Here is a 68,774-nt window from a genome sequence, read left to right as displayed (position 1 = left end):
TTGAATAAAAGTTTGAATTTTGATGTGTAACAACATAATCAAATATCAAAGTTGAGGATGGAAGTAATTAAATTATACAAATTACAATTTAAGAAATTAAAATTGTAATCTTACCTGTAAAAATATACAATAAAACAAAAGAACAAAAGACTACCAAAAGAAAGATCGTTAAATATGACGCCGAAATCCACATTTACCAATCTACTCATTGCAACTCAACTTTTTTTTTTTCTTCCGATTTTTGTAAGATTCAAAATATTACATTCTTAATTATTAAATTTTCATTTTGATTTCAAATTATTTTCCTTTGTTCAGATTCAAAGGAAGTTGAAGAAATGGTTTTAAATTAACTACTTTGTTTGAAAGGAGAATTATTTGAAATAAATTATTTTAAAATGTTGGTAATTAAAAAAGAAGAAAGATAGTTAAAAATTTGCCCACGTAAAATTTGTATGTATGACGTGTTAATTGAAAACTAGAAAATGACTTAAGTAATTTATTTTTTAATTATATGAAATCATGCAAACATTTTAGCCATAAAAGTTATTTTTGAGTAGAAACATGATTTGAAATCATTTAGATAGCTTTGGAGTGAGGAATGACTTATAATAGCTTGAGGACTATAATAGTTTGGAGATTATAATAGTCTGTATCTTGGGTGCAACTTTTATCAACGTCGTTTCCTTTTTGTAGTAGCTACTATTGGAATTCCTGCTTTAGCTTGGCCTTCTAGTTTTACTCGGTAACTATTATGAGCTTTGTGAGAGAGGGGGTGTGAGGAAGAGGAGAAAGGGGATGAAAACAAATATTATCGATAGGATTAGGAAAATTCTAATCGGCTAAACATGGAGTGGGTTCACTTCTCTCTAATCTAGGGGGCAAACAACCCCTTAAGATTTTAAAATATTTATCTTCCATGTAGTAACAAACAATCAAATTCATTTGAAATATATTAGGAGTTAAAGTCTCTTAAGAATGATTCTAAGTATAGCATTAGTCTCTAAATTATAAAAGTGTTATAATTGTACTTTCAAGATTTGAGTTTTGTTTTAATCTAACTTACACTTTTAACGCTGTTTTTCTACTAAATACTAACTTCTACCTTATTTGTTAACTAAGTTAAAAATAATTGTGATAGAAATCTAAAATAAATTTTAAGAGTAATAAAAACTACAAAAAAAGTTAACTAATTATAATTTTTAGATCATTTATTGAAAAGTTAGCACATTTAAAAGTTATAAATGCCGTACCAATGACAAGTGTAGGGTGTGTTTGAGATTGGAGTACTGATTTTAGAAGAAAAAAACTACGTACACTCAATTTTGTAAAATTAACTTTTGTTTGGTTACAAACTTTTAAAAATGATTTTGAATGTTACAAAAGTAATTTTAAAATTACTTAATTATATTTTATATTTAAAAATATTTAACCAATTAATTAGAATAAGTATATTTTTTATTCTTTTATTTTTACATTTGTTTTTAAAATTTCTTTTTATTAAAAAGTTGGCCAATTATTGATTTTGATAACTAACAAATGGTGATTAAAGGTTGGCAACGGTAATCGTTGAGTTAATCAAAGAGTTGGCAACGGGGTTGGGGTGGAGCGGGTGACACTCCAAATCCTTGCTCCATTTCCTATTTTGGAGAGTCAGAGTTGGAGATCATGTCCCTAGAAGGAATTTTTTTCTATTTGTTTAAAAATTAATTAATAATATTTAAATTTTAACAACGATTTATTAAAAAGTTAAGTTAATTTAATTATTGAATGAAAATATTTAAAAAAAAAAACTAACAAAATAAGATACTATTTTTAGATTTAAGTAAAAAATCATGGTGTAAATATATATGTCAGACACTATATATGTCAGACACTGACATCTGTATGTTTTTGTGGACAAGAGATCCGAAGTTTACCACTAACCACCATTTCCAACGATAATTTGATAATTTGTTATCAACGATTGATGACCAACTTTTTTACAAGCTCAAACACTAAAAAAACATTACCATATTAGACACATTTTCAAAGACAAACTTCAATTTTCAAGAAGTGAAAAAAGCTTTTAAAGTTCAATATCATCTCAAACACACATCTCAAAGTTCAAGATGAATTAGATACCAAATTTAAATTTATCGACCAACTAGATACTTTAGATGCACCACAAAATGTAAATTAACCTAATTATAAATTTACAATGTAAAAATTTGAATTATTTTCTTTGATTGTGGGAGGGACAGGAAAGAAGGCAACAAGCAAATCCTATATTCTCAACTCTGTGCACCCAAGAACAGTTCCTTGGCATCGACTCATTTGAGCAGCACAACGCCAAGTTGGTTCCTCATCCCTCAGGTTAAGAACATGCACATCAGATAGTTTTGTAAGGTCTCCACCCGTACGGTTTGGGTGAATTCCACCTCCAATTGCGTACAAGTCGCCTCTAAAACCAACCACCGCCATCCCGATCCGTTGGGCAAACTGAGTTGCCAAAGCAATAACTTTCCAGGTTCGTCCATACTGCTTGAAGACAACTCCTTCTAGTGGGTTCATGACATAGAGTGAATCTCCAACAACAGCCTTCAGACCAAGAACCCAACCGTAATCCTCGACTCTCCATTTCATTTCCGAACTGTCAAGAACTTGCACTGTGGACACTTTATTGTACACAATGTGCATTTTTCCTCTAACCACCAATCCAATGCAGGTTGAATCATGGGTTTGAAGTAGATCAGGTAATGGAGTCCAAACATCCTTCTCAGAGTCATACATTTCTGCTTTAGAAGTTGATTTTGATTTGCTGGTGAAGCCACCGGCAACTATAATTTTTCCATCCACAACACAGCAGGCAAACATGGCACGTGGCACGAGCATTGGTGCTCGCATAGACCACGTTCGAGTTATGGGGTCAAAGGACCAGACCTCATTGGTTGAAAAGTTGTCGTCACGGTCACCGGTCACTGGATCAACAGCATCGCTGCGACCACCAAGAACAAATAGCTTTTGAGAAGTGGAGACAGCGCAAAAATTCCCAAGATGCATTCTTTTTGAGGGAAGTTCAGGGAGGGTCATCCAACGGTTCGGAAGAGGGTCATAAAGTTGCCATGTATTATTTGGATGGTAAGAGCATACACATAGAAAATCCTCCGAAAAACCAACTTCCTGTCGAGCTCTAAACAGTTCAACGCTACGAATAGCAGCTTTCCACGAGCGAGAAACGAGTTCCAATTTGGGGTGGAGATAATATGGGATATAAGCAAGGCATCTAAGAGAAATTGCATCAGGGAGTCCTTCAATCAAGCCAGACATGACTTCCCTTTCTTATTGAATTAGTCTTTACTTAGAAAGCCACCTAGCTGAAACATCAAGAAATCCATATGAACCCAAGATAGTTTTTCCTCTCCTTCGAAACCGAACTTTTATTGAGAGAAATGAAATGATGTACAGGGGCATACAATAAGGGACTCCAATCCAACAAAATTAAACTAGGATAAGAGAAAAAAAATGAGAAAATTAAAACTAAACCAATACCTTCCTCTAGTTTTGAAACATTAGAGAAAGAATGAAAGAGCTTCATACACGATATTGATAAAGAAGCAGAGGGATCAATGAAACTGTTTTTGCTGGCTGCGGTTAAAGAATAAATTTTATAATGAAAATAAATGGATTAGAAGCACGTTCTATTGGTTGTGTCTCTAGGTAATAGCCATTTTTATATCTGCAAGAGACAAATTTCCAAAAATGCAAAACTTAATTTTTAATCTCAGAAAAGTATCAAAGTTTTGATAAATGAAGCCTTTGTTTCATAAGGATTTTCCCAACTTCACTCGGAGAATTTAGCCAACAAAATACAAGCACATTTCAACCAACTCTTCCACACTAAAAAATGCATAATGCAACAATCAAATCTGGGTAAAATCTGCTATGGGTTTTGAGAAGCACGTCCTGTACAACTATTAAGTTCAACAAGTATATAAAATTAGAAATCCCTTTTCTTGAATCTGAGTACATGTTTTGCAATAATTTACCTTAAACTCAAGGTTTATCTAATGTTTTATCAGACAATCCCGGAAAATTTCAGTAATTTCCAATATTCAAACAAAAGAAATAGGATATAAGCAGTACAAACGAAAACCCCAATAACTTATTCAGGCCATCAAACCCGAAATAGGATTTGTAAGCAATTACAGATTCGCAGGTTAAGTGAACATTCCATGAAATTGGTGATAAACAACATGGAATTAAAAATGACTAGACAACTCTAAATTGGGTGAATGATAGAGAAACAGGAGGATTTGATTTCACCTCGGAACAAAACCAAGGAAGCTGAAAGAATTGTGGAGTCTATCCAGCTCTTTCGGTGAGACACGTTTCGAGATACGCCCCTTCCCAGATATATGAGGCTGTAGTTGGTTGTTGATTTGGATTATTTAGGTTAAACAAAAAATAGCTTTAGTCGAACTCGTGAGATTCCTACAGTGAGTCTGCTTGCTCTCGAGTGATGTTGAATTATAGAATTTGGAACATCACTATTGATTCTTTTCTCTTGAATCCAAAAATGGTGAATTACACTTACAAGAATTAATAGTACATTATCGACTAAAGTAGTGATTACTAAATGTTATAGGAAAGAGTTATTCATCTAGTCAATATTGTCTTGCTTCAAATGAGGAGTAATCGAATACTTCTGTTGAGGTTATTCTAAACTTTTGAAAGATCGTTGCAATAATGATGATGAGTACGTTATTAATAATCGCTAAAATTGGATTATTCCTAAAGTTTATAGTTGTTCACTAATAGAATATGTTTGTCATTTTAGCATGAATGATTCAATTGTTCAACTTTTAGCTTATGAGAAACTTAACGACGATAATTATGCAGAGTGAGAATCAAATTTTAACACAATACTAGTAGTTGATGCCTTAAGATTTGTCTTAACTCATAAATGCCCTCAAAATTGTGCCTCTAATGCTAATTAAATTAGTCGGAAAGCATGTGATCGATGAGTTAAGGCTAATAAAAAAGCTCGTGTGAAGGAAGCTAGGTCAAGTATTTCGCGTTGTATGGTAAGGGAGTGAAAATGACCAAGTATAAGTGGAATGCATTTTGGATATATGTTTTGACCATAGATGCGCATTTAACATGATTTCAAATTTGACTTCGATTGTGTTATTATTCATTTAAATTGAAATGGATTTAATGTGAGATAATGCATATTTATTATAAACCCCGAACCCTAAAGAAGCTTGAGTCTTTTAAAGAGATTGGACAGTTAGATTTTAAGTGAAGTTAAGATGGAAAATTAAAACTCAAGTAGTGTCATTTTAAGTATGTCATGGTAGATGGGAAGAAGGAAAACAAAGAAAGGATGAAGAAGTTGAGGTTGAAGTTGTGATGGGGGTGATGGAAGAAAAGTGAGGAAAAGATGGTTGTTCGTCAATTGACATTGTTTAAGTGTCATGGTAGTCAAAGTAAGTGCCTTAGAAAGAAAATTCCAGAGCAGTCTTGTAAGACCTCGATCGAGATTTGAGACAGAAGTGTGAATCTCGTGCCAACTTTGAGAAATCTTGGGCGAGATGGAAAATAGAGAGCAAATCTAGGGATTATGGCAGACCAAGATGAAAAACATAAGGGTTTGAAAGATGGGTCTCAAGCCATCTCAGTGCTTGTTCGATCGAGATGAAGGATAAAAAGCTTAAGAAGTTAGGATCTTAGGCAATCTAGGGGTCGTGTTCGGTGGAACTAGAAACATAAAAGGAAATATTAGGGTTCTTAGGCATGTCCAGTAGAGAAAAGTGCATATCTTAGAGGATCTCGAGCCGATCACGACCAAGATCACTTAATGAACGTGCGACAGACAAATTTTTGAAATTCTCAATCGCACGAGGTTAGCTTTTTTCGGATGTAAGGAGCATTTGTTACTCTCATTTCTCACCATTTTCACTTCAAGGGCAAAGTAGAGAGAAGTTGAGTTGCATGCAAGAGTTAAAGCCAATGCAAGAGTGTAGTTTGACGCCAAGCTTCAGTTGGGTGATCTTGGACAAGTTTACAAGCCGATGGTCTAAGCTACCAGTTGTGAGGGACAAAACAAGTTTAAAGTTAATCTCTAACCCTGATTTACTATCAAGTGTTTAAAGCATGATTTGATGTGCCAATGTTTAAGTGTCGTGATTTATAAAGTGTTTCCAAAGCATGAGTTTAGAAATGTTTTAACAAGCACGTATTTGTTAATGAATTTACTAATGAGATTTACAAGCAAACATGTTTATGCTAACTTTTCAAAGTGTTTATGTTGTTTAAGCTTGAGAATGATTTTAGCCATGTTCAAGTATGATTTGAGCTTTACTAATGATTTATGAATATGCTTAAAGTTTCTGAAATAGAATTGTTTACTGATTTAGAAAGATATTTGCAAAATCATGAGTTTGATGAGAAATATTTTAAGCAAGAAAAACTACCGAACTCAGGCAGGATAGTGTGAACAGAACTCTGCTGTCTTGACTGAGTTCAGGCAAAATAGTATAAATGGAGTTTTGCTATCTAACCAATTATGTTATCAATCTCAGTAAGCCGAGCTAGTTACTATCGTGACAAAGTTTTCAGGGTATATAATTAACGGAGATGATAAGCAAAGATTTGTTTTAGAAAGCAAAATAAATATTTAAAGATAGAAATAGTTGTTTAAAGAGAAAAATAGTTTACCAAGTGAAAGATTTTAGAAATTGTGTGTTATGTGTTTTATTTGTTAAATTATTTATGTTAAGAGTTCAAATTTAAAGATTAATTATTTCAAAAGCATGTTTTATAAAACTATCACTCACTAAGCCTTTCAACTTAACACTTTCAAATGTTTTTCCACTTTTCAAGTACATATTGTGCATCAATGAGTGTCAAAGCTTCCTGTTGCTAGGCCAATCGGTTAAAATGAGTTGTTAGAGTATTTTTAAATTTATGTTTTAATCTTGTTCTAAAGAGAGCATGTACTGTAATAAGTTTGCAACTTCTTAAGTTATTAAAGAGAAGTTGTTCGTTATTTTCCGTTGCATTATGTTTATCAAAGTTAAGTTGAATAGGTGACGAGGCCAAAATTCAAGTTGTGTCAATGGTGGTTATTGCAGTTTTTCGCTTACTAGGCGTTCGATGTCACAATCGTAGCCTTTCAACATTGGGACGGACGATCGTGCCGCACTTGTTCTAACTCGATGAATAAGTCAGCCGATTAAAATTTGAGAGTCATTGACAAAGTCGACGTATGATGTAACCTTCCTTCGTGTTCTTGAGAAAGTCGTTTATAAAACGCAAGAAAGAAAGAAATATATTGAAATCGACGTTAATATGCATTGAAAACTGTCAGTTGCAAGAGAAAATGTTTGCTTGCAAAGAGTGCGATAATGCTTGAGCGGGGATTCAACTACTATGTCTCCTCTATAGTATATTTTAAACATTTTTAGCTCTGGTAGGCTTACATGTAAAAATGTTGAAACGTCACACTCAAGCTTTATGACTTAAAATGGAAAGAAAGTAGTTAAACTAAATACAAGACGTAAAGATATGATAAATTGAGGGTATTCGCCATAGACAAACACGCCTTCCTTGGATCGCAAAGAGATACGTGGTGAGTATCTAGGCATCACGCCTCCCTTAGATCGCATGGAGTGTTTTAGGGTGGGTTGTGATATTTATTTTTTAATTGTAAGAGATTTGGTTTATATTTAATGTTGGATAATAAGCATTTATTTTTTAATATGCTGGAAAGAAAATATACATCTCATATTATTTGATATATAAGATTTCCATATGTCTGTGCACTAAGAAATATATTGTGGTTTATTTCTTGAAAATACAAGTATATATCAATTACATTATTTTGTTTATAACATGTAGTGGAGTGAGGTAGAGTTTGATGTGGTGAAGTCATAGTGTGAACTAACAATAGTAGTTTTGTGTCAAAACTCGAACTATAAACTTGCTACTTTGTATTCATGCTAAGAGTTGAAGGTGAAATCAACGTGCATGTTCATCGTTAAAGGTAAAGTAGGTGTGCATTGAAAAAAATATACAATGATATTGAAAAAATACGTTAGTAAATAATGTATACAAAAAGCTCAATAAAATATAAAAATAACATACTCATATGTCTCTGTTGAAATAGAAAAATAGTCGAATACAGTGACAAAGAGAGAAGAATATTAAACAAAAAAACAGAGAAGATAAAAAATATAAGAAATAAATGAAAAATAAAAGTAAATTAAAAAAAAAAACACACAATTGATCTATCTAATTTTATGGGATATATTATGTATTAGTTACCATAATTTTTACAAAAGAATAAGAAATTCGAATTATTCATTACAAATTAAATGTTGCAATTAATGCACAATATAAAAAATATATATAAAAAATTATAATGAAAATGTAAAATTAATTCCAAATTTAAAAAAAGAAAAAAGAAACAACCTCTTATATAATTCACAAGTTGGAAATATAAATAAGGAGATTGTGGGAAAACCCCAAGGAGTAAGAAGGTCTCGTCTCAAAAATGCATTCCAAGACCCTCCTCCCTTCCGCTTCTTTCAAACCCAACCTCTCCCCTCTATGTACTCTCTCTTCCACTATTCCATCTTCAATTCCCCAAACTTCCTCTACTAATCATCCTAATACTGTATTACCTGCTGCTTTCAATCGCAAAGGGATTTCGTTTCATCACCCTCTTTCATTGTTCCTCCGCAATTGCAAGACAGGTAACATTACTGCAACTCAAGCATTTCATTTCTTTGACCTAATGTTGCGTTCATATCCTATCCCCCCCATTTCTTCTTTCAATTGCTTACTTGGTGGCCTTGCTAAGATTAACCATTACTCCCAACTATTTTCTCTCTATAATAAAATGCGCCTTGCTGGACTTTCCCCTGATCTCTTCACACTCAGTATATTGGCGAATTGCCTTTGTAATGTCAATCGGGTTAGTGAAGCTCTTGCCGCCATGGCGGGGATTTTAAGGAGAGGTTATATTCCTAATGTAGTCACATATAACACCTTGATTAAGGGATTGTGTATGGAGCATAGGATTAGTGAAGCCACACGGTTCTTTCTGAGAATGCAAAAGTTAGGTTGTACGCCCAATGTGGTTACTTATGGGACTTTGATCAAGGGGCTATGTCGAACCGGGAATATTAACATGGCACTGAAGTTGTATCAAGAAATGCTCAACTACGCTAGTCATTATGGAATTAATTGTAAGCCTGATGTTATTACCTATAGTATCATCATAGATGGGCTTTGTAAGGTTGGACGTGATGACGAGGCAAAGGAACTTTTTGAGAAAATGAAAGCTCAAGGAATGATTCCCAATGTCATTTCATATAGCTCCTTGATTCATGGATTATGTTGTGCTGGAAAGTGGGAGGAGTCTAAACGTTTGTTCGATGAGATGTGGGATGAAGGTGTTCAACCAGATAAGGTCACATTTAATGTGTTGATTCATACGCTTTCCAAGGAAGGAAAGGTTAGTGAGGCTAAGAAGTTGCTTGAGGTCATGATTCAAAGGGGTATCGTTCCTGATTTGGTTACTTATAATTCAGTGATTCATGCGTTTTGTAAGGTTGGTCATTTGGATAGTGCCAGAGAACTTTTTCTTAGTATGCCAAGCAAAGGATGTAAACATGATGAGATCAGCTACAATATACTAATTAACGGGTATTGTAAAACTTCGAAGGTAGAAGAAGCAATGAACCTTTACAATGAAATGCTTCAAGTGGGAAAGAGACCAAATGCGACAACATATGGTACCTTGTTAACAGGACTTTTTCAAACAGGCAAGGTTGGTGATGCAAAGAAGCTATTTCGTGTCTTGAAAACTTATGGTATTTCGGCAGATTCATGTATATACCGTATTTTCTTAGATGGGCTGTGTAAGAATGGCTGTTTATATGAAGCGATGGAACATTTTAATCAGCTAAAATCATACAACATCAAATTGGACATTGAAAGCTATAATTGTCTAATTGATGGCCTATGTAAGGCAGGAAAACTTGAAACTGCTTGGGAGCTTTTTGAAAAACTATACCAAGAAGGGCTTCAATCAGATGTTGTCACTTATAACATTATGATCCATGGGTTTTGTAAAGTGGGACAAGTAGATAAGGCAAATATTTTGTTTGAAAAGATGGAAGAAAATGGTTGTACTCCTGACATAATAACTTATAATACCCTTTTGTGTGGTTTTTGCCAGAGTAATAAATCAGACGAGGTGGTTAAACTTCTCCATAAGATGATTCAAAGGGATATGTCACCAGATGCTATCAGTTGCAACATAGTCATTGACATGCTCCGCAAAGATGAAAAATATCAAGAATGTCTAGACTTGCTTCCAAGATTTCTAGTCCAAGAGCGTCGACGTTTATAATAGAATAACACTCACTGGTAGACTCATGAATTTCTTCTATGTTTATATTCATTAATTTTGTCTTTATACCTCATTAACTTGCTTTGATTTAGATCTATGAAACTTGCATAACCAAAACCTGTAAAAATGACTGTTCTAATAGATATATCACACCAAATTTTGGATACTCACAAGTTCAAATTAAACCAACAAATTAAAGAGAAGCAATTAGTTAATTAGAATTCTTCTCCATGTTTAAACATATGTCCAATACAGTAAGTTGTAGTTGTGTTTGAATCCTGCAGGTATAACAACAATAGAAGTTAACTAGCAACTGAATTAATGAGTTTCATCAACATTAAACTTAATTCATATACAAGACTTATTATCTAAATTAAAATTGGGTCTGTACACAATGATTCTATTAGTAAGATTAACCTACAAACCAATAACATCAAACAAAACACAATTCTCCAACATATTAAAAAATCTGTAACTATACAAATTTGGTAGAATCTTATAAGGATAAAGTGGCTCCTCCTTGAAAATATAAAGTGAAGTGTCAATTCTTTATTTCAGCTCTTTCAGTCACCAAAGATTAGTCTCTATGTTGGTTACGGTGGAGACCTATTTATAAATGAAAGATTAGGAAGGAAAATATAAAATTTTGGGTTAAGAGTTAGTTTCACTTGTTTTATTCCAAGATGCCGAGTTGTTGTACAAATAAATTCAAATATCTTTTGTTGGGCTTTTCCTCCTTATTTTGCACAGTATAGATTTGAAAAACAAAATCTCTATACACTAAAAAAATAATCTCACATTACAAATAATCACTAATAATATCTCTTTTTTTTCTCTCTAAAATAGCGAAATTAAACCATTATTATTAGATAACATTCCTCCCTTTCTTTTTTTGTCTCTTTCAACTTTCTCTTCCTTTTTTTTTTACTCGAATTTTGTTGTAGTATTATAGTCAAATTATTTATTTTTTTCATATTTTCTTTGTAGCATTATTTTTATCAATGAGGTAACTCCTCTTCATTGGCTATTCTTCTTTTTTTTCTTTTAATGTTTTGTGCTATGTGTGTGTTTTCACTCTTCGCCAATTCCATCTTCAGTTCCCCAAACTTCCTCTACAAACCATCCTAATCCTATATTACTTGCTTTCAATGACAGAGGGATTTCGTTTCAACACCGTCTTTCATCGTTCCTACGCAATTGCAAGACAGGTAACATTGATGTGATTCAAGCATTTCATTTCTTTGACCTAATGATGCGTTCATATCCTATCCCCTCCATTTCTTCTTTCAATCGCTTACTTGGTGGGCTTGCAAAGATTAACCATTACTCTCAACTATTTTCTCTCTATAATAAAATGCACCTTGCTGGACTTTCCCCTGATCTCTTCACACTGAATATATTGGCGAATTGCCTTTGTAATTTGAATCGGGTTAGCGAAGGTCTTGCGGCCATGACGGGGATTTTAAGGAGAGGCTATATTCCTGATATAGTCACATATAACACCTTGATTAAGGGATTGTGTAGGGTGCATAGGATTAGTGTAGCCACATGGTTATTTCTGAGAATGCAAAAGTTAAGGTTGTACGCCCAAGTTGCATTAATAAATGGTCAATGACACTAGTCAATATGGAATTAATTGTAAGCCTGATTTATTTCATATAATATCATCATAGATGGGCTTTGTAAGGTTGGACATGAAGATGAGGCAAAGGAAATTTTTGAGGAAATGAAAGCTCAAGGAATGATTCCCAATGTCATTTCATATAGCTCCTTGGTTCATGGATTTTGTTGTGCTGGAAAGTTGGAGGAGTCTAAACGTTTGTTCAATGAGATGGTGGATCAAGGTGTTCAACCAAATCTTGTCCAATTTAATGTGCTGATTGATATTCTTTGCAAGGAAGGAAAGGTTATTGAGGCTAAGAAGTTGCTTGAGGTCACGATTCAAAGAGGTATCATTCTTGATTTGGTTACTTATAATTCACTGATTGATGGGTTTTGTAAGATTGGTGATTTGAGTAGTGCCAGAAAACTGTTTCTTAGTATGCCAAGCAAAGGATGCGAACATAATGAGATCAGCTACACTATACTAATTAACGGGTATTGTAAAATTTGGAAGGTGGAAGAAGCAATGAACCTTTACAATGAAATGCCTCAAGTGGGAAAGAGACCAAATGTGAAAACATATAGTACCTTGTTAACAGGACTTTTGCAAACCGGCAAGGTTGGTGATGCAAATAAGCTATTTGGTGTCATGAAAGCTTCTGGTATTTCTGTAGATTCTTGTATATATGTTATTTTCTTAGATGGTTTGTGTAAGAATGGTGTTTTATTTGAAGCGATGGAACTTTTTAATGAGTTAAAATCATACAACTTCAAATTGGACTTTGAAAGCTATAGTCGTTTAATTGATGGCCTATGTAAAGCAGGCAAAGTTGAAATTGCTTGGGAGTTTTTCAAACAACTATCCCAGGAAGGGCTTCAACCAAATGTTGTGACATGTAACATTATGATCCATGGGTTTTGTAGAGTGGAACAAGTGGATAAGGCAAATATTTTGTTTGAAAAGATGGAAAAGATGGAAGAAAATGGTTGTACTCCTGACATAATTACTTATAATACCCTTCTTCGTGGTTTCTGTGAAAGTAATAAATTAGAGGAGGTGGTTAACCTTCTCCATAAGATGTTCAAAAGGATGCGTCACTGAACGCTGCCAGTTGCACCATAGTCGTTGACATGCTCTGCAACGATGAAAAATATCAAGAATGTGTAGACTTGCTTCTAAGATTTCCGGTCCAAGAGCATTGAGATTGATATTGAATATTTTTTTTGATTGCCCACCCAATTTGCAAATTTTGGCCTTCAGTTCTAATGTTAAGATTTTGAGGTTCCACATTTGATGCAACTTTTTATTCTTGCACACCCCCTTCTCTAAGGGATAGACCATGGTTGATTGAACATTTGTAAATCTTTCTGCTCATAAGCCAGTTACTGCTTTCTCCAAAGTAGTGGAATAGAAGCTATAAAATGTGATGATGCATTGAAGATGATTTAAGAAACTCCAAATAAATGATATTGCAATGACTTCTGAATTCTGATTAATAATGGCTATCCACATCCACCCCACCTCCCAACAAAAACGCATAACTTACATGGAAGCACACAAGAAGTTCTAATTCTTATTCTTTTGTCACATTTCAGGCCAAATGATGTCTCCCCTTTTACTCTAGGCAATAGAGGCCTAATGGTAAATGGAGTTTCTTGATAGTTTAAGGTCAACGGGTATGAAAATTAGCTAAGGCATAGTAAGACAGGACGTAAGGGAAAGAAACTCATTGTGTACGTTTAAAAGTTAACTTGTAGCACATCTCCACTTGAATTCTTGATGATTATTTTCATAGTATAAACTGGATTATATACTCTAGACTTCCTATCACCCGTTTGAAAAAGAAATTGGAGAAATACAAATGATGTTCAGAGAAATATAAATTATTTAATGTTCACGTTTCTGACCATTTCAAATACAATGTGTAAAAATCAAATACAGTGTATGCAAACATTTATATATCAAATTAATAATTTTAATTTTTTTTTATAAATAGTTTGAAATATACATGTTGAATTTATCTTTGCTATCTTAGAGTATGAACTAAATTTGAATTCAAAGGGACAATTTAGAAAAAATATGTATTATACTATATGATAAATATTATGAAATATGATTAATTGGGAATTATTTCAGGGGTATTACCTAACATTTGAATTAAAATCGTTTTAAAACGCATGTTGTATGAATGATAGAAGTAAAATGTTAATTAATTTATTTAAATTCTAAGAATTAAAAAATCTCATATAAATAGGAGATGGTGGTGGTGCAATCTTATCTAGTCCAAAAATATTATATTTAATTAAGATTTTCTAAAACTGAATCTTAATCGTAAATATATTGTATCCGTGAACTTACAAATATTCTGTCTGGTTCTTTGTACCAATACGCTATCAGTAAAAAAATGAATTTTAGGTATAATCGAAAAAAAATAGTAGCCAATGGTTTTGCTATAAATCTTAATATTTTTGGAATTTGAGGGATTTGCTGTTTTTCATAATTTTTGGATGACAAATCAAATAAATTAAATATTTAAATAATTTGAATTGATTTGACTAACAAATATTACTGGTAAAAATTTGTTTATATTTTTATATATTAAATAAGATTTTTTTTTAGTGAAAGTAGTTAGTGAAATTTTTTATTGTTTTGAGTGAATAAATATATAATTTCTTTATTTTTATATATAAAAAAGGAAAAAAATGAAATCAATTAAATTTTTTATAAATGATAAAGTTATAATATACCATTAAAAAAACTAAACATATTAGCTAAGCTTGTAAATTCATAACCAACGGGCATCTATATTTCTCTGACATAACTCCATTCCATCTTAATTTAATTCTCAATCATTTGATTTTGAATATGCGCACCAAACAGTTCTTTTCAGTCTTTGGAAGGGAAAATAAAAAGAATAGGTTTAGTCTAGTTAGTAATAATTTTTCAATCTTTTTTCAAACTATAAATACTTTTTCTTAATAATTATATTTTAACCATTATAATTATCTTTTCACATATTCAGTACACACATCATTTTTTGTATTGATATATACACACATTACTATTTTTTTAACTTAAAAATTACTCACACAAATTTAGTGACCAAATAAAAATAAAAACTCAAAACTTTATGACTTTTTTATTCCTCAAATATAAGTCATTAGAAAAATTATAATTTTTAATTGAAAATTAAAATGGTTAAAATATTAGTTTATTTTAATTTGAGTTCAGCACATTATCAGATTAAAAAAAACATGACTTTTTTTCTTCAAATGAGTCCGACCACAGAAAAAAAAAACTATTAAACTTTATTTTCAAAACGAATAAAATCTAAATATGATTTGTACAGAAAACATTAAATTTATTATACAATTTACATATTTAACATAATTATAAAATTTTATAATAGACGTATACTATAATAAACTAGTTTGTATAAATTTATAAAAAAAATATAATTTAAATTACATACCTAAATATATGTACAACTAAATATAATAATACAAAAAATTAGATATAATTTAAGACAACAAATATTTATTTTAATTATAATTTGGAGTATGTAATAGTCCTATTTTTCAAATACAAACTATAATAATTTATTTTTCACGATTAGTAATAACTTTTTTTTTCCAACCTATTTTCTATTTTCCATTTTCCTTTCCATATATTTTCATCGGTCATTTATTCTTTTTCTTTTTTCCGTTTCCATAAACTTTTCTTTATTTCTCTTAAACCCTATTTTACTTACAGCCGTCCCATCCCTCCCAGCCACTCAACCCCGCCCCGCCGCCGTCTTACCGGGTTTCTCCGGACACTGCACTCTGAGCTGCCGCGACCTCAGTCTTCCGAAGAAGTCGCTTCTGTTCCCTGCCTCTCCCAGCAAACGGAGATACATTGGTTCCTTATCTCTGTTTTTTTTCTTTCAAAAAACGAAGTAGTTCAGCCCCTGGCCGGTGCCGTTGGTGAGATCGCGCCGCCACTCATTTTTAACTTCCTCAGGTTTTGATTTTTGGGTTTTTCTTGTTAGTTGGTTTATGTTGGCTTATTACTTGATTTTCTCCACCCATAGAAATCAAGAATATATATATCTTTTATAATTTCCTCCTCAACCAGTCTAAATTAAACATGAAGATAAGAACGTATGCATCACAGATTAGTAAAAAGAAAGATTGAATTCATATATAAATATGAAGAAAAACATATTACTCTTATCATAATCAGAAATTTAAGGTGAACAAAGGATAAAAGAAAACACACATTTATTTTGTTTAGCTATTACAAATTTGAAATATTGTGTTTGAAAATATCGAGATAATTATAATCAGTTAAAAGCACAATCAGCAGAAAGACAAGCAAAATTGAAAGCTATCTTAGAGTGTGAATTTGTTTGAGTGGTGTTGAGTTTGCTTGAATTTTTCTGTCTTTTGCTTGTGGTACTGCCTCATTTATTTTATTTTTTGGAAGACTATTTTTTTGAGTCGTTCACTTGTATTGACAGTGAAGGTCAAATAAAAGAAAATCTGCACAAACCCCTGGTCTTTTGAAACTTAAAGATGGTGAAGAGGAGCAAAAGTAAGTGGGTTCTATTTATAATTTTGGAAGTAAACACAATACTTTTGTTTTCTGCTGCATCTGGGGCACACTTAGTTTTCTTCTCTAAAATGTTTTGTTTCTTGTAGAGAGTAAAAGCAAGAGGGTTAGTTTAAAGAAGAAGTACAAGATCATTAGAAAGGTGAAGGAGCATCACAAGAAGAAGGCAAAAGAAGCCAAGAAGCTAAGCTTCAAGGGGAAGAGCAAAGTTGAGAAGGACCCGGGTATTCCCAATGATTGGCCCTTCAAGGAACAGGAGCTCAAGGCTCTTGAAGCTCGTCGGGCCCGTGCTCTTGATGAGATGGAACAGAAGAAAGCAGCTCGGAAGGAGAGGGTATTATAATTTAATACTTTTTATCACGAACAATTTTAGATTTTTAATGTATGTAAAATATATTTATTAGCCTGTGAATTGTGTATGTATTTTGGTACATATATTATGTTGCTGTATAGCAGTTTTCTGGTATCTGACTGTTTAATCTTGTCCAGGCTCAAAAGAGGAAGTTGGGGTTGCTAGATGCTGATAATATGGATTCTGTAGATCAAAGTTCAGGAGAGATCAAGGGTGGAAATAGCTCTGCAGGGCCTGCCCGGAATCATGGTACGTGGGTTGTTTTCTATGAAGAGTTTTGGATAAACAATGGAGCAAGCAAAATTTGATATTCATGTTCATTTCTTTGCATTGAGTCTTTAACTATGAATGTGCAGATAACTCTGACAGGGTTTTCTTCAAGGAATTGGCCAAAGTCATTGAGGCATCAGATGTTATTTTAGAAGTTCTGGATGCACGGGATCCCCTTGGCACCCGTTGTATGGATATGGAGAAGATGGTGATGAAAGCGGGTCCTAATAAACATCTTGTTCTACTTCTGAATAAAATTGGTAAAACATTTCTCCTCTGTATCCATATTCTACTAACTAATGAAGAAGGTCATGAGCTTGGAAAACAGAAGCTATACAACACACGTATCTTATACCCTTTATTAAAAATGCTTTCAATGTTTTCTTTCTTTGAAGTTTCATTATTTGCTCCTACACACCCACCCACAATCCATATTTGCTTTATGTGTGACTTGACTGGGTATTATGCTGTGTTGAAATCCATTTAAAGGATGTAAAACATAAGTTAAGAAAGTTAAATAGGCACTAGTATCTTAATCATATCAACTTAGTGACCAGGTACTTCTAATTAGATTCCTCTTAAAATTGTGGATGGATTAGTCGTATCATGTGCTATGTGAGTTACAACAAGCTGTGATCTTCATGTAGAAATTTCAAATTTGTTCATGTATTTATGTTTTTTCACAACAGATCTTGTCCCTCGAGAGGCCGTTGAGAAGTGGCTTAATTATCTGAGAGAAGAATTGCCTGCTGTTGCCTTCAAGTGTAGCACGCAAGAACAAAGGTCCAACTTAGGTTGGAAATCTTCAAAGGCGTCTAAAACGAAAACAAGCAATTTATTGCAGAGTAGCGACTGCCTTGGAGCTGAAACTCTAATTAAACTGTTGAAGAATTACTCAAGAAGTTATGAGGTACTTCAATGATTAGTGGGAGTTCTATAGAAAACTTCTATACTTTCAACCTTAAGAAGTTGATCATTCTGTTTTGTTTTATTTGGTGTTTTCTATTTGTGCATTTGAAACTTGAAAGGTTCTGATATCCGTCTGCCCCATCTAATAGTTCTCTAGCCTGCATTTTTTTTCCTCTTTAAAAGTTGCTTCTGATCAATATCTGGAATTTCCTTTCCAATTTTGGTTAATTGACTTCTTATCCAAATTGTTTTTGGTTAATTGATGTGGTCTGTTGTATATTTTGAATCTGACAGATTAAAAAATCAATAACCGTGGGTGTTATTGGCCTGCCTAATGTTGGCAAAAGCAGTCTTATTAACAGTTTGAAGCGATCCCACGTTGTCAATGTTGGTGCTACACCAGGATTAACGAGATCGATGCAAGAGGTCCATTTAGACAAGAATGTCAAGTTGTTGGATTGCCCTGGTGTTGTGATGCTAAGATCTAAAGAAAACGAGCCATCTATAGCTTTGCGAAATTGCAAAAGAATTGAAAAATTGGAAGATCCTGTTGCTCCTGGTAAATTGATTTTTCAGTGTTTTCCTTCTTTTTGTAATCCTTGAGTTCTGTATTCAAAAGCTTATTTACTACTTTTGGATATCATAGTTAAGGAGATCTTGAAGCTCTGTCCTTCCAAAACCTTAGTAACTCTCTATAAGCTTTCAAGCTTTGATACGGTCGACGATTTTCTGCAAAAGGTAGCTGTTATTCGGGGAAAACTTAAGAAAGGGGGAATTGTGGATATTGGAGCTGCTGCTAGAATTGTTCTACATGATTGGAACGAAGGTAAAATTCCATACTACACAATGCCACCCATTAGAAGTCAGGTAGAGCCTTCAGAGGCAAGGATTGTCACCGAGCTTGGGAAAGATTTCAACATTGACGAAGTTTATGGTGGTGAATCTTCATTCATTGGAAGCCTCAAGTCCGTTAATGATTTCAATCCAGTTGAAGTTCCCCCTAGCTGTCCACTGAATTTTGATGAGAACATGCAAGAGCCAAATGTATGCTTCTTTTTCTTTTACCCTCACTCACATCTAAACCATTTTTAATGGATTTGCATGTTTTCTCATAACTGAATGATTTTTCGTTATTTAGAATGAGAATGTTGAGCCGTCTATACAAGATGGCAAAATCCTGGAAAATGCAATGGATAATAGCGAGGACGAATCGATGGAGCAAGATGAGAAAGACAACGACGACACGAGCAAAGTAAAGGGACAAGATGCAACTAGCAGGCAAAACGAAAAGCTGTATTCAGTAGAAGGTATTTTAAATACAAAAATGAGGAAAGCAGAGAAGAAAAGGAGAAAGAAGGCAAACAATAGTATATCATCAGTGTCTACAGATGCTATGGAAGATGATGATTACGATTTTAAAGTGGACTTCAAAAAAAAATGATGGATATCTTAATGGATAAACTACAACCGCAATGAGCAGAGCTGTAAATTCAAGAGTTTTGTGTTATGATTTTTATTTAAAACTTAGATGTCATTCATGGCATTGTTGTCTTAATGTATGAAATTTTTGGTTAAACAATGTCGTAATGTAAGATTTTTTTAAAAAACATATGTTATGTATTTATTTTATTACTTTCATCTTTAAGAGAAATGGAAACATACTTATTTGTTTCAAATTTAAATTGAATTTTAAAATCTTATTTTTGGCTTTGAATAGTAATATTTTTCAGTTCTTGCTTGGTGTTGCTATTGTTAAATAAGCAAAATTATCTATTATGGCTTCAAGTAATTGAAATACAAATTCCATAAAACTCTCATTTTCGAAATTATCTATTATGGCTTCAAGTAATTGTAAAGCAAATTATTTTTCTTTTAAAAAATGACACCAAATACATTGAATTCACAACTTAACTCAAAGTTACAAACATTTTACATGCCCTGGGTTAATGAGCTAATGATATCACAATAAAATATAATAGTTTTAATAATAATTTGAATTTAAATTTTAGAATTTAATTATGCCTCAGTTACAATTTTTCAATTATTTGAATCTTCTTCTTTTAGGTTTTATTAGAGAAAAAAGAAGGAGATTGAGAAAGAGACAACCGACAAGATACAAACACAATAAGAGAGAAATATTTTCTTGCAAACAAGAGATAAGAGCTCAAATGAATCTCGAATGTATAACGAACTCGTCGATTTGAGTTGACGAACTCACCCATGCGTATCTTACTTGGATGTATATAAGTTTTGAATTCTATGGTATAATTTCATAATTCCATTTTTATTATAATATTAACAATACTCCACTTTTCAACTTGAAGCTTTTGACTATGACTGTTCCACATGTGTAAAGTCAAACTTTTGGATTGAATGTGTCTCAATTTTGTAATTACCCATTTCAAATGAACTTCATCTTTATCTTTGAAATAAATTTCAAATTTTGCAAACATGAGGTGGAACTTTTCATTAGCGACAACTTTTCTAATATTTATGTTTTTGGAGAAATTTTTATCTGACATATGTTATTTCAATTATAGTGTATTTGGTGTTTAGGTGAATAATTGTACTTTTCATATTTGATAGAGGCATTTGAAGAATTGTTTCATTTATTTATTTTTCTAATTTTTATGTTTTGCTATTCTAACAATTTAAAATTATTTTTGCTATTTTCCCAAGGTAAAACTCATTATTTGCTATTCTTATTGACAACTCTAATTAAATTTGTCTTCAGCGACCAGCTTAAACTTTTGGGTTGGTCTAAAAAATTTTCTAAACTCATTTACACGGGTTATTTAAACACCCCTATCACTTATAGCTCTTGGCAATTATAGAAATTGATACTTCCATGCTTCTATTGGTTTGGTTGACACAAGGGTTACATTGGTATCCACTATATCGTAGAAAAATTTACAAAACCTAATAACCAAACAACCAAAATTTATATAAACATAGAAGTTATTTTGAATAGCAAACCAATGAAACTATTTACGAAATATAACAACAACAAAAAATGGAAAGATTTATAGAGAGATCTATGAATTAAGTTTTTATTTTTAAATATTTGAATCTTATTTTGTAGAACGGGACAAGCATGTAAGCCAAGAAAATGGTTATGCTCGTGACATAATTACTTATAATACCCTTATGTGTAGTTTCGGCCAGAGTAATAAATGGAGGAGGTGGTTGAACTACTTCTCCATGAGATGGTTCAAAGGGATGTGTTGCCCGATGCTAGCATTTGCACCACAGTCGTTGCCAAGGGTGCAAAGATAAAAGATATCATGAATTTTTAGAGTGCTTCCAAGATGTTCAGACCAAGAGTGTTGACATTGATAATAGAACAACACTTACGGGTAGACTCATGAATTTCTTCTATGTTTATATTCATAAATTTTGCCTTTATATTCTACATTATTGTCTTTATACCTCATTAACTTACTTTGAAACTACATCTATGAAGCTTACATAAAAAGATAACTTGTAAAATGACTATTCTAATAGATATATTACACCAAAAATTGGATACTCACAGGTTCAAATTAAACGAACAAATTAAAGAGAAGCAATTAGTTAATTAGAATCCTTCTCCACTCTTAAACATATTTCCAATACAGTCAGGTATAATTGTGTTTGAATCCTGCAGGTATAACAACAATAGAAGTTAGCTAGCAACTGAATTAATGAGTTTCATCAACATTAAACTTAATTCATATGCAAGACTTATGATCTAAATTAAAGTTGGGTCTCTACACAATGATTTTTATTAGTAAGATTAACCTACAAACCAAAAACATCAAACAAGATACAATTCTCCAACATATTAATAAATCTGCAAGTACTGTACGTATTTGGTAGAATAAAGAATACAAGGTAAATGTGGCTCCTCCTTGGATTAGTTTGTACATGATAGCCAAATTTCTATGATGAATGAATGAAGCAGCTTTACCGTTTTACCATGCTATTTGATTGCCTATATTCTTCCATTGATTCTAGTCATATTAACACTTGTTACTCAATTGGTATGACAAACTCTCTGTAAATTTATGTGAATTGGAAATATGTTTGTAAAATGTTACAAGCTGAGCTTGAAACTGAAAAGCATCAATCAAGTTGTCGTATGTCCTCTTTCATCAGCCATCGGGTGGATTATTGCTTGTAGTAAAAACACTAAAACAATGTTGGCATTCATAACAACAGAAATGTAATCGTCCTTTAAGAATTTTGGTTAGGGTATTGTTTTATCATGTTAAATTGTTAGTGGTAAAACACAGTACATGCATGTTCAAAAATGCAATTTTTTTTTTCTTTTTTGATTGTTATTACTTGTTATTTTACTTCACTGCTTACCTTTCTATTAATGTGTTTAGTTGGTCTGTTTTTACTTAATTAAAAAATATTGTTCTAGTTTGTTTCAGGTAAATTTTGTTACTAATCCTACCAACGTCACACTTCAACTGGTCAAGGCATTGATAGTAGAGTTATGCACGGGTCGAAAGAAATCAACGAGTCTTCCATGACAAGTCTTCAAGCTGCAACAATCATCTTGGGTATGCCTGCTTAAATGCCTCGTCATGGTGTTAAATATTTCCAAGATTATTCCCTACAAGAGATATCATTGAATTGAGAGGCCTTCATCTTCTAATCGTTATCAAGAGATGTCTTCACGTTTTTCTTTAATTTTAAGAGGGTTAGAAAATTGGATCTCTTTGCTATGTATCTTTTAAGCTGATGAGGAAAAGTCACTTTAATGTAAACTGTTGTGTAATTTGTAGTTGGACATGATCAGTGAGCTAGTGAGCTAGTGAGCTATGGAGATGTCAACTTAGTTCCTTACTTTACATTTGTCCGTTATTGATCACTTCAAAGGTGGGGTGAAATCAAAGACAAACTGGCATTGAAGAAGGTGTTAGCAAAGACGTTCAAAGTTGGTTGAAAACTAACATTACATTGAATATTTTTTTATAACATGATGTTCGTTCTCAACTGAGATTGCACCTTTATAATGTCAGTTTCAGCTCAATTTTGTACTAGTGGTAGCATGGCTAATTTATTTTATTGAAAGCATAATTGATTGTTCATGCAATATATGTGTTGCTAGTTTCAATCCATCGTTTTATTTATTGGACAAAAGAAGTATTTGGTGAGATAGTCTTAAATAAATAAATAAAAGTGATGCTTCCATTTCAGTCAAAAGTTTGTTGGGTTTGGGTATCCAAATTCAATTCCCCCGTTTCCTTTCTTCGCTCCCGGTAGGACTCCCTCTTACATTCATCTCCCCATCCATGGATCAAACTCTCCATATCCAACGTTTCCAACTTCCCCCTTCGCCCTCTGATTTCGACTCTCTCATCGAATCTCGCAACGTTCCCGCTGTAATCTTCTTCATACTTCCTCCCTTTCATGTTGTTTCCTTGGTAATTCCATCCCATTACCTTCCGTTTCTTATGTTCTATGGCTCCCTAGATTCTTGTAGGATGCGTCAAGGACTGGAGAGCTTTATCGGAGTGGAATCCATACGATGGCGGTCTTGACAATCTCCAGGTTGTATTTCAACTTCCTTTCTCTTCTCAGTCAGCTTGACCTTGCTCCTTGGTCACTCGTTAGGCTGCTCGTTATTTTGAGCTGGTGATTAAATTTTATTTTTTAAATTGAACTGTAGGAATGCGCAGGGTCATGCATTGTGGAAGCTATGCTCACTAGAACGGCTCCTGTGTTTTATGGCGACCTTAGAAGCCATGATAGAGTATAATCCTAACCAAGATTCTTATTTTTGTTTGAAACTGAAACGTAAGAGTCTTTTGCTTCGATTCTGATGAATGCATTGATCTTTCATAGGTTCCGATTCCATTTTCTACCTTTATTCAAATTTGTAAGCAGCGTCTGCTAGAAAAGAGTCAAGGAAATGTCGTTTCTTCCGAGTTAAATTCTAACAGGATGACCGGTCCTGATTTGGAGAAAGAGTGTTTGCCTTTTGAAGATGATCCTCAAAAATTATACTTAGCACAGGTTGAAGAGCTTTCGTACAACAGTATATCATAGTTGTAATGCTTTATTCTGCTAATTGTTTTACGAGCTTTAATATCTGCTAGGTCGATTTCAGGTGCCAATTTTGGATGTTATAAATGAAGAAAGGGCACAATTGGAATCACTGAGAAAAGATATTCAAACAGTTTGCACATCTCTCTTCCTTAAGCTACATGTTGTCAAATTCTATCTTTATATAGCTCAAATTTCTAATACCGTTTGATTGGTGTGAAGCCTGCATTTCTGGAGAAAAAGAAGTTAGCCTCTATAAACCTTTGGATGAACAGTGCTCTATCCAGGTCAAGTACTCACTATGACCCACACCACAACGTTCTCTGCATAGTTTCTGGCAGAAAACAAGGTTAGTCGTTGATTATCTTCCCTTATCCTGTTTCCAATTGTTCATGTTTCTCATTGCACCCTACACTTATGATGCTTTTCTCTGTTTTTCCCAAATGAAAGAACGTGACACTTAATATTGCTTCATTTTCTTGCCTTGTCAACATTATTGTCAACGATAAAGATTATAGAACTTATATCTCTTCAATCTGCCAGTGCTCATGCATTAGTTTCTTGTTTTCTTCTTGTTTGTTAGGTCTCCACACTTTTTCGGTCTTATTATTGTTTCTAAATTGTTTTAATTACTTTGTTTTGTTTTTACTTTCATTAGTCCCAACGAAAGCCGTTTTTCCCCTTTTCCGCTCACAAAAAAAGAAAAGAAAAGGGAAGATCGAGGAACTTAATCAATTTATCTCCCACCTAAATGAGTTAAGAGGAAACAGGCAGAGGTTCACGTTACCTATTGTCTCTTCCAACTATGAAATGACCTTACTTTTCTGTTCAGCCATTTCAATCCAATCCTTCTCATAGTCAAGACCTAGAAGAAGTGATGAACAATATTTTTTCGCTAGGAAACATTAATCTTAGTTGGATTGGTGTAGCTTAAATCTTGGTAAATTTGTTTCTTGTAAAAAGTTACTTCTTTTATTGAATGAATTGAAAATGATGGAGAAGAGGCCTTTTTATAGCCTAATTCCATAGTTTTACAAACCTAAAAGGAAACTAAACCTTTAATTAGGACAATTAAGAAACTGAAGTGGAAATTAAACTAAGAAAATTAGGAAACTAAACCTTCAACTAGGACAATTAGGAAACTAAACCTTAACAATTAAGAAAATTAATTAGAACTAATTACATCATGGATCCCCTTCCTTTAGTGAGGTTTTTTTGTTGGGCTTTTTTTTGTATCCCTTGTATTCTTTCATTTTTTCTCAATGAAAGTTGTTTCTATATATAAAAAAAAAAAAAAAAAATGAAAAACAATATTTAGAAAAACCCTCAATGTAATCCTCACATAATAAATTTTAGTAACATAACTTAATTTTCACTCTATCATGGTTAACCTCATAATTGTTGAATAAAATTGCATTAGGAATCTAAGCTTTTTGATTAGTAGTATGCTAGTATCATCATCAAGTGAACCTAAATGTTGAGGCAACAACAAGAATATTAGCCCTGTGATCCAAAGTGGTATACCATCAAGGACAAACCTATTTGTTGATGCAATCACATTAAATGCTACTGGTTATGGAAAACACGTTTATGGGGCATGTAAAAATTTTGAGCAAACAAGAACACTTCACATTCAATGACAGATGGTAAGGTTATAATAACAATGGAACATGTACATCAATAAGTTCTATATTTCTCTTGGGGTATCGTATCACGGTGAAGGTTTTTCTAGTTATCCTTCATCACTGATTCACCTTTTTATAGGCTAGGATTTATGGTTTTATTTATGTTATTTAATTGTATCTCTTTTTGTTATTTCATATTTTTCCAATGAAAGTTCTTTTATTCGTAAAGAGAAGTGCCTCAAATCTTATTACAACTAGATCATGCTAAAAGAAGGAAAGTTTATAAAATAGCAAAATATCCTAAATGCCAGTTGGGATTTAAAAAAAAAGAAGCTTACTTCTGGATCAGCTAGTCTCTAGTGCTTAATTGGTAGAAAGCTACTATAGATATAAAAGTTATATCACAGTAGAGCTCTTGTTATAGTTAAAAGAGAAGGAGAAAACTAATTTACCAACAACCACCCTCAATCTATTAATTGCAAAAAATTACTGAGGGAAATCACTTTTTTGATTCCGTGATCATGCTTTTAATTGGTGTAATACTGTTTCTCCTTTAAATTCTTACTCTCTGTCCTTTTTTTCTCCCATTGGAGAGATTTCTTGTGATCATCTATTTCATTTGTCAATCAAATGTTTCTATTTCCAAAAAAATCAAAAGAATGCTTGTGATAGCTTTATGTTTTCAGTAATTCTGTGGCCCCCATCTGCAACTCCCTCACTGTACCCGATGCATATTTATGGAGAGGCCTCTAATCATAGGTACAGTACTGCTTTGTTGTCTTTTTCATGTTTAGTTTCTCTAAACAGTTTAATATAGGTTTTTATCCAAAAAGGGTAATAACAGTTTAGCATAGGAAGGTATTAGGAAGGTTTTTGTCCTTGGGTTGAATAGATTAAAAAGGGAGTTACTTCTAACTTACCAATTTAAACTTTTGGTTCTAGTAGTAGTAGTTTGATAGATCAGTGTCAACAACAGCTTTAATTTCTATTCCATATATTTGTTTTTTTATAATTGGGATTTTTGAATGGCCAGCCTCAGACTTTGTATATTTTGGCAGCTCTGTTTCTTTAGAAAAGCCCGACTATTCACTTTATCCAAGAGCAAAATATTCAAAGGAATTCTCTCAGACAGTTGTTCTTCAAGCTGGTGATGCACTTTTTATTCCAGAAGGGTGGTAAGTAATAAGATCCAGTATCACTTGTTTATTGATAACGTCCCTAGAAGCTTATCCTCTAGTGTTTTGATCTCTTGCGGTTTTAGATTAGATTGTGGAGTTTTGCTTGGGAAGATCAAGCCTTTCAAGAATTGTCGACCCTAAGTTTGGTTGGACATTTTGGAAAATTTCTTCAGTTTGGTTGTACATTTGGAAGATCTCTTCCTTGGTTTATTACTTGTCAGGATGCTTAGTTTCGTTCTCTCTTGTTTGATTTTGATTGTTTTAGTTCTCTGCACAGATCTTATGTTTTGTTGTAGAAGGGTTTGTTGTTTTATTTTTAAATATTTGTATACTGAGAACGAGTCTTTTTTCATTATTACAATGAATATTTCTGTTTCCATTGACTTCAATATAAAATCTAGGGATCTCTTAATTGCATGAAGGAAATCTTTGATGAATTCCTTATTTTCAATGGGGCAATTTGATACACTGAGGCTCATAAGTTGAGAGGAGTCAGTTTTAAGATCGATTCTTAGAAAGCCTATGACAATGTTGATTGGAATTTCCTTGGTAGAGTTTTATGACAAAAAGATTTTGGTTCTAAATGAGAATATGTTAGTTCACGGTGTTGGTCAATGGAAAGCATGGGGGTGGGAGGTCATAGGCAGGGTGATCAGCTTTTCATTTTCCACACATTGATATGTTCTGCTGATAAGTGTTTACTGGGAGCACAGAAATCTCATTGGGAGTTCTTAGGTGTAACCCATAAGCTCTTTTTGTATTCTTCAATCAAATTTGATTTCTTAACTAAAGGATTAATCTTATGCAAGGTTATATGCCCTTTTCATTTGCTTTACACCTTTGAATCAAACTTTATTTCATCTCTAAGAAAAGCTATAAATGGTTTACTTTTGGGTCAAAGTCCTATATGCAAAGAAAACCTTTATTTACTTAAGGCCGAAATACTCTCCACATTCGGCGACCACCCATCTCCTGAATGTTTTCAATTCAAGTCTAAAGCAAAACAAGACTTGCAAAAGGGGCATAATGCACTTGACGTTAATTAATAGGCACGCTAAATTTTATTTATCAAGTCTTCTTTCTAAGACTCAGAACATGATCTATGCATGTGCCTACACAGTGGTTAGCCTTGAAAAGAGCAAGAAAATCTAAATGCTCTACTAAAAGGTAGAAAAAAGAATACAAGGTTTACGTGGAAAACCTAGAACATGGAGAAAAATTCACGATGGAGAGTCTTTTATTATTTTCACACACATTGAAAGTTACAAAAGAAGGCAACTTTGTAGACTCTAGCAAGCCCGAATACAGAAAATGAATTAAACTTAGGGTAAAGTAAAATACTAAAAATACACTTGGGACTATAAACTATCAACAAAGCCCTTTATTTCCAACACTCCCACTCAAGTTGGGGTGTAGATGTCAACCAGACCTAACTTGCTTACACATGAGTCAAAACTTGCCCTGAGTAACCCTTTGGTGAGAACATCAACAACTTTTTGAGATGGAATATACAAAATACAGGTACTGCCATTGTTCAATTTCTCTTATATAAAGTATCAATCTTCACGTTTCGTTCTATCATGTTGTACAGGATCATTGGCTATGCTTATAGCCACTTTATTATCACAATAGAGCTTCGTAGGTAAAACATATTCTTAGTGAAAATCAAACAAAATTTCTTTAACCAGATTTCTTCACAGATTACCATACACACAGCTCTGTATTCAACTTCAGGAATGATTCTAGCAACAACACTTTGTTTCTTACTTCTTTGAGTATCTAGGTTACCTCACACAAAAATAAAATACCCAGCAGTAGATTTTTTGTCAATAATTGATCCTGCCCAATCAGAGTCGGTATAAGTCTCAATGCATTTCCTGTCAATTTTCCTGAACATCAAACCTTTACTCGGAGAGCTTTTCAAATATCTTAGATTTCGATTCATAGCTTCCATCTGTTCTTCGTAGGGTGCTTGCATAAACTGACTAACAATATTGACAACATAGGAAATATCTGGTCTAGTGTAAGATAAGTGAATCAGCTTTCCCACTAATACGTTGATACCTCTTTTTATCAATGGGAACTTTGTCAACAAAATGACAGAATCTCCTAGTTTCACATTGAATTCAATAGGAGTGTCAATAGGTCTACACCCAGTCATACGTGTTTTTTGTGGCGGCGCTAATACTGGCAGCTGTCTCCTCTGTTTGGTTTCCATCATGAGTTGTGTTATCTAGGATTTGATCACTTTTATCCCTCATTCTTGTCATCCGGATACTTTTTATTCTCTCTCTCTCTCTCTGTTTTTTTTTTTTGTAATGAATTGTATCTTCTTAATTTTCATTTTTTTATTCACCAGTTAGTTTCTGTTGTTTTGGGTTTCCTAGTACTACCTCTTTGGAAAACAGAAGTTGATTAAAAGGAAAAACCCCACACATCATTCTGGAAAAGATGTCCTGAAGAGGATACTGATACATTATTGCATGGAAGAACCTAGCTGAACCAGATTTCTTTGCATATAGGATTTTAGTCCGTTAGATATAAAATTGGCAGGCCTTCATGTTTCCTCGATTGATTGATGATCCAGTTTGGGCCACGATCTTTGAAGCTTTCTCCATTTGCAGCTCCTTCGTTTGACTGTCTTTTATTCCTAGTCTTGTTAGAATTTGTTTCTATGTTCCTTATTGAGCTGTAATGGCTGTGTTTAGCCATCAATTGGACTTTATTGATTGTTTGGTCCTTTATTTTGTTGGATGCTAAGGGGGTGTCAACCTAGTTGAGATGCCTAGGTGCACCTTCGATCCTTGTTCGGTTTTATTTTGTTTGTTTATTGTATATTCCTTTTGTACTATCAGCTGTTGTCTCATTGTTTATCATTAAACGAGGTTGTTTTCGTTTAAAAAAAAAAAGGTCTGTTAGATACAAACTCAAAAGTTTAAGAACCTATTAGGCTAAAAGTTCATACCAAACAAATATGAGGTGGACTAAACTTGTGATTTAACTTAAATGTTTATGCCACTTGATTATCTGCAGAACTTGTTTAGTTTTTTTGCCCTCACTAGACTGCATAATAGGCCATGCTCTAAATTTGGTTTATTGTACTTTCTTTAACATATATGGGTTAGATATTTCAATGTTCTCCGACAGGTTTCATCAGGTTGATAGTGATGATTTAACCATTGCTGTTAACTTTTGGTGGCAATCACACATGATGTCCAGCATGCCAGACCACATGGATTCATATTACTTGCGTAGAATATTGAGAAGGTACTTTAGTTTTTAGCTTCCTAAATTTACAACTTCATTTGGTAAACTAACCCGATGTATTTTTGTTTCATATCTAATTCTGCTTGTTGAACGACTCTGGTAATTCAAAGATTGATGGACAGAGAAATGGTATGTAGTAATATTTATGACCTTATTTCTTGGTAAAGGCTCTCCTAACTTTTTCAAGGTTAAGTATGCCATTTCAATTGTCTCTACGTTGTATACTTTCATTCATTCTCAAAACTTACTTCCAATTAAAAGAAAAAAAAATTACCGCAGCCTCTAGATATAGATTTTCTTTTATAAATCAAATCCATAATGACTAACATCATTAATATTGTATCATGAAATGGTGGTATGACATTTAAAAAGATTATTTTTCTAGAACTTGACTTTTTCTTCTTGATAATATATCTTCCATTTTTCTATAAAAGGAAACAAAACTTTTCATTGATAAAATGAAAAGAGTTGATTAACACTCAAATTACATGGGGAAGAAAATAAAGAAATTGATAACGGAGACGGACCATGATAAAAAATCTGCTTTAGATCAAGGGCCGAACAGATGAGAAGGAATATAAATCTGCAACAACTAGGTAAATTTGAGTACAAAACCATTAAGTCAATCCTAGGAACCTTCCAATCAGAAAACCTGCTGCCAATACCAGGTTTAAAGGATCAATAGAATCTACCGGTAACCAAGCCCTGCAAATTATTATCCAAAGCTCAAACCAATTTTTACATATGCATATCAATAAAAAATCTTTCCCATGTAAGCTCTGAACCAATTTAAACCACTTTGACAAAGGGCCTCCAAAGAGCTCCACAAAAGACCAACCAAAATCCCGAAATTCCACAATTATTTAATGCAAGTTTGGTAAAAAATTCCTTTTATATCACTGAATTTTTTTTTCAAGAGGTAACCTAAACTGAATGATGTGTAGCTTCAAAAAATTGCAAACCACAAATCTCAATGATGGAGGAGAGATGTGGCTGAATTTTAGGAGATAGAGGAAGATTTACAGAAGGGACTTTGAACAGCCCTCCTTGCTGTTGACTTTTGAAAAAGTTACCAAAAACTTCCTTAATTCTCAACAGAAAACTTATCCTCAAAAGCAGAAAATTCATAAATATCTACCCCATCTAGTCCATTAAATTTTTTTGATTGGTAAAGTCTGGTTGCTTTTTTTAGGATAGAATGGATAGTTACACAACTTGTATAAAATACTGTTTTCGATCTCAAATTTTTAGGTAGGGACTTCATTGAAAATTTTGGATATCTTATGGATAAAGTTAAATTGCAATCTGCTGGAAAACCCATATAATAAAGCCCCTTACCGATTCAGCAATTAGTACTATAAGGGAAGTACAATGCATTCCCCAACCATGTACACTAGTACAACTCAAGATGTTCTTGAATGAAGTTATGGTGGACATCTTTTAGTTGGAAACCGTCCTTTAAACCACCATTTGAGCAATTTTGTGTTCTATATGGCTTGAAAAGAATTCTTGCATCTTTACATATAAAGAACATGATACTCAGTTTCTTCTATCTTCAATGATATACCTATCTCTAATTTGGTATAAATTAAATTCTCAATCTTGTAACTATAGTTTCATCTCTTGTAACTCATTGGAATATATTTTTCAATCCTTTCTCCCCTTTTTAATTTCATCGTATCAACAGAACGTTTGTTTTCTATAAAAGAAGGTAATTGTGGAAGATACTTCTAATAGAGTGTGTATGATGTACTATTGCATTAATTAACATTTTGAAGACTGCATCACTTCAGTCATGTGTGCAGCCCATTCATATATTTGTGGGCTTCAGAAGATTGACCTTTGTGTGTGATGTAAAGAGTATCCAGATTGGGTAGAATATATGGACATATTTTCTAGAACCTCTGAAGAATTTAACATAACTGTAATCAGAGAGAGACCGTTGCTTCTAGAAAGGGTTTCTTGTAGAGTATTGTGCTTAAGCTGAAGCTATTCTGGCCTATGTTTTTGAAAACTTTAAGCTATGTTCACTAACCATATGATGAAAATTTATAGACTGAGTTTGAATACTCTATCTCCATGAACTTTTCATTATGATTTTTTTTTCTTTTTCTTTTTTGGATAAAAGCTATAATGGTAGAGTTGGTTTTGACACACTTAAAATTAAGGACAGAACGAAGTTCTGCGTGTGCCTTGCTCTCTTGCTGAGATGGATGAAACGAAGAGCCATGAGCCTGACATATCAAATATCAAAGGGATGGGTAAGGTTCTCTTCCCCACTCCAGATGTTTCAATAGTATTATGAACTCTCTTGAAAGTGCGAGAAAAGAGTTTAGAAATTACATTTTAAATTTGGTGGTTGAGACAATTTGGTATATTGACCTTTATTATTAAATACTAGATCAAGGTGTTCAATGTTTGAGTCAAGCATTTGGAGGTGAGGATTTGAAGGAGAAAGAGCTAGGGGAAGAAACTTTTTCTCATGAACTTGAACTTCGCAGTGCCCGAGCTCTGCATGGGCTTATTACTTTAGTTCATGACCACGTAAGTGTTTCCGATCAAATTGGTGTCCTACAATCTAGTTCTACAAATGGTTCTGCAGACGGGGAGGAGAGTATGAAGTTCACTAGTTTAAATAGCTTGGAGAACGATCAAGTAGCTATCACTATTTGGAATTTGGAACCATGCATTCTTCAGAAGGTCCTTCTCACCATGGCAGTGAGTTCTTTTCACTTCTCTGTTACATTTACAGGATTGAAATTGTTTTTCGTGGAAGGCATGGAGGAAATTACTTTATTCTAATTATTGTCTAGTCTAATTAATAAACTAAGGCTTCTCAATATTGTAATAGATGCATGAATATATTCTTTGGATGTCAAACCATTTTAGTTTTAGTCTGTTATAGGTGTGTGGAATTGTTCCTCTTTCTTTGCTTTCCCCATTCTTTGTTTCTTCCTTAGCTTGTCATCTTATACTACTATCTTTTCAATCCAGAATAACTTCCCAAGAACTCTAGAGGCTCTTATACTGCACTTGCTTTCACCAGTTGGAGCAGAGGTTCTTACTCGAAAATTTGATCAGATGGATCAACAAAACACCGAGGAAGATCAGTTAATTATATTGTTACAAAAAAGAAGTTTCATTGTTCCCCTTGTTATGGAGGCTCAGGGAGATATCTGACTTTTGGCTTTTATCTCTTTCATCTCAGGAAAAGATTCTACGAAGTTTTCTATAGTTCATTTGATGATCAATTTGCTGTGATGGATGCAATTCTAAACAGGAAAGAGTCTTTTGCCCGTCAGGTCATTGTAACTATATTTGACAGCAATATTTTTATTTTTTTTAGTTATTTATTTATTTATCCTCTATTTTACTTCAATCATGATACCTTCCCTGTTTATCATATCCATAGATATAGCTCTGTGCAATTTGTCTTAAATAATAGGGAGGATATGCCTTCTGTCCTCTTTTTCTCTTTTCTCAGAACATAATACTGAGCACACAAGTATCTGGTAATAGTAATTGATCTCGAGGAAATCTTTGTGGATTAACAACAAAAGCTCTTCTCACATGGTTCTCATCCTCCATATATTTGGTTGGCCACCAATTGGAAACGGCACTCTGCAATTGTGTGCTCAGCTTTTTTGTTCATGTGAAATATCCACTTCTTTGTAGCTATCAGGCAACCTTGAAAAATGAGAAGCATATTACTCATCCCAAACCGCCTTTTACTTTGGCAATTAATTTGATTTGGATACTGTTATATAAGTTTATATTGAAAAGATCCTAATGAATATTTTATTGTCTACTTGCCTTCGAGGAACTTCAAATCTGTGTTTTGATTGTTATACTGTTCAGTTTCAAACGAGAAGCAGTTTATTTATTTATTTGTTTTTTGCTTGCCTTTGAGCTTTATTATTATCAATAAAAAGGCCGGTTTCCTTTTCTAAAACAAAAAGACCTTCATTTTGATCAATTTCCTAAACCAGAGTTCTTTCTCCTCACAACTTTAAATATCTCAAATATTTGTTCTCTTCCGTGAATTTGGCTTCTTTGTTTATTTTGAATCTCAGAGAATGTGCATGCTCTCTGCCCATAGTTTTCTAATTATACTCTTACTGGTGTCTAATTTTTGTAATTTATTAGGCCATTTCAGTGCGGTGTTTTGAAGGCAAAGTATATTTATTTTCAATCTGCCTTTGTTTTTTTATAAAACATTGTTATTCAAGCCATAGACTAGGCAACTAGCCCACCTTATTCATTTCTACTTTCTTTTATGCCTTCCCTAATAAATAAGCATGACCAACGAATATGCTGTTGCAAACGCTTTGGAACTTTACTTTTTGATGTTGCTGTGTTATTGTTATTAAACTTTACTTTAATTTCTGCGGCAGGTGTTTAAGAGTGTGCTGGATAAATATGTGGGAGTAAACTTAAATGGGCCAAATCCGGGAACTTGAGGAAGTCCTTTAAAGAAATTGGTCCTGCAGATTCTGGAGCATATCGATGCTATCCATTTTCTAAAGCTTTTCCTCAATTGGTACTTTAACATATAAGTTATCCACAACTATGTAGAATATTAATCTTTACCTACTCTAGGCATTACTTTGTAATTTCTTTCAGTTCTATTTTATTCTGTAAATTTGTATAGGGAAGAAAATAAAAAGTTGCTTAAAATCAATGCCATTTATACTTCCATACCTCCATTTATCATCTAGTTTGCCAACCAAGGGCGACTGGACTTTTACATTTACCCCATTTCTTCCAACCAAGGAAATAAAATTCATTTAGTTATCTTATTAAAAGAAAATCCTTTAGTTAACAAGGTTAATGAACTAAATATTTTGGAATTTAGAAATAATGACGTAAGCAGCAAGTGAGAAGCTAATGGTCCTGCCTGATACTTTAGTTGGTGATTAGTTTGCCTAGGAGCTTCTGTTTATCTACATATGAGACCGAAAAGTACGTTAGGATCCACAACCAATGCCCCTATTTTCGATTATTCTCCTACTTTGACCCTTTTTACCCCTATGACGTCGTCATTATTCTTCTGGCTGTATGTGAACTGAACTTTGCTAAGATGGCGACAAGGATAGGAAAACCAACCATTCTGATAGGCCTAATTAGAACGAATAAGAAGATTGTGGAGGGAGTTAGATGGGGAATGTAATTTGTAATGAATATTCGTTTCTTGTAGAGTGGGAATTTCCAAGATGGGTTTTAGAAAAAAGATTGGGGGGTAACATAGAGATCTGCAGTAGAGAAAAGCCATTGGAAAAGAAGGGTCTGTAAATAAACAAGATTGGAAGGAAGGAAAGAGGGAAAAGAAAAGGTGGTTGAGATGAGATTCCCTGATGGATGATGACATGGGCAGGTAAATTTAGTAGAAGAAGAGGGGGTGGGGTGAGGGAATAGAAGCTTTTTGATTTTGTCTGTTTGTGCAGCATAGATGGGAGATAAAAAAAGATGCAGTCTTTTTTACCAGGCAAATGGCATATTGTACCTTAATCCTGCAACTCATGCACATACTTTCTAAAAGCTAGGATATGCCATAATGCCCAACCCTCCTTTCATTAATCCCCAGATTCTTTCTTTCTCTCTCTCTCTCCCTCTGTGTTTTTGTCTCTCCCTCCTCTCTCTCTCTCTCTGTCTTTTCTCTGTGAATATCCTAACCTTTTCCTTGGTTAAGTTGATTAGCTTTACCATTTTTATAAATTCTTTTATATTCAAAGTAAGCTGACTCCATTTTTACACAGTGGCTGCAGGAATCATATAAAGGTAGATGCACCACTTTGCATTATCACCATGCCTTTGAGTATATTAAATAATATATTCACTAAATTGATTTGACCTCTTGTTAATTTCTATGTTATCTTTCCCTGAGTCAATTTTTCTAGCCTTACAATTACACTGCTATTTTCTCAAAGTATTTTGTTGGAATTGAAATTTCTCTGGCCATAGAATATGAGAATGTATCCATAGTTGAAAAAAGAAAAGAAAAAAGAAGACCCCCCCCTTTTTTTTTGTTTTAAAGTAAAGTATATGATTTCTTTTGAAGCATGCTGAAGAATATATATTTTGCTGCACCAATGATTGATATGATGATCTGATAACAGTAGACTAGACTATATAAGAAAGCAGAGAAGGACAAGGTTTAAGAGTCAATAATTGGGATGTTATTGCAGGTTAAGCTGCCTACTAAAGGTTGTGATGTGGGGAATATGCACAGAAATTTATAAAGGCTTCTCTTAGCAACAACAACAAAAGAAAAGACTCACCACAGAATTGCAATTCAAACTTCCGGAGCTCTTTGTTGGTATCATTTTCATCCCCGTTGACATTTTTTCTTTACTGTCTTTAATTTTTTTTATTTTTTTCTTCTTTTCTTTTCTTTTTCTTTTCTTTTTCTTCCTTTAGGTTTTAGTTTGCATCAGTACCTAAGTCCCGGACCACCACCACAAACCATCACTCACTGAGGCACAAATTCACATAATACCAAACTTAGTTTGCCTTTATTTTTTAAGAGAACAAAAAAAAAAAAAAAAAAGAAAGAAAGAAAAAAAGACTCGCACTTGTAACCAATTTTTACTGCTCCTCCTTCTGACTTTAGAAAAGGCTACTCTATTATAATATTTCCAGTAATTCTTAGTACCTCTAGAAAAGTTGTGAAGAAAAAGAAATTCTTGGGATTTGATCTTTTCAACTCGAATTTCACCCATGGTGTGGAAAAAAGAATGTTTATCTTCCCCATCCATTTTCCACGGTCTTCGAGTCTCCCTCTCTTTTCCAACTTATTGCCATTTGCTTTTGCCAATTCTTGCCTATGATTGTAATGGTAAAATAAGGTTGAATCTCTGATAGGACAAATAATTTGAGTGTTGCACGAATTGGTTGGTTTGATTTGGTTTTTCCCACTTCCAACTTTGGTGGCTAAATTTGGATTTTTCGAACATGGTCTTCTTCATTGACATTAAGATTTTAGTTACTTTTTTAGCTCGCATTCTTTTAACTCTAATTTACTTTTATGCCTTTTAAAATTTTTATTGTTTGGTTGCACTTTGTCAAGGTCCCCACAATGAAAAAAGACCCCACACTCTAAAAGATACATAGGTCATTTCTTTACCAATTAGTTGTGTGATGAAACCTCATGTTTTTCTAATATAGTATTAGAGGACTTGTTTTTCTAATATAGTATTAGAGGCCATGAAGTCCAAATAGATACAGTCATAATGGTAACCCTAAAGACATAATGTATTGAGAGGTATTGTCGAAAATTTCACATTAAAAAAATGGAGACTTTAAACTCTTTATAAGACATATATTACTCCTTGAGATCCATGTTTTTTTCCGAGACACTCCAAAATAGAATTAATTCTAGCCCAATCCCTCTTAAAACTCCACCTAAATCAATACATTTTTGTGTCATTTTTCCAAGTCTATTTGTCAAAATCCTTTACCCAAGTATAAAATTTGCATTGCCTAAATAACGAAAATATTTGGGTATGAATCATTCAATTTGTCGTTTTCAACTTCATCACCACCAACCTCTCGCTTCCTCCTAACTTAACTTGACTATCCTCCTAACTAAACTTGACTGTTGATAAGCAGTAAGCACCATACTAGTATTGAGTCAAATGCTCAATACTCAATATTTTTTTCTTAAGATTTTAACTCCTACATTTCTCAACTTATGCGTTGAAAAGTGATATTTCATAGTATTAAATGGAACACCATGAAACTCATTTATCGCATTCACTTACCACATTGGACTTTTGTTATTTTCTTAGTACAAAAGGACATGCTAGACTATGATGTAAAATGTAAAAACTTCATTTGCTAGTCAAATTTACTCAGAACTTTGAACACGGAATCCCTTTAGGCCCCCATAGGTACAATTGAAACTCTCTTTTGACAACTCAACAAACATCAATGATTTCTTGAAACCCCTAGCTATAGACAAAGGGAAGGGTTCCAGTAGCAATTTTTATAACAATAAAAATGGTTTTACATTTTTTTTTACAAGTAAAAGATAGAAAAAAAATGGATTTGGAAGGTGGGAAAGAGTGGCATCGCTATCGCACAAATGCTGGGTTTGGGGTCCCCTAAAGAGCAATGGGGCCATAAAACCACATTCGTCGCTCTCAAAGAGTACACCCAAATGGCTCCCACCACCGACACCTTCCCTCTCTCCACATGATATTCTTCTATTCTCATATCTCACATTTCATTTTGGCTCGGTTTAGGGTTTGATTATTTGAGGCTTGCAAATATTGAGACAACTCGATAAAAACTAGCTCTATGTGAATTTGGACAAGATCCCCCTTTCGTTTCAAGAACGCTCTCTTAAAATAGTTTGTTGTTTCTTAAAATTAACTTCTTAGTTTATTCTGCGGCTCAATTTTAAGATCCAACTTTGTTGTTGAAATTTAAGTTTATTATTACTTTTTTTTTCTTATTGAAATTTAAGTTTATTATTACTTTTTTTTTCTTATGAACTTTGTTAAAGATTTGGATCTTTTGTACTTGAGACTGATGCAAAACTTGACAGGAAATCAAGAGTGAATCAACCTAGTTTTTAAAAGACCAAAAATAAAAAGCAAAATAGTTCTTACTCTTCATCCTTTGTTTTTTGGTTTTTGAAAATATTAAGACTTTCCTTTCTATTTTTTTACAATGATTGACATATATTAAAGTTGCCTTCTTAGCTAAATTTTAAAATGAAAAATAAGTTTTGAAAAACTATGGCTGTTTTGGTTTTCGAAAATTAAGCCTATACACTTCTTCCATCTCTAGCTCTCTTGCTTTGATATCTATTTTTTATCCATGTTTTAAAAAATGAAGTCAAAATTTGGAAATTAGAAAAAAAATGTAGCTTTTATACGTAATATTGATGCACATCACTGAACTCGAAACAAAAAAGGAGAGGGTTGTCAATCAAGATTTACGTTTTAAAATTTTAAAATTTTGGTTTTGTTTTAAAAAACATGAGTAAGAAGTAGATTAAAAAAAGCATTTTAGGAGTACAAAAATTGTTTAGAATTAACTTTTAATAGCTAAGAAAAAGAACTAAATAGTTAATAAATGTAAATGTGAAAGTTAATTACATGACGGTGATTTTTTTGTATATATTTAATTTTCATTTAGTCCTTATTGTGGTGATTTTTTGATTTTTTCATCAAGTATGTTTTTTAAAGTCTAACTTCATTACCTCTTTCTATCTCGTCTGAAGAAAACATGTCACACATTAAAAGGAAATATATCATTGGTAAGATTAAGGACATGTGAAGGAGTGAATAAATTGAAGGGACTAAATTGTATTACAAATAGCATCAACAATTAAGAGTTAGAGACACTTTTTTTTTGTTAAACTTATATAATTACATGCTTTGTTTCTTTCATTAAATATAGTTGGTTGAAAAATTTTAAGTGAAAATGTGAAAATGTTTAAGCAACTAATAAAGTTGCATTATCTCGGTTGTAATAGTTGTTAATGCTCAATATTATGGTTCAGCCAAGATCTAAGGATAGTCGAGTTTGAAGTTCCATGAGATCAAGGAATCCTCAAGAAAATTACAAAAGGAACAGGTGAATCCTTTAAGAAAAAGAGAGGAAGTAGCTTTAGAAGGGGCATGAGTGTAAAAAGAAGGAGAATAAGAAGGGCATAGTGGTAATGTGATTGCATGCTACTATTATTTTCCGTGATTCATTCATACTGTAGGTCCATCATTCCATTATCACGGGAAGAAAAAAGAAACAATCTTGGGTTCTATTTTTAATAATTTCCTTTCCCTTTCCTTTCCATTTTTCCCCTTCAAATATAAATTAAATTACCTTAATTCTTTTTTAATAATGCTGTCTAAGCTGAATTAACATCATAACCTCTCCCCACCTACCATTCTTTGTCAATTCTAAATCATACTCAATCCTTTCAAACCTAATTCCAAATTAAACGTTTTCAATCATTTCTCTAATTTTATTTTAATACCTGCAAACTTACATTTTCCATCGAGTTGATAGAAGCCTATTAGCATATCTAACAATATCTATCATCGATAGAATTTAAATTTTTTTTACACCAATTTTTCATAAGAGCTCTTGCTACTTATTTTATTATGAAATATTGTTGACTTAGTTTTAGGAGTGTTTTGTAAAAATAACATAAAATAAATAAATTATAATAATATGATCCATGTCACTGCATTTTTTAAATTGCAGAAGTATAAAATTTAAAAATTGATAGTCGTTTGTCATATTTACAACATGCAAAAAAAAAAAGCGTCATAAATTATTTTTTTCTAAATGTTTTTTTTATTTGATATAATTTTCCTTTAGTTTTATTTCGAAATTTCGAAAGATGGAAGAAGCATTTATAAAATAGAATAAAACTCAAAAAACGTTATTATTTTAATTTAGTTTAAATTTCTAAATCTTCGTAAATCAATCGATTTAGACTCTTTATTTATTATTTACCTTAGAAAATCATCTATAAATTTAATTTTTCTCAAATATATGTAAACTTTTTCAAATATTTGGTTTTACATAAGTGATTATTTTTAACAAGTGCATGGACAACTTTAATAGAAAAATTTATCAAACCATCTAAATTAATTTCGTTCGTGAAAGTTTAGGAATTCAATTGTTATTTTCACACGAATTGTTTTCTAGACAAAAAAATAGTTGATAAACTAATGTAAAATTGATACATTTATAAAAATTCAAAGTTTTGATACAATCAGTAGTTCAAAGTTTAAACGGATATTTTTCGTATCTTTTTCTAAAAAAATTAAATGGATCTAGAAATCATATGTGGGGGCATTATATAACAAAAAAACATAATTGTAGTAGATAAGACTTGAACCCAATACTACTTTGGAGTTTTAAAAAGGGGTACAACCACTATATCAAAGCTAAAATTTAATAGTAATAAAATATTATTTAACATATATTGTAATCTAACACTTCAAAATCAATATTAAAATATAAATATAAATCGATATATTTTATTATTTTTTGAGAAAGTGTATTATTGATTTTAGTGCTTATAAATATGAAGATTTGATTATATTGTATTCAATACTAATTTCAAGTTATTGAGTTCTCAAAATGCAATGTTATACCATAGACAATAGACCTTATCAAATATACTACAAAAGGCCATTGTTTTTAAATGTATTGTACAAAAGATTTAGGGAGTCAAAGACTTGTGATACAAAGTTTCTATAGAGATTAAAAAATAAGTCATACAAAAAACATATATATATATATATACAAAACGTGGGAAATAATGGCAAAAACATAACACGATCAAAGTAAAACACCAAAAAAATTCATTAATATTTAATAACTTCAAAAACAAAAAAGAAAAAAAAGGAGTGAGAGAGAGAATTTGGAAATAAAAACATTGGAAAGTGACTAATAATTGTTTTAAAATATATATATATATATATATTATATATATATTTCTCTAGTGAAACGACAGCGTTTCATTCAACAGTCTCCCCAAGCTTCATTGGCAGGTGGCTCACCATATCCAAAATTATTGCTATTATTATTGTTATTAGTGTTATTGTTGTTGTTGTTGTGACGCTTAAACATCTCCAATCCACCTGCGTAACTTAACATATCCTTCACGCTCATGCTAACCTGCACCACTCCATCACCCGCGGATCCACCACCAGCACCGCCGTTCCCATCACCGGTCAGACCCAGAAAGTCTCTGGTCAGCCGGTCAGTCTTCTGCCAGGTTGCGTAGTCGGGACCAAGTTGACTCAGTGAGTCGATGTGATTGGGAGGGCCGAACTCGGGTATGTTGGGCATGTTGAAGTGAGTTATATGGCCCGCTGACTCGGCCTGATGGTGACCGGATTTTGAAGCGCTAACGCCAACTGTTGCTGCCTTTTGGAGTAGGGCAGTGGCTGATAGGTGTGCTGACGTGGCAGCATTTGATCCTTGGTGAACTGACACGTGGAGGTTTCTAAATGGCGAAGTTATCATGGAAGAGGTGGAGGATGAGGGTACCTTTTGTTGTTGTTGATGGTGGTGTTGATGCTCTTGAATTAGACCAAAAGGGTTGTTGTTGTTGTTGTTGGATGAGGCGGAATTGGAGAGGGCAAAATTTGGAATTTGGTGAAAATTATGAGAATTATGTGGAGGATGAGAATTTGAATCCTCTGGCTTAATGATTTGGAGGTTGTGATTAGGGTTATTAGGGTTTTGATGATGCTCCCAAGGGTTTAAAGACACGTGGGTTTGCGATGCCATTGGCAATGATGACAATGATGGACTCGAGTATTGATGATGATGATTACCATAGGGAAAAAGAGATTGCACCGCGGCAGTGGCTGAGGACGAGTTTATGTTGACGTCAGTGGCACCCGAGACGGCGGCAGCTGCCACGGCAGCCGCCATGGCCAATTGGTTAGCTGAAAGCCTTGCACTTTCTTCCGCCAGTGCATCACAAAAAGCTCTATGGGTTATGAAGCTATCCTTCCTACACATATAGAATATATTACCCATGCAAATGATTAGAGAGATTTCACCAAAAACAGTTGAAATTGAAAAGAAAGAATATGATAGGAAAGAAAAAAAAAAGCAAAAGAAAAAAGACACATATATAATCAAATCTCTCATGTGACAATTCAATTTTCCACCCAAAAAAAGAGTGTTTGTTGAAAAGTAATTGTGTTATTGCATGAAAAGAAAATGGTTATAATTTCAACAAAATTAGATCGTTGTTTTTTTCTTTTTCATAAATATAAATGGTGGGACTTTGGTGAAGAGAGCTCAAGAAGATTCATACGATGTTCATAAAAATCTCACATTGACCCAAAAAGCAGAACACATGGTTTCTAAATGGAAAAAAAAAAAAAAAAAAGCTCTCTTTTGGTCAAAATAAAAAGAGACGACTGCCCAAAAAAAAAAAGAAAAAGAAACCCACAAATCAGTATGCTTTGGAAGACTTTTATTTTATTTATTGATTGATTTTCCTTTAGTGTAGTACTGTAGTACATGCATGCAAACAAAGAACAGTGAGTAAAATGTATTCATTTTCATTCACACAAAAACAAGTCTCTCTAAAATTATTGTCTAAATCTTTTTTTCTTTTTAATGTTTCTATTTTCTACTTCTATGAATCAAAATAGGAAAAGAAAATAGGGAGATAAGATCAATAGGAGACAAATAACAAAATGTATATATATATAAAATAAATAAATAAAAAGGGAATCAGGAACTGATGAAATATCAGATTTTCTTGCAGTTTTCATAATGATGAAAGGGTTCAGAATTTCAGAGCTGTGTGCAAGTAAAATAATTATTATGAACACAATATCTGTCTCTCTCTCTCTCAAAATAATTAATAATACAAAGTAGTCACGGATCAATATTATCCTTAAACATCATTCATCCCAATTCTTCACCATCAATTCAGTCAAATTTCTGTCCAAAACTCACCAATTTTACTCATGAAAGTTTGTACTATGGATCTCGAAATTGAAAAAAAATAAAAATGAATGAATTCATGAATCACACACAAACCCTTAATTCAAAGTTGAAACCCTACAAAAGAAAAACATTTTTTAAAATCCAAGTTTTCATAAATTTCCCATAAATCTACACCGTATACAAACTAAATATATATTTAAAAACTTCATTTTACCCCCCAAAAATGGATGGGAACTCAAAGAAATGTAGGGTTACCCATTTTAGTAAAAGATATAATGAAATTAATTTTTGAAAATTTTGCCAAAATTAAAGACATGAAAGAGTTCCCATTCAAAACAAAAGACCAATCCTTTTGGGTAGAGTATCAAACATAACTCAACAATAATTTAAATGTATTATTTCTATCGAGATGGGAGGTTGGAACTATATACCTGGAGAAAAGGGTTCCACAATCACATCTATATTCTCTAGTGCCACAAGTTTTGGAGTGAGCTTTCCAATCAGATTGAACAGCATAAACTTTGGAACATTTATCACATTTCCATTTCTTTTCACCATGTTTTCTGCAGTAATGTTTTTTAATTCCTGTGAGATCTCCTAAGGCTCTTGAAGGATGATGATGAACACAACTTGGTTCTGGACAAACATAGGCTTTTTTCTTCACTTCTTTGTTGTTTCTTTGCTTCAATTTCCATGGCAAATTGTGTCCTCTCCTATGTAATTGTAAATTTTGATCCCTTTGAAAACCCTTGTTGCAAATCTCACACACAAACCTATTGGTTGCTAGTAGTGTTTTCGGCGAAAGCGCTATCACATCTGCATCCGGGTCTGCAAACAATTCTCAAAATCCTTAATCTTGAAAAGAAAAAAAAAACATACACGCACATAACATAATCATCTGCTTTTGGTAACTGTTTCTTGTGGTTTTAAATTTGAGCTTTTCTTGTTTTGTTATTATAGAATAAAAAACAAGAAACAGGAAATAAAATACAGAAACGTTGATTATTGAGAAATTTGTCGTACCTGGGTTACCGGGAAGGCTTCGTTTCTTCTTGGGTTTTTGTGGAGGGTGATGAATATCAGAAAAAGATGGGAGGAGAGGGTTTAAGGAAGTGAAATCAGGGTGGATTCTTGTGGTAGAAGAGACACTAGCAGCTTCTTCAGACAAAGAAGTTGAATTGGACATTGTTGCAGCAAACATATTACCAAAATTCCTTCTTTTTTTTTTTTTTTTTTTTTTGTTTGAGGGGTGAAATGAAATGCCTTTGAAGAAAACTCCAACAAAGATAAAAACAACAAAAATACCAAAAACTGATAAATCAATCTGATCTCTTTTTTTTTGTTTGTTTGTTTAGGGTTTGAGAGAGTTTTATGTATTGTAGGTATTAAAATTCAAACCCTTTTCTCACAAATAGAGAAATAGAGAGAGATATTAATACAAGAAAAGCCTAAGTTCCAAAAAAAAAAAAAACGAAAAGAAAAGAAAAAAAAAAGAGGAAAGAATCCTAAATGATAATCTCTTTGGCTTTGGAATATCCAATTGAATTAGCCACAACAAGGATTGAAAGCCTTCATCATCATCACCATCATCATCTCATATGAGAATTTTGGTTTCAAAGGAGAAACAAAGAGAATAACATTTAAAAAAACAAAACAAAAAAAACTTCAAAATTAGTCACTATCTCTTTCTCTCTCTTGTTGTTCTTCAATAACCCTCCAAGAATTGGAGAGCTCTTTCAAGAGAAATATCAATGGCTTATAATATGGTTTCTTCAATGGAGAGAAAAATATAATGGGAAGAAGAAAGAGAGTGATGATGATGAAAATTGAAGTGAAAGAGAAGAGAGAATGAGAGAATTAAAAAGGAGACCCAAATGGGAAAAAGGCTAGAAAAATACTAAAAAAGTTAAAAAGAAAAAAGAAAAAAGAAATTCTTCAAAGGAGAGAGAGAGAGAGAGAGTAGAGAAAGTGAAGAATATGCATAGCAAAGCTTCAACCCAAAAAGACCTAACCCAAGTTTCTCAAAAAAAACTTTTTTTTTCTTTTTTTTTTCTTTTTTGTGTGTTTCTCAAAGCCACTTGATGAGGATGATTACTTTTCTATTTTATTTTACATTAATCCAGCTACTAAAAACCATTTCCTTTTGATAATTAATTCTCTTTCTTTTTTCACCTTATGACTTTGGCTACTTTTTGTCTTGTTCTTGTAATAAAATACCCAAACTCAAAAGGGTATATATTATTGATTTGAATAATAGAATGATAATATTAAAAGGAGAGAGAAAGGGAAGAAGGTCAAGAGACTAAATTTCCCCCTTTTTTGAATCATATACCACTGGAGGGAGAATTTAATTATAAGTGAATCCGAATCCAATATGATATATAGATAACACACTCATTAATTATATATCTAAAATCTAGAACGACAAGAGAAAAGTTCAAAGTTAATCAAATGTAATAAGACATCAAAAGAGACTAAAATAGTCATCCTCAATTTAAAGAAATACAAGAGATCATAGCATGGTTACATAACAGATGTGATTTAGTACACTAAGTAGAATCTAAAACATTAAAATTTTCGTACAATAATAATATTATACGTTTTTTTGACAAATATTCTCATACTATATAGTATTAAAAAAAAATTTAACTAATAGGTGAGAGAAAGTTTCCTAATACTACTAAATAGTATGAAAGTTTCATTTCAACAAGTGTATTTAAATCTCTAGATAGTAGTGTAGGAATGAAAAAATTTAAGATGAGTTCTTATGAACAAGTTTATTTAAATCTCTAGATAGTAGCGTAGGAATGAAAAAATTTAGGATGAAGAACAAAAGAAGTTGGAATACTATTAGAGTTCAAATACAAATAGCAGTTTTTAACTTAATTTTGTTTGATTTCATTTATTTTATGAAAAGGGTGAAAGACAAAGGAGAGACCTATAATAACACTCACACTCTCTCTTAACCCCTTTTTTTGCAATAAAAACCCCACAAACCTAACATGATTGATTCATTGATTGACTCTCCCACTTCACTTCACTCTTCAAAGATTATTATACCTTTTTTCTTTTCCCCTTTGCCACTGTTTCTTTAATGATATCAATAATTATATTATCTTTACAATTTTATCATTTTCTTTTACTCTATAACCCTAATCCCTTTTAACACATCTCTCTTTGAGCTTTTTACTTTTCATATGAAATCATTTTATTTTCATTAGGTTTTCTCTCCCAAAAGTCCAACTCCCAATTGCAATGATTTTGAGGTGAAATATGCAAATCCTACTTTCTCCTATATGCACAATTATTATCTCTCTCTTTTTTAGGGTAATATTGGGTTTTCTAATTTCTTTTTCCCAATCTCTTTAATTAAATATTGAATTGAAGTTACGTATATGATTAAAATATAATTTTTGTCATCATGATAGTAATAATATTTTCAACCCATCTTAAATTTATTTTTCAAAATTACTATGGTCTAGATTTTAATTTAAAAAATTACAAATATTACTAATAGATAACACAAAGATAAATTAAAAAAAAAGCAACAATAATAGATTAACAATTGACCATAAATTTAAGATTTATTAAATTGATCCATTAAAATTACAACGACTAAATTAAACAAACTTTAATGTCGGAGACCAAAATGATATTTTAACATTATATATATTAGGAAGAAAAATTTAAAAGGGAATGTAGCAGTGAAAGCAATGGAGCAAACCCCACCAAGGAGGGAGGATTGCAGGCCTCTTCTTCTTTCCTTTTCTCAACTTTCTTTATTCCAAACCTAAACCTAAAGGCAAATGGGACTATTTAACCACACAAATTCTCCATTTTACCCCCTCCCCCATTTATCATACTATTGAGCCAAAAGTTGGGTTCAAATTCCACCTTTATCAAAGGGTAGGGTTGTCTTTTGACGTTAAGCCAAATTCAAAGGGTTTTTTTTTCCTAATTGCATGCATGGCCTAAAACATGGCAAAGAACATGCAAATTTAGAAGAGATTATGTGAAGAAATAAAGATTTCAAAGGATTCTGTTTTGAGTTTGCCAAAAGGGACCCATCATATTATTTTTCTATATCTTATGGTTGCCCTTAAATATCCTCAAGAATCCTATGTGTGAGTTAATTTCTTTGATATTTCATTTGTAGGACTTTTAAGGGGATATTCCCCAACCTTTCTTTATTTCTTTGTCTTTTGTTTTTTATAAGATGAGATTTATGCTTCATTTATTCACCTTTTAATGTGTATATATGAAAGAAATTTAAAAAAAGAGATCCCAATCTACGCACGTAACTTACCTTAGGGGGAAAAAAGGGGAAAAAAAAAAAGAAGAGAGAGAGAGAGAGAGAGAGAGAGAGAGAGAAAGAAAGAGCCTTTCAAAAAAAATATTCTCCATTAAAAAAAAAAACACTTTTGTTATCTATATGTGTTTGGTTATAGTACAAAACATTATCCTTTGTTGGGATGGGAAATTACTTTTGTCCCATTGTCAAAGGTTGTTTAGTAGATGAGTACTGACACATAGATTGATTTCATTTTTCCTACTTAAAGAAAATTTTGTATATTTATCTGTTGTTTTTAAGACACATTCAAAATTCAAACCTAGCTATAACGTTTTCGTTAAAATTTTAATGTTAGAGATATAAAAATTAAGATTATTGTGACTTTCAAAATCAATGTGTTAATTAATTTTATATTTTGCAATTTGGAAGAATTAAGAAGTATTATTTTTTATATATATAATGTAGTATAACTCATTATCTATACAAGATTCAAATTGATGACAGATTACAAAAGATAACTAAAAGAGGGAAGGGAAGTATACAGTACTTGAGCATGCAAGAAAGTGATGAAGAGAGTAAAGAAAGAGAGGTTAGTTCACAACTTAACTGAACACATAAACAGGATTAGTTTGATGTCTAATTGAAATTTGAAAGGAGATTAATAATTAGTAATACTAAACAAAGGCTTTGAAGTTAAAATGTGTATGATGTTCCAAATTATATGGTTAATTAGATAATGGTAATTAAGAAATAAAATAAAGAGAAAGAGAAAGAAATTACAAAAAACGAACCCTAGATTCTCTGCCACTCTCTTGTAACAGTTACCTTTTTGGAGAGAAAAAAGAAAGAGAAATTGGAATGCACATGACCAACATACATATTTTGACTCATCAACTTCCTAATACCCTATTTTTCACTCCTAATTTTTTTTCTTTTTTTACCTTTTAATTTTTTTTAAAAAAAAATTAAAACAAAATTATTTTATCATATTTATAAATAGGTGGGTGTGTGGGTCACTCCTTATTCACGGGTTCTCCTATTACAAGATTCTGCCATCTAAGTTTTTTCTTCTTTTCTTTTCTTTCTTTTAAACCCATATATTTAACTCTATTTTCCATTTTTCCATTCTTTTCCCCCCCTTAATTTATATCTCTTTATGTTCAGTCCTCTAAATTTATGTAATTTGTGTTCACTACCCTTATAAATAAGCCCTTATCTTATATTATCAATCAATCCATCTCAATAACTTACATGGCTGAATTGCCATAAATTAAATATTTTATCATTGCTCCATAATTTTTCATATTCCAACAATATAATTCCTAAAAAGAATTTAAAGTTTGTTTAATTTTAGTATATATAGTCTCTAAATTTTAATTTTAATATTTTTAGTAAATTTTGAACTTAATTTTAATTGTTTGAATAGGTTAAAAAAATACAGTAACATATGTTTCCAAAATTTATAGTTAAAGCACTAATTGCTATGTAATGTAAAATTTCTGGAAAAAACATTAACAATAAGTTTGGAGACACGTGGATATTAAAGTCAAGTTTTATTAACAATAATGAGTTTTTTATGTCCAATAGTTTATAAACTTCAGAAATATGTTGAATTGAGTTATATGTTAACACATTGCTAAACGTTTGATAGGTCTCTGGAACTTTAACACATAAAATTAACTTTTGGACCTAATAAAACATTCCCATGTCCATTTTGTGCTCAATTAGTTTTGTAAATTAATTAGTAGTAAGGCGTATATTTATTTAAAGATATATATTATTCTTACAGGAAGTTTACCATTCGTTAAAACTAATTAATTGTAAATTATTTCATGTTTTCTAAACTTAAATCAATGTGATAATCATTTGGTTATGCAAATGATAAACAGGAAATCTAAATATGTTTTCACTGTAATCACAGCAATCATTGATTAACCTAGACATGCATTGATTATAATTGTGTACTACTAGTTGATTTATATATATCATTATTTTAATCATATTTATAAACTATTCTCTTTTTAACTATTATTTTAAACTTATTTTAGGTTGATTATGATTTATTAGCTGTTGGTAAACCTATTAGCTATGTGTTTATTTGGTAATTATTCTATTTTTTTTATAAAAAAAAAATTGTTTTTGTAGCAACATAAAGTCTTTGTTTTATAATCATTCCTTTTAAAATAAATAATATCGTTTTAAATGTTTTGTTTAGAAAATCTATTTTTGTTTATTTTGTTATTTAAAGCTGAAAGTTGTTCCAATTCTCTCATGGATTTGGTATTTACAATAACTTTCATGTTCCCTCACAGACCCATTAGCTTTGCCCTATAAAATACTAAATTTAATTGATTCCACTCATTAATTTACTAGCTTGTGCATACTTTATAATTTGACTTATATATTTTCTGCCAATCATAATCAATCCTCGCACAAACACTCATTTGCAATTGAACATATGTACGTAGGTAGTGTGATTGAAAGGTGGTATTTTAGATAGAAGAATAAGAAGAGGTGAGTGAGGGTTTTTGAAATTGAGTAAAAAGAATTGGGAAATTGAAAATAGTTTGGGAGAAAATAGGAAAAGAAGGACCAAAATGATATAATTGAATAAAAGGTAAAGAGAGAGGGAATGAATAAGATAATAAGATAATAAGATAATAAGAATAGAATATAGGGAGTTGAGATTTGGGGGAACCATGGGGTCTGCTTCTTCATGGGATGTTTTTGGTCAATGTCTCCTATGTGCTCCATTCTTTATTTATTGCTCTCTTTTCTCTCTTAAACCTATAATATTCTACACATCAATTCTCTCTTCTTCCTCTATATTTCAACCTTCCTACAAATATTATATATATATATATATATATATATATATATATATATATATATATATATATATATATATATAAATTAAACACACCCATTTGATCAATAATATTGTTTATATTGCTATAAATTTCTTTATTTTCAACATCATCTATACTTGTGTTTTTAAAAGCCAACTAAATTTTTTTAGAACGGAAAAAAAGTGTTTTATCATTTCTGTTTCCGTTTTTAAAATTTTTTTACTAATCATTCAAGTGTTTTTCTTTATTTATTTATTTTTATTGATATGTGAGAATCAGGGTAGGGAAAAAGAAAAAAGGTTTTGACTTCAAAAAGGCTAGTGGTTTACAAGCCCATGTAAAAGCCCAGAAAGGCCCAGACAACGATCATGACTACAACAGGGGACCTCTTTAACACTACTGTTTTTGTTTTTTTATTTGGAATGTTTAAGAGTTAGATTTAAAATAATTAAATATATAACAACATTTAAAAAAAATATTTTCTAGTAAAAATATAACAAAAAAAAATTGTTTTTAAATATAGCAAGATATTTACAAATGTAACAAACATTTTTATATGAGAGAAGGTTATAGTGATTTTTGTTATATTTATAAATATGTTCAACAATTTTGTTATTTAAAATAATTTTTCTATACAAAATAGTATATAATTGATTAAAAATTTAATCAACATACTTTAAAACATAAACTATTTTGATTTTGCTTTTTTCTTTTTTAAATTTTTAATATTAATAACAACTTAGTTAGCACGACTTTGAATGTTGTATCATCGAAGCAGAAGTACAAATAACTTTTGAACCATGGATCACGCTCCACTGTAAACAACGTTTATTAATATGTCTCATCCCAAAAATTTCAAGTTTCCTGAGATCTTATTTTGTTGTTGTTTCTAACTACTTGCTAATGGATTAAAACACACAAAACCTACACTAAAAGTAAAAACTCAAGATAAAATTAAGCAATCTAATTCATTTCAAATATTATTTTCATACACTCTGGAACATACATGAAAAATGATGAAAACGTCAACAGTTATATGGACCAAATATTGTTAGATAGGGTTGTGAAATGTAAACTCTTTAAGAAACATGGCCCCATTATACTATTGTATGATATAAAGATAACACAGAAAATTGAGGTAAGAGAAATGGCACACACCCTGTCTCAAAACATATGGCACTGTTTCATTGTTTTGGCAATATGTGAGACAGCCAAAAAGTCTTTTTAACATTCTGTTGCCTAAACAGAGTGAACATATCATATGTATATATTCATACACATAAATCATCATTATTCCTAAATTCAACCAATAAAACAAAACTCAATCATTATACTTTCAGTCATGTCCCATATTATGCTACTAAAGTTTATAACATTGTTTTCCAGTTTTATTCAAATCTTTTATACAATAATCTATTACTTTTTTCTTTTTTGTTTAACATTGTGGCGGTGACTGAGCCCCATCGAAACGAAAAAGAAATCATTTCAAAGAGAATGTAGTTGACGATTTTTTGATGTATTAAATGTTGAATTTTGGATGGAATAATTGTTGTCTACCTTGAGGAAATTTTAACGAGGCAGAGGGAAGAGGAAGAATGGTGGTGGTGAGTTGGCTTTCAAATTTGGAAATTCCTATAGATGAAAGAAAAGAAACAAAACTCAAAACTAATAATTACTTTTAATCGTGATTTATCCTAATTAAAAAAATGTTTAGATTACTTTTTAATTTTTTACCATACAACATTTTCAAAATATCAAAGATAAACACGAAACACTGAAATCAAAACAGACACATATAACTCAATTCGATAAAAGGTAAAGAGTTACCTTCATCTAGAAAGCAGTATGTCTATAATTAAATAAAATCTAATTATAACGATATCCATTTGAATTTTAAGATATTTATCAATCAAACTAATATTACAAATCTAATAACATTCAATAGAGTTTCATAATACATGTACAGTGTACCCATCCAATGTGTTTGGACTTCCTCCCTAAGTATATTAAAAATGATTGGAATGAAGCTAATTAAAAAATATATTAAAAATGATTGGAATAAAGCTAATTAAACAAACAAATTCCAACTCTTTTTCAAAAGAATATATGTTCCATACTACATTAGAAATACTTTTGAAAACAAAGTAGAATGGATGGACATTGATAAAAATATTCATAAAATTTCAAATTCCATCCCTATGAAAACTGATAAATTTTTTATTACTATAATATTTATTATTAATTATAAATATTTGGTCAAATTCACTATTTTTAATCCATATACCAACAAACATTTTATTTTTATATTTAGATAATATAAAGCCCAGTAAGCGATGTATGAATGACATATAGAAAATAAAAAGAAAACAGATGATGGACAAACTTGATCACTCTTACAATAAAATCTCGTTTGTTCCATTTTGTCAAACCATAATTCTTCCGAATTTTTCTTTACCATGTCGGGCAAAGTTCGATGACATTATTTATCTGTTAATCATCGTCATATCATCATGTCACTATTGACAGATTAAGTATCGTCACAGATCGATATTCCAAGATTTGATTACAGATCCAACAAAAACAAACTCGATCTGTGATCACACCACAAATACCACAAGTCAAAGCATTTGTCTTGATAGATTCCTTTTGGTAAACATATGCAGATGTTGGTTGGAATAAGCTTGTAGGCGATTATGATGAACCAAGTGCTGATTGAACATATAAAATATTAAATGACTGGTTCATAGTTCCCAGCAAGTTCAAAAAAAGAGAGGAGTTTTGCTAACCACGAAACACAGCTTGTAATTCGATTCTTCAAGGGATTCAGCAACAGATCTTTTCCAATTTGATTGAGAGCTTTGGTGTGAGTGATCTACATTTGTTTATATCGAAATGGAAGTATAAATACAAAAACATGAACTTGGAAAAGGGTAAATTTAAAGAGATGTACATTAGAAAAAACAGAAACCAACCAAAACCTTGAGGCCCTCACTAACAGGAATAACACAGAACTGAGTCCCAACCAGATTAGATATTCCTGCAAACCTAACAAAGCCACAGTAGAAGAGAATATGAGGAAGTGGTCGCTGTAGGGGTAAAAGGGAAATTCATCAACATTTTATTTTAGGGTTAGAAAGAAAGATTAAGCCAAAAACAGAGAAGAGGAAAGGATGTTTTGTTTAATCATGTGTCCCTGTTGATATCACTGATCTTTTTTTCATCTTCTTTGTCCTGCCATATGTAAACCAAGAGAAAAGGTTATAAATGGGGTTTTGGTTTAGTTTAGATCAAAACCCCCCCAAAAGGCCCAAGTGGGATAGCTGGTTTTTTGAACTTCGTGTTCAAAAAGGGACTCATTAAAGGGACTCATTTTGACTCAAACCATGAAGCTCATTGTGAGTTTCTATGGTGGGCTTGAGCCCAAATAGCCCAACCTATCAGCCAAAACATTCACATGTTCATCTTCATTTCTAGCTTCTTCCAACCTTTCACTGAACAATTCTTCCCAAAACCCTTCATCAAGTACTTTATCTTCATCTTCTGATGGAAGTAGATTGTCGTTATCTTCTTCATCTTCTTCTTCTTCTTCCTCCCCATCTTCATATCTTGTTTTGCCAAGCCCTTGCATCTCCAAAGCAAGTGCTTCTAGCTCTGTTATTCCAAACCCATATTCATCATTTTCTAATGGTTCGATCTTAATAGTGTTTGAGCCTTCACCTAAGAATCTTCTTCCACTACCACCACCACACTTATGTTGGCCAGCTTGTTCAATGGGTCTTCTCCTTTTCTTAGTTATGGCTTCTTCAAGCTCTTTTCTTTTTTCCTTCTGTTGAATTAACTGCTGAATAAAAGATGGGTTTTTCATAGCTCTTGCTAAGAAATTCATCATTTGTTTTTGCTTAATTTCAGTTCCTCTAAGCCTTTGCTCCATTGCTTGAAGATAAGCTCTTGTGTTCTGTTGCTCTTGCCTTAGCTTCACTAACTCCATCATCAGCACTTGTTTATCACGTTTCAAACGATCCATTTCAGCATCAACTCCAAATTGACCAACTTCTACACAAGCTCCACTAGCTCCTTGTGATTGAAGAGTTTGATGATGATGATAACTTGTTGTTCTTCTTCTCTTTATGTTTTTAAGAAGATGCTTTTGGCCCCTGATAAACCCCTCATTTGCAAACTCCCATCTATCTGGGTCTATCTTTCTAAATCCCTGCAAAAATTTACAAGATTAAGCTTCAATAACAAAACCCCATCTCTTGATTTCCTTTATTATGAACAAATTTCCAAATTGATCCATCAAAAAGGAAACCCCATTACACAGAATCAGATGAAGATCAAACCAATTGAGATTTCTCAATTCAGAAGGTAAAAGGCACAGAACAGATCTTTGCCTTTTCCAAGAGAAGATTCCAGAACATTGCAATATAAAAAGTAACTTGGCACCTAATCATGAAATTACATTCTTACCCATAAAATCCAAAAGAATGACAAAAAGGGTATGTATTGCAGCAAGGAAATTTCCTCTTGGGTCCAAAATTCAAGCAACTCCAGAAAATGGAAAAAAAAAAAATAGAAAACAGGAAATTCAAAAGAGAGGAGGAGGATTAAGAAATTCACTTACGTAAGTATTAAGTTGACGAACGAAGCTAGAAAAGTTATTATGTTTAAAGAATCTCGGAAGCAATTGAGTGGAGAAACAATGGGGATCCCAAACGATGAAACTAGTCCCACTAAAGCTCCAAGAAATTACATGATCAGTATTAAAATCATCAACGATTTCAAAGGTTTTAGTCAAAAACGGCGGTGGACCAGCGTCGTGAAGACCCTCCATCGGGACCGGAGGAGTCAAAACAGCCGATCGTTCGCCGTCGACATCCGACGAACTGGATCCCGGAAACTCTTCCTTGATTGGAAACAGAGGATTCATCTCTGCAACAATCGAGTAGAAATCAAATTCCCCCCTAAAAAATTTCATTCACTTCAATCTACAAACAAGAAGAGAGAGAAAAAAAAAAGAAGAAGAAAAGAGAAGGTTGGATGGGAGATACTGATATTCCATTGGGAAAGCAATAAAAATGAAATCCAATTGCTTAAATACCAAATGGGAAGGAGATAGTTGGAAAGTTCTAGACCTTGAAGCATAATAAAATGGAGGGAAGTTTCTTGGGCAAGTTGGAGGAGAGAGAAAGAAGAGAAAGAGTGAGAAAGGGAGAGAGGAATGAAGGTTCTGGAAGGTTCAAGAAAGAATGGAGGGATGATATGAGAAAGGAGAAGGTGGGGAGTGGGGTTGCGGCTCGCAGTCTTATGAATTGGTGAACACAAATGCCCTTGTGATACGGCAAGAGGGTCCCTTTATATATAATATACTTCTTTATAAATTAATATTATAACCATAAATTTTCATTGGTTGCAACTTTTTTATTTTGTTTTTTTATTAAATATATAATAATAAAACAAAACAAAATTTGATCTCAACTATTTTTTCCCCTTTTTGATACATATTATACCACTTGAATTAAAAGGATTCAATATTTTATAAGATTTTAAAAGTAAATTAATTTTTTGTATTTAACTAAAAGGATCACACATATCAATACAATTACAAAGGGAGGAGGAAAAAAGTAACGAAAGTTGTAAAAATTGAAGAGGCTTACGTGGCATGGATTTAAAGTAACTCTAGAAATGCTAAAGAAACAGTAGAAGCCAAGACGTGGAGCATTCAAATAAGGCCACGTGTAATTTAGTTATCTCTTTAGCCCCTAAGTCCAATTTCTTAATTTCGAATAGCAAGGCAACAGTTGTGCAAGTTGCAAATATTTTAATCCTAAATACTATTTTAATATTATTAACGCACTCAAATTTTATTAATATTTAAATAATATTTTTCATTATTTTATTGCTTTGCCACATGTTCTTAGTTCTTTCTAGACCCTTCCTTTGGATAATGTCCAAAAAGATAAAAGAAACATTGAGATAAATAAATTGTAGATTTTATTCAGCAATTTTCTTAAATTTTAGTTTCACATAAAAACTATTGATAATATAGGAAATAAATTGAAAAGAAAAATTCAAGGATTGGATTACTTTTATAACAATATTGATATCTCACGTTTTGATATTATAAGCTAAATTGAGGTGAAATGTATATGCTATCACTATCAACATTAAAGAAAAGAGATAGTGATTTTCATGTTGACTTTAAAAGAAAAATAAAAAAGAAACTATCATCAAACACTTACATTTCTTTAGATTTAGAAATGGAAAAAAAAAAAAAGAAAAAAAAAGAATGAGGTCAAAGAAAAGAGTTGACTTTGGAGGAAAGTTCTGGAAATAGAAGAAATGTGAGTGGGGGTTGGCTCGTAGTCTTATGAAATAGTGACCTCAAATTGGCCGAAGATAGGGGAGGGTGTCCCAATCTAAATTGATAAAATTCTATTGGTCAGATACAGTGGTGTCCTCTTTTTTTTTTTTTTTTTTTTTCTTTTTGTGAAAACTACCTTTGAGAGAATAGGAATATTTTATCATTTTCCTCATTTTTTTATTTCTTCAAAAAACAAAAAACTATATATTTAGGTCAAATTACAAATTACTCCCTATCCTTTTGTATGTTACATTTTAATTGCCTCATAAGCTTTCTACTTTTGTATTTAGGTCAATTATATAAAGTTTGGTTTTGTTTGTATCAAGTCTATTTAGTTTCTAACTCTTTTAAAATAAAATGTATGATGGGTTTATTTTGTGTTTTAATAAATAGTAAAATTTTAGATTTTGTGTTTTAACTTGCTCTTCATTTTTTTTTTCAAATGAATTGTTTTATTAAATCTAATTGTTAATTTCACGTGTTGATAGTAAACATTAAATTTTAATTTTTTGTATAATAAATTTGTGAATTGTACCACAAATTTTTTAGGAGTTCAAAAGCTATGTACATTCAACTCATATAAGTCAAATATGAATTTTTTAATTTAATTTCATTTGGTTTAAGACAAACAATGTAACAAGATATTACTATTTTGAAATACTCGTTTTTTAACACGTACATATTTGTGTTTTATTTTCATTTTTTTGTATAACTTGACTTTTTCTTCGCTACAAGTTTTTTTCTTCATCTTTGTTTTAAATTGATTAATTTTCCTCCTAATTGTTGTTTAAGATTAAACTCATAAACAGTTCTTAATTAAATGTTATATGATTGCTAGATAATTCTATTTTGCAACGGTTAGAAAAGTAAATTAACTATACTACATTAGTTTATCATACTAACTTACATAAACTTTTGGGGAAGAGAGTTGATGAATGAATAAAATGTACAAATTAAGAGAGTATGGCAAACTAACTCAAAGTTTTTTTTTTCTTCTTGTATATGTACATATGTACATATTCAGATATGTCAATTGATGAGACATTTTTTTATAAAAAATATTAACTTCATAAATCACATACTATCAATTAAGGATATATTTTTTTAATTTCTATTGTTGTTTATATTAGTATTTGAATATGTTTTCATTTTTATCGATCTTTATGGATTTCTTGAATCAAAGCCAACAACTTGTCGATTTGATCAACCTAGCTCCTAGGTATGTAGATCAATTGAACAATCCACGACTAATGGAAATGTTCTAAAGTGCATATTTTATGTACAAATTGAATATCGATGAAATGTAAAAGATTTTTAAAATAAACGCATCTAGGAAAGCATAAAAAACCAACACAAAAAAAAATAGAAAGAAAATGAACAACCCAATCAAACATGCAATAAATCTGAGAAATTCCTTATTATTTAAAAGTCTACCGAAATTGTGTGCAAATTGACGTAGAAAAAAAGCTTTTATAAGCATCCGTATTTAAGAATTCATAAAGGCTCATTCATTTAGAATATAAACTTTTTGACTTCCTTTAACTAGGAAAGTGTTGATTAGTTACAACTTTTGAGAATTTCTAAAGCCTTATTTATTGTATTTTGAGTAAGAATTCATAGTATTTTCAGTAAGAATTCATAATTAAATATATTATTAATTATTTTAATTCATAAGAGAAACTTTCTACTTCCTTTAACTATAAAAGTGTTCATTAGTCACATCTCCTAATTTTCTTGAACTACTAAAAGTTGATAAGACTTTTTAAGACTTTTGATTTTATTAAGCTATTAGTTATTCTTACGTCACAATTAACCTAATCAATTTATAAAATATCTTTTTTTTTCAATTAGCATAAAATGTTTATCTTCATCCAAGCTTATATGTATACTATACATAGATTAGTTGATAGTTGATTTTTTATTTTTTAGATTTTAAAAATTATATTTATTTTCTCTCAAATTCTTACAAAACATTTGATCTCTTTACTAATTTTAAAAAACAAAAACAAGATTTTTAAGAATACTTTTTCTTTTGTTTTTTATCTTAAAACCAACCTCCACAATAAATCATAAAAAACAAATAAATGTTCATATCCTTAATTATTTGTTTGACCAAATAGTTAAATTCGTGTGTAATCACATTTGAACACCTCTAAAACCACAAACTTCATTATATAAAAATTATATTTAAAAATGAATAAAAATTAGTTTGAATGAATCAATATGTTTTTTTGCACTATTTTCCCCTAAAAAGTTAGGGAAAGTTAAAATGTAACTTTATACTATATAATAAATATAATATTAGACAACAGTTCAACTAGTTTTCTTTTAGCAAAAAAATAAAAATAACTTTGTGCTTGGGATTTCTACGGGAGGAGCTTTTTATTTATTTATTTATTTAATAAGCTAAATTTGTCACTTTGTAAGGTAAAAGTTATTTTAAAATTTCGTTTTTTTGGATTTAATTATTAATAATGAAATAGAGAAGGATTTAAAGAAAAAAGAAAGAAAGTTGAATAATCAAGGGTAGTCCTCGTCAAAATGGGCGAACAAAAAAGAAGTTGGATTACGTGGAGTCCTTCACACGTGGACGTTTCTGGATCCGCCATGTAATATTTGTACTACCTCAATTTAGATTATCAACACTTCTGTGCAAGTTGTGAATATTTTAATTACATTAATAATATTTAAATTGTTTTTATATTTTTATATTATTTTTATTTTTTTGTCTCTGAGCACATGTTCTTAGTTCTTTCTAGACCTTTCTTTGAGATAATATTTGCAAAATTTAAATCTAAAATGAGGGAAAAGGACAAGTTGTTGCATATAAATTTAAAAAAAGCACCTAAACTGCTTTTATATATATATATGTGTGTGAAAAAAAATCTCATAATTGAAAGTTAGTAAATAAAGAAAAATAAAACTGAACAAAAAAAGCCGATCATACTATCCACAATAAAATAAAAGATACTTTATTGATAAATATTTTTTATTTCATAATATTGACCAACTTTTAAAACTATTGGATACAGTCAATAAAATGGTAAAATTTGAGTTAAAAGATGGCACTCAATACCTAAATTAGGCAAGAGATGAAAGGAGCTCGAGAGTCAAGACCTACATTGAGCTGTTTGATCTCGACCTAGGCCAAGGAATAAGGTTGCATGTTTGAGCATTTAAGTAGTGTGATCAACTTAGTGATTAGTAAAATACTAGTTGATATAGTCACCTATTTTGCCCAACTCAATCTATTTATAAAATTACATTAGATTAGTGAATTTGGTTTAATTTTGATTTGGCCAAAGTCACTGCAGGTTAGTTTTTAAGTGTTATACAAATGGAGTAATGGTTTGGTTTAGGATTTAAGAGGGAAAAAAAGAGCAGATGAAACAACAATTGGAGATTCTTAGACATGCTAATTAAATATATCCAATGGGAATTGGCCATTTCTTTCACTTGGACCAACTTGCAAATTAAAATTATTGGCAATGGTCAAGAAAAATATCCTCTCTGAAAAAGCACTTCTTGGACATTAAAATAGGGACAAGTAATTGTTGCTTGGACCCATCACTTTAATCTACAATTTGCTTCAAAGTTGTAATTCTAGATCTCATACATTTACCTAAAATTAGTTTTCTGGTTTGGTTTAAGAGTGATTTTAGAATTATCCAAGTTATTCAATATGTTTTTTTTTTATATAAATTATTTATTTAACGATGAATTAATAAATGAAAAAATTGAGGACAATTTTTTTTAAAGGTGATTCTAACTTAATCACATTGTCGATTCTAAGAGCATTTATTAAAAAATCTATTTAAATATATATATAATTTTCAATATTTGTTAAACATCAATATATTGAGAGGAATGTGCTTTTGACCGATGACAAAAGAGATTTTGGTCATTTCATCCGAACTCAATTTCAAATATACCTTTAATAACTTAAAACACGTATTCATAGAATTGTCTTGTATCTATCTTTGATAATGATATGTTTTCTTTATACATCAAGATTAAAGTGGATACAAGTTTCACAAATAATGTTGTAAGCGAAAAGAGCAAGTGGTACCCTGTTTATTTGTCTAAAGCTCAATACCTGATTCTTTAGTTTGCTCTAAAAAGAGCCGGTGGCTCAAGGTCTTCTGAAGTGAAATCACTAATGGGATCACACATTTATGAGAAAATAGGGATTTTCTAAATTTTACATTTCACGTTCAAATCTCACATAAAAAAAAGTTTAAAGTCACACTAGAGGCCATCAAATTAATATTTTGTTTCATGTATATGATAGTTATATTTGTTGTTTCTTCAATTTGAATGAGTTATGTTTTATTTTAGTCAAATAACAACTAAAATGAGTTAAATTTGAAAAATGTTTTAACTTTTATATTTATTAGATTTTATTTTGTATTTTGGAGAGTATAGTTGCTAGCCTATAAGTAACAACTTGTTTATTCATTTGTAGTGTCCATTCCAAAATTGAAAGTTCTCTAATGTCTTTCTTCCTCTTTGTTATTATGTTGTGTCGAGAGGAAGTATCCAAGATTATGCTAGATATGAATAGTATAAGGTTGTAACAGGGTTCTACTGGAGTTAGTCATTGTATCCTTGTTGTAGTTTGCTTGCAAGTCCGTGTAGATCAACAAATTGTATTCATGAAATCGCTTATAAAAAGCATGTCTTGACTACAGTTTAAGTATACACGAGTTTTGAGGTTCTTCCAATTATGTCATTTAGCTTTCTAAGTGTATTTATTTTCAATTGAGTTGTAATCCATTTCTAAATTGTTTTAGTGATTAGGTTAGATGAAGGGTAATTAGTTAGTTAATTTTTTTTAAAAAAGATGAAAAGAAGAAAAACCCCTTAAAAATTATGGTTAGGTTCAAAATAAATGTTTTCTTCCTCTAAAGTGTAAATTGAAGCCCCAAATGGCGGATTGAAAAGTGCAAGACACAGAGATCAAAAATGGGGGGAAATCCGAAAGTACTCGAAATCTATGAGCTTCCATATTCCGACCTCTTGCTCTTGTCTGCTGCTTACCATTCTTCATCTTCACTGCAAGAGAACCAACGGATTGAATCCATAACCAAATCCATACTTGAAGCCCTAGGTCCCAATGGACCTGGTCTTCTTGCAATCACCGGCGTCCCCAATTCTTCTGTTCTCCGGCGAGCATTACTTCCTCTCGCTCGCAAGCTCGCCTTGCTCAATCCCGATCATCGCAAACAGATTCTTAAGGTTTTTAATTATTCCGTTTTTATCCTCATTCTTCCCGCTCCCTTTCCCTCTAGAATCTTGTGATTATCTCTTTGTTCAAGCATGGCGATTTTTTTTTTTTTATGATCACTATTGCTTTATTTCTGTTAGAAAAGAATGCAGACTAGTAACGGATCATTAAGAAATGTCTTGAGAGACTGTACTCGCTGCATTGCTCGTAACTACTGGAGCTTTAATTTAGGTTGAGTTCTAGTTGATCGTCTGATATTTATTTGATTTATGTTTAACTTATATGATGTTGCTAATATGTATTGCTGGTTAGGTTTTTTAAAATTAAAAATTTATCTCAGAGATTTAGAATCGAATCATGGAGGAGTTTGTTTCTTTGTTCTGTTTTCATGAGATCTCAGCTGAGCTGCTTGTTCACTGTGAACATTTTACCATATCATCCATGGAACTGGAAGCAATTAAATTCAAGTTCAAATGGGATGGAACAGTCTGCCTATTAACTTGATTACTTTGTATTCAACTTCTCAGGATCATAACTTAGGGAGTGATGTTCCCTTAAGGAATCCAGAAAGAAGCGTATCTTCTTTTGCAATGCAACTCAAATATACAGAAAGTAAAGAATTCATGCAGAATAACCAAAGTCAAATAGAGGATAAGCAATCATCTGGTTCAGAACTTGATTCTTTTTGTCATTCAATCGAGAACAAACTCAAGGACAATGAGTTTGAACATCTCGGTAATTCATTTAAAGAGTTGGGAAGCTGCATGATGGAACTGGGGCTTCGCATTGCACGTATATGTGATCGGGAAATCGGTGGTCGAGAGTTAGAAGAGAGCTTGTTGGAGTCATGCACTGCAAAAGGCCGTCTCATACACTACCATTCAGCTCTGGATGCTCAGCTTTTAAGAAAACCAGCAAACAGCAAGGGAACTGCAAGAAACCAAGCTAGTTCTCGAAGAAATAGAGAGCAAAGCATACAAAGTAGACACGATCCATCAGATAGGAAGGGACTATGTCAATCAAGTACAAATCTATGGCAGCAATGGCATTATGACTATGGTATCTTCACTGTTCTAACAACGCCCATGTTTCTTTCGCCATCAAATACACTTGAATCTGGACTGCAAGATCTATGGTGCTGCAGCGAACGTACTTCTCCCAGTGGGCACTTGTATTTGCAAATTTTTGATCCGTGTAAGAATGACGTTTTCATGGTTAACTCCCCACCAGAAAGCTTTATCATCCAGGTGGGCGAATCGGCTGATATAATATCGCGAGGGAAGCTTCGATCCACTCTTCACTCTGTGAGCAGACCTTCTAAGCAAGAGGATTTGTGCAGAGAAATGTTTGTTGTATTCTTGCAGCCAGCTTGGAACAAAACGTTTTCCATGTCTGGCCATCTCACTGAAAGCTCAATGTTACCTGAGGACAGAAAAGATCTTGTTGAAGAGGAGGGAACCTTAATCACTCGAGAAATCCAGAAAATAGTTCCACCATTAGTGTCTAGATTGAAGGAAGGGATGACATTTGCGGAGTTCTCACGTGAAACAACCAAGCAATATTACGGGGGAAGTGGTTTGCAATCCAATAGATGATTTGGTTCTTCAGTTGAGAGCTGTAGGTTTTCTCCTCAAAAGTTACTTTTATTATTATTATTCTAATTTTACTGCCCAAACCACCCTCCACCGGTTAACTTTAGTTGATTTATTAAATTACTGCATAGCTATCCAAAGTTCTATATTTAACTGCATATAGTTTAGAATTTAATCCAATATGGATAAATCCTGAAATTTGCTTCTAAAAGATATAAGCAAATCCATAGTTTTTCAGTTATACTCTTTTGATCTAACACTTTTTCTTTAGATGAGATGAGAGTTCAAAATCGGAGCAAAACATAAGCATCAAAATAATCAGAACTGGCTTTAAGAAAAGAGGAGAAAGCAGTAGCAGCCCTGAAAATAGAGCATTGATTTGTAGACGCAGAATCCTCCAGCATTAGGGTGTGAAATATAAACCATGTACGTACATCTCTAAATCCCTGAAGTACATACAAATTATAGTGTCATATATTTCTCAGATTCACACAGGGACAAAAAGGGAGTAGGAAAATCTTGTTGATCAAGGTTTGTGATTGACTAATGTCCAGTGTGGTGTCCTGAAGCAAAGTGACGGAGAAGGAAAAAAGCATTCCTGTTCATGACTCTGCTACCCTAAAAAGAGCCGACAGAGAGAGGAGGCTGATGACATCCAAATAGATTTCCACAGCAGCCCAAATGAAATGATCAAAGAGTAAATGAGGAGATTCCCTGATTCATATGATATATACTCAGAAAATGATTGAGGCCAAACAGCCATAGACCAGTATAGAGGTTTTACCCAGAGGAAATAAAATCTGCAGCAGCCATGAAAATGGAACCAGAGGTTAGAATATTTAAACCCTCAAATGGAATAAACATGGCATTTGTTTTAGAGCTTTGAAAATGGTGTTTGATGGAAATGTCTGTATTTAACCTGAATCCATTCCAAACACAAGAAGAATCAACAAAGCTCCAACCAAGAATGGACCAAGGAAATTGAATTCAATCACTCTTCTGGCTGAGTCCAAAGAGTGAGTAGTGGTTTTAGAAAAAAAAGATTTAGTTAGAATTGATTTTGCAAAATTAATTTTTAAGCAATCAAATTTTTGTCGGGGGAATGTGGCTTCCCTTATGATCACCAAAGAAGAACCACTAGTGATATTTCAAAAATCAATTTAAAGCCCTTTGTTATTTTTAGAAAAATCAATTTTATTTGATTGCCAAGCATGATTATTTTATTTAATCGTTGAAGTAATAGATGCCCCGGTTTTATTTATTTTTTATCTAACAAATCCATGAAATGTAGAAGTTTCTTCTTAGGTTAAGAGCCTGCATATTTGAAGAGAAAAAAATAGTCTGAGAGTTGTGCAAATAATGGTTGGGTTTGACTTGGTTATGCATATAATATATATATTATAAAAACCTTAACATGTGTCATTTACTCATTTAGTCCTATCGGCTTCAAATCCTAAGGATCGTGTTGACTAGCTAATCGATCATTTTATGTAGTTATTTTTAAACGATGAGGTTTTAAATGTAAACAATGTGTTCTTAAATGAGCATGTAGATATGTCAGTAAAAATTTGAAAATCGATATAATTAAAAAAAGAGAGGTCAACCTATCAACCTAATCTAACTCAATCTAATTTTTTGTTGGGTTATCCGATTATTTTGAGTTTGTTTATACTCTCCAACTTTGCTTATGTACACCCCTATCGACCCCAATCTCATGTGGGTGAAATGAACAATCATATATTTTTTGAGTTTGGACGTGTTTTCAATTTTAAAATCTTACAATTAATTATAATATTGTTATTTTAAATTTTAAATTTTTTTACTATAGGGTTCATTGTTTTCTTTTTGTCCTTTATTTTCCTTACTCCAAACACAACTCAATGCTTCTAAACATCTTTTTTATCTTCCAGTCGACCAATTTTGTTAGGTTTCAAAGATAAATAAACTTAATCCAAACCCAACACCAACCCACAAAATACACCTAATTTGCAATTTAATATCAAAGAAAAACACACTAATTTGTTCTAAACTAGTTGAGATAATGTGAAGATAAAGAGTAGATGAAGGCAAAATAGAAAGTGAAAAAGAAAAGAAAGGTAAAAGAGAGAATATTTACCATTGGTGAAAAGCAGAAGTGAAAATGCCAATGAAACAGTGAAGATTCCCATATGTAATTCAATGGATGATATTGATGGTAATAGAACAAATTTGGCACAACACTCCCAAATTTTCCCCATCATACAATCAAGCCATATTCAAGTAAGAAAATGGCAAACACCCTCCTCTAAACAAAAATAATCCTAATTTCTACTCTTAAATTTTTCGGTTTTAAATTTTAAACTTTCAATTTTATAAGTTGTTCAATTAATATCTCCTTTTAATTTGTACCGACTCAAACTCTCAATTATGTTGTGTTTATGATTATAATTTTTGAGATGGTTTTGTTGGATCGGTTAGATTTAGGTATCGTTTAATTTGATGTTACATTGTTATAATTTTTGTTTATTATAGTTGGCACATAAAATATTATCATTTTGGGTCAAATTCTAACTAAAGGGAAAAGGGGAAAAAAATTCTATTAGTTTTCAAAAACTTGTTTTATTTAAGAAAAAGATGTTTGTAAGGTGATTGATTAAAAAGAGGAAAGAGAAGGATTATATTGAAAAATGAAAGAAAAGAAAAGAAGGGGATTAAGTGAGTCCTTTACCTCACCTTAATCCATGGGCCAACAAGAAGAAAAAGAAGAGAAAGACTAACGTAGTTCTTTTCTTTTCCTTTCCCTCCTCCAAAACCGTCCGTAAATAATAAGATATAATTTGAATGTTTTTGTAGTGATGGGAGAGAGAAGAATAGTATGCATCCTACCAATGTATTTGAGTTCTAAAAAGGGAACTTCAAATTTCATAATATCCTATCTAACGAACAACACGCGGGGCTCCCCAAGGGAAAACGGGCCCTTCCTTATCACCTCTTAACTGCCTCCATCTTCTTCTTCAATCTCATTTCTCATCACCTGAAACAACAAAAACAAACACAAATTCCCTCATTTCACCATTTCTCTCTAATTCTTGATGTCTCCTCACTCTGATTTCAAATCCCATTTAGTCTCTGAAATCTCCTCCTTCTCTTCCCTTACACTTTCTTGCCCTCACCGCCATTTCTCCCCTCCTTTCCATCCATTGGTATCGCCTTTTTGGGGTATGCAACAAAAAGGTAAAACCCTTTCTAACGGCTTTACACACAAGCCCATTTTGGTCAATTTACTTGAACCTAAAATTTAACAGGTGATGAACTCTTTCTTCAAATTTGCAAAAATGATATAAAAAAAAAGGAAACCTAGCTGGCTCGGCTCCTACATTAAGTTGGGTTAAAGTTGAGGCAATGTACAAAAGTGGTAATGATGTATTTTTAGTTAGTATTTAATCGGATTCCTTTTGGGAAGCCTTACACTGTTGCCTCCTTGAAGCTCTTAGCCAACCATATGGCAGTTTCTCTGGGAGAAACTTTCTCCGGTCCAAATGGCTTCAACAACACTCCAAGCTCTTCAAACCTCTCTTGCTGCAGTAATTTAGCACTGAACTCCAGAAGCCCTTCCAGTGCCTCCGCTCGTTGCTGGTACGACGAGGTGTCGAACCGTCGCTGCCGTGACTCAAAGGATAAACGGCTTGAAGAGGCAATTGCTGGATTGCGATCAAAGTAATCACTTTCACTCCCAGGAACTCTAAAGCTGGAGCTCAGAACATCGGATTTCTTGATCGTGGTTTTGTCTACAACCTGGACAGTACATTTGTCTTTCGTAATTGAGCAGTTGGTGGAATCATCTTGTGAGTTGTTACTGCATTGTGCAGATGTTGATGATGTTCCACGGATGTGAAGTAGAGGATCCTCGGAAGAAACCAAGGGGAATTCTGCTATCTTATCGATTCTAGGGGCATTAACGGAGATATCGGGAGAGTTCATGCCGTGAAGCAACCCAGTATTTGACCTGTAAGGAGTGCCAAATCCTGCAGTTTTTGTTGACAATGGAAGAGATGCCCGGCGATTTGTATGCGAAGATCCTCTACTAGCTGGAGAATGTGATGCTGGAATCTGCAAAACCAACAGATCCAAAATGAGTAATTCCAGGACTTGGTGTTTAACTTGTGACCTCGGGATTAAAAGCATAAATTTACAATCATTATAAAAGAACAAGACATTACAAAGAGAAAACATCCCTAAAATTAAATTCATCTAGTTGTATCTTAGCCAGTTATGGCAAAGCATCTAATAAATCTTTGTTACATGTGAGCTAAACACAGGTTCACAAACACATTATCCTCCACTCATCTAGAAACCTCACCTAATGAACATAACACCTAACGGTGGGCTTGGCAATCAACTGCCTCTGATTAAGGTTTCTTAAGCTCTTCTACTACTAAAAATCCTATCTAATCTCCAATTGTTCATTATATTGAATACGATGAAATATATGATTTAGTATTGATAGTAGGAAAGCTAAAGCACATTTAGTTGAAGATACTCTTTTGAAGAAGCGTTCAAAAGCCTTTTTCCAGTTGAAGATACAAGGAATTTGGTCAAAGTTTCACAATCAGGAACATCAGTCGTTAAGTGTCCTTTAAATCTTCCCAAATTCCATTCCTCAACTGAGGTTTGTCAACTACAAATGAACGAAATCATGTCTCGATCATCATAAATTAAGATCTAACTGTGACCTACTAGTTTGTAATAATAATCCTGCAATGTGTAGTAGTTCTTGGTATTTCAGAGGCTTTA

General features: G+C 32.1%; 8 protein-coding genes and 1 pseudogene across 22 annotated transcripts in view; 4 read left to right on the top strand and 5 right to left on the bottom strand.

The window, feature by feature from the left end:
* Positions 1 to 2,022: 2,022 nt before the first annotated feature.
* On the bottom strand, positions 2,023 to 4,485 carry LOC101223206 (F-box/kelch-repeat protein SKIP30). The gene is made up of 2 exons (XM_004146927.3): positions 4,303 to 4,485; positions 2,023 to 3,353 (listed from the first exon to the last, which is right to left on the bottom strand). The coding sequence occupies exon 2, from the start codon at positions 3,304 to 3,306 to the stop codon at positions 2,263 to 2,265; it is 1,044 nt and encodes a 347-aa protein (XP_004146975.1). The 5' UTR covers positions 3,307 to 3,353; positions 4,303 to 4,485; the 3' UTR covers positions 2,023 to 2,262.
* A 4,009-nt stretch (positions 4,486 to 8,494) lies between these two features.
* Positions 8,495 to 13,906, top strand: LOC101208494 (pentatricopeptide repeat-containing protein At3g22470, mitochondrial). 4 transcript variants are annotated; one of them, XR_004218307.1, is made up of 3 exons: positions 8,495 to 10,419; positions 11,558 to 11,610; positions 13,601 to 13,906. XR_004218307.1 is itself a non-coding variant. In XM_011660989.2 (3 exons), exons 1-2 carry the CDS (start codon positions 8,537 to 8,539, stop codon positions 10,400 to 10,402), a joined length of 1,455 nt encoding a protein of 484 aa, XP_011659291.1. In that variant the 5' UTR covers positions 8,495 to 8,536; the 3' UTR covers positions 10,403 to 10,419; positions 11,558 to 11,782. The 4 variants fall into 4 exon arrangements, 2 of the variants coding, with proteins under 2 accessions (XP_011659291.1, XP_031744845.1); XR_004218306.1 differs by lacking the exon at positions 13,601 to 13,906 and adding an exon at positions 12,076 to 12,238; XM_011660989.2 differs by lacking the exon at positions 13,601 to 13,906 and having other exon boundaries at positions 8,495 to 9,817; positions 10,229 to 10,419; positions 11,558 to 11,782.
* A 1,808-nt stretch (positions 13,907 to 15,714) lies between these two features.
* LOC101222973 (guanine nucleotide-binding protein-like NSN1) lies at positions 15,715 to 19,761 on the top strand. 2 transcript variants are annotated; one of them, XM_031889279.1, is made up of 9 exons: positions 15,715 to 15,970; positions 16,507 to 16,580; positions 16,688 to 16,932; positions 17,088 to 17,199; positions 17,307 to 17,480; positions 17,910 to 18,130; positions 18,424 to 18,688; positions 18,776 to 19,173; positions 19,268 to 19,761. In XM_031889279.1, the coding sequence occupies exons 2-9, from the start codon at positions 16,562 to 16,564 to the stop codon at positions 19,568 to 19,570; spliced, it is 1,737 nt and encodes a 578-aa protein (XP_031745139.1). In that variant the 5' UTR covers positions 15,715 to 15,970; positions 16,507 to 16,561; the 3' UTR covers positions 19,571 to 19,761. The 2 variants fall into 2 exon arrangements, with proteins under 2 accessions (XP_031745139.1, XP_004146974.1); XM_004146926.3 differs by having other exon boundaries at positions 15,715 to 16,007.
* Positions 19,762 to 23,289: 3,528 nt separating this feature from the next.
* On the top strand, positions 23,290 to 37,231 carry LOC101222735. 4 transcript variants are annotated; one of them, XR_970095.2, is made up of 16 exons: positions 23,294 to 23,504; positions 23,596 to 23,673; positions 23,792 to 23,875; positions 23,968 to 24,138; positions 24,233 to 24,301; positions 24,391 to 24,517; positions 26,480 to 26,552; positions 26,852 to 26,968; positions 30,119 to 30,238; positions 30,349 to 30,367; positions 32,412 to 32,499; positions 32,640 to 32,956; positions 33,233 to 33,348; positions 33,447 to 33,540; positions 34,633 to 34,778; positions 36,424 to 37,231. XR_970095.2 is itself a non-coding variant. In XM_031889271.1 (15 exons), the coding sequence occupies exons 1-15, from the start codon at positions 23,415 to 23,417 to the stop codon at positions 33,762 to 33,764; spliced, it is 1,605 nt and encodes a 534-aa protein (XP_031745131.1). In that variant the 5' UTR covers positions 23,290 to 23,414; the 3' UTR covers positions 33,765 to 34,068. The 4 variants fall into 4 exon arrangements, 3 of the variants coding, with proteins under 3 accessions (XP_031745131.1, XP_004146973.1, XP_031745133.1); XM_031889271.1 differs by lacking the exons at positions 34,633 to 34,778; positions 36,424 to 37,231 and adding an exon at positions 33,723 to 34,068 and having other exon boundaries at positions 23,290 to 23,504; XM_004146925.3 differs by lacking the exon at positions 36,424 to 37,231 and having other exon boundaries at positions 34,633 to 34,944.
* A 4,408-nt stretch (positions 37,232 to 41,639) lies between these two features.
* On the bottom strand, positions 41,640 to 45,534 carry LOC101208253 (zinc finger protein BALDIBIS). Its single transcript, XM_011660988.2, has 3 exons — positions 44,705 to 45,534; positions 44,113 to 44,509; positions 41,640 to 42,728 (listed from the first exon to the last, which is right to left on the bottom strand). Exons 1-3 carry the CDS (start codon positions 44,880 to 44,882, stop codon positions 41,726 to 41,728), a joined length of 1,578 nt encoding a protein of 525 aa, XP_011659290.1. The 5' UTR covers positions 44,883 to 45,534; the 3' UTR covers positions 41,640 to 41,725.
* A 7,643-nt stretch (positions 45,535 to 53,177) lies between these two features.
* LOC101208010 (heat stress transcription factor A-6b) lies at positions 53,178 to 56,152 on the bottom strand. 4 transcript variants are annotated; one of them, XM_031889188.1, is made up of 4 exons: positions 55,954 to 56,152; positions 55,443 to 55,750; positions 53,608 to 55,031; positions 53,178 to 53,529 (listed from the first exon to the last, which is right to left on the bottom strand). In XM_031889188.1, exons 1-3 carry the CDS (start codon positions 55,961 to 55,963, stop codon positions 54,225 to 54,227), a joined length of 1,125 nt encoding a protein of 374 aa, XP_031745048.1. In that variant the 5' UTR covers positions 55,964 to 56,152; the 3' UTR covers positions 53,178 to 53,529; positions 53,608 to 54,224. The 4 variants fall into 4 exon arrangements, with proteins under 4 accessions (XP_031745048.1, XP_031745047.1, XP_011659289.1 ...); XM_031889187.1 differs by lacking the exon at positions 55,954 to 56,152 and having other exon boundaries at positions 53,608 to 53,693; positions 53,794 to 55,031; positions 55,443 to 55,898; XM_011660987.2 differs by lacking the exon at positions 55,954 to 56,152 and having other exon boundaries at positions 53,608 to 53,693; positions 53,800 to 55,031; positions 55,443 to 55,898.
* A 5,928-nt stretch (positions 56,153 to 62,080) lies between these two features.
* Positions 62,081 to 65,193, top strand: LOC101222496. Of its 4 annotated transcripts, none has more exons than XR_004218475.1 (4): positions 62,081 to 62,420; positions 62,937 to 64,026; positions 64,273 to 64,427; positions 64,556 to 65,193. XR_004218475.1 is itself a non-coding variant. In XM_011660985.2 (3 exons), exons 1-2 carry the CDS (start codon positions 62,148 to 62,150, stop codon positions 64,002 to 64,004), a joined length of 1,341 nt encoding a protein of 446 aa, XP_011659287.1. In that variant the 5' UTR covers positions 62,081 to 62,147; the 3' UTR covers positions 64,005 to 64,026; positions 64,273 to 65,193. The 4 variants fall into 4 exon arrangements, 1 of the variants encoding a protein (XP_011659287.1); XR_004218477.1 differs by having other exon boundaries at positions 64,497 to 65,193; XR_004218476.1 differs by having other exon boundaries at positions 64,487 to 65,193.
* On the bottom strand, positions 64,721 to 65,146 carry LOC105436271 (annotated as a pseudogene).
* Positions 65,194 to 66,742: 1,549 nt separating the features above from the next.
* Positions 66,743 to 68,774, bottom strand: part of LOC101207766 (serine/threonine-protein kinase Nek4) — a 6,741-nt gene continuing 4,709 nt past the window's right edge. For both annotated transcript variants that reach the window (XM_011660982.2, XM_011660983.2), the window contains exon 15: positions 66,743 to 68,090. In XM_011660982.2, coding sequence (XP_011659284.1) covers positions 67,446 to 68,090 — 645 coding nt within the window. In that variant the 3' untranslated portion in view covers positions 66,743 to 67,445. The remainder of the gene's footprint in view (positions 68,091 to 68,774) is intronic.

Source organism: Cucumis sativus, chromosome 7 (assembly GCF_000004075.3).
Source record: "Cucumis sativus cultivar 9930 chromosome 7, Cucumber_9930_V3, whole genome shotgun sequence".
Lineage (NCBI taxonomy): Eukaryota > Viridiplantae > Streptophyta > Magnoliopsida > Cucurbitales > Cucurbitaceae > Cucumis > Cucumis sativus.
Note: the sequence above shows the minus strand (reverse complement) of the source record. Positions and strands in the feature narration are given on the sequence as shown.

Coding starts and splice junctions, on each gene's coding strand:
- LOC101222735 (XM_004146925.3), top strand. CDS start 23,415: ATGGATCAAACTCTCCATATCCAACGTTTCCAACTTCCCCCTTCGCCC. Junction 23,505..23,595: donor AATCTCGCAACGTTCCCGCT/GTAATCTTCTTC, acceptor ATGGCTCCCTAG/ATTCTTGTAGGATGCGTCAA. Junction 24,518..26,479: donor AGTTTCTGGCAGAAAACAAG/GTTAGTCGTTGA, acceptor TTATGTTTTCAG/TAATTCTGTGGCCCCCATCT.
- LOC101222496 (XM_011660985.2), top strand. CDS start 62,148: ATGGGGGGAAATCCGAAAGTACTCGAAATCTATGAGCTTCCATATTCC. Junction 62,421..62,936: donor ATCGCAAACAGATTCTTAAG/GTTTTTAATTAT, acceptor TCAACTTCTCAG/GATCATAACTTAGGGAGTGA.
- LOC101223206 (XM_004146927.3), bottom strand. CDS start 3,306: ATGTCTGGCTTGATTGAAGGACTCCCTGATGCAATTTCTCTTAGATGC.
- LOC101208253 (XM_011660988.2), bottom strand. CDS start 44,882: ATGTTTGCTGCAACAATGTCCAATTCAACTTCTTTGTCTGAAGAAGCT. Junction 44,510..44,704: donor AAGCCTTCCCGGTAACCCAG/GTACGACAAATT, acceptor AATTGTTTGCAG/ACCCGGATGCAGATGTGATA. Junction 42,729..44,112: donor TGTGGAACCCTTTTCTCCAG/GTATATAGTTCC, acceptor CTATATGTGTAG/GAAGGATAGCTTCATAACCC.
- LOC101208010 (XM_031889186.1), bottom strand. CDS start 55,796: ATGAAATTTTTTAGGGGGGAATTTGATTTCTACTCGATTGTTGCAGAG. Junction 55,032..55,442: donor TTCGTCAACTTAATACTTAC/GTAAGTGAATTT, acceptor AAATTTTTGCAG/GGATTTAGAAAGATAGACCC.
- LOC101222973 (XM_031889279.1), top strand. Junction 17,481..17,909: donor TCTACTTCTGAATAAAATTG/GTAAAACATTTC, acceptor TTTTCACAACAG/ATCTTGTCCCTCGAGAGGCC. Junction 19,174..19,267: donor AGAACATGCAAGAGCCAAAT/GTATGCTTCTTT, acceptor TTCGTTATTTAG/AATGAGAATGTTGAGCCGTC.
- LOC101208494 (XM_011660989.2), top strand. CDS start 8,537: ATGCATTCCAAGACCCTCCTCCCTTCCGCTTCTTTCAAACCCAACCTC. Junction 9,818..10,228: donor GACTTTTTCAAACAGGCAAG/GTTGGTGATGCA, acceptor GGTTTTTGCCAG/AGTAATAAATCAGACGAGGT.